A 68,254-nucleotide genomic window follows, 5' to 3' on the forward strand; every position below is an offset into this window, starting at 1 on the left:
GAGACAATATTCAAAAATATAATAAAAAAAGTTACCTGAAGCAACCATAATTTCTGCTTCAATTAAGCTTAAAAAAATACTGTTTTTTTAATTATTGAATACTGTGACAAGTGACAACACATAAACATGGCGAAACGGTGAACCAATTTTCATGTATGGCGAAATTCGTTCAAATGAAAGTTCGTTATATTATAAAAAAACTTCATTGCGATTTGCATCACTTAAATAGAAAGTTGTAACAAAATAATAGAACTCTATTTTTATGTTACGTAAGACACCGCAATCGCAATTTCTTTACCTTTCCATTTGTATGATGAATTTGTTTCAATTACTTTAACGAATCTATCTGTGCGGTTAATTGTCTTGAAAATATAAATGTATTAATATATGACGCAGGTATTTACTTTCAAACAGTTTAAATTTTATCTCGAACAAGCCTCGAACATTACTATTGATAATTTCTGTTCTTTTCCATGAGTATTTTATATTCAAACTAGCTGTGCCCCGCTGCTTTACCCGCATTGCTCTGCTCCTGTTGGTCATAGCGGGATGATAATACTTATATAGCCTCGATAAATACGCTATCTAACACTGAATCCTGAGATTACCGCGTTCAAACATACACCGAATCCAAAGATTACTGCTTACAAACAAACTCTTCAGCTTTATAATATTAATATAGATTCTATACGAGTTGAATTTTATCATACACAAAAGAAAAGACCAACTGATCCAGTTTTTCAAGTAGAATATTTTCACGTACTTATTTCTTTTATAATGTTAATGCATGCACGATACATCGAGATTACTTTTAATACATTCTGGATGAGGTTGTCGTGAGATTAACTGGTTATTAAAGTGAAAATGATCGTATGATAACGATTATAATCATCTGGGTTGGGAGAGAGCATATAGCAACTGCAGTTTTTTAGAAAATTCCTTGATACGTACATAATATTTCTAAAAATATTGCAAGAACATATTTCTCTAGTGTCTAAGGCTAACGTGTTGATGTAAATTTATTTTAATGAAATACGATATTATTACTATAATTTAGAATAATTCTTGTGTTATAAAATCTCAAGAACTATAATTAAGAAAAATAAATTATACTTATATATTTAAAAAAGTAACGTAAAATATCATTTTTGCAATTTCTCCAGAAAGATAAATAATTTCTCCTGAGAAAAGCATTTTCACCGAGTCGCAGGTCACGGCGACAGAGGCACGCGATGGTGAATTAAGATAAGTCGGCGAACGACAATCGCCGTGTAATTATGTCGCTCATTCGTCGTGACCAACTTGAAATTACCATTGCATTAGAGAGCAGGGAGGGCAGTTATTGTGCATCCACTATCAAAACTATATCAGTGAGTTCTTGCAGCCGCCGGCGCTCAGTACACGCGCGCATCGCCTGCGCGCTCACACGTGAACCAACGAAAGTGAAATTCCGAGAAAATGATAGTGTTACTAGCGTTTTGTCTGTTCCATGCGACGTATGCCATTCCAAACGACCAAACGCAAATTGAACGATACAACAACAAAGTGAAATCATACCAAATCGATGTACCGGGAAAGGAACCCATCACGATTATTGAAGCAGGACGTTTCGAAGATTTAGAAGAAAAGAGCGATGATGATTTAATTATAAAGAATCTTATGACTCAAGTTCATGATTCTAGTGGGAATAGACCTCGTTGTTATGGACCGTCTTGTCAAGAAGGATATATGGATGACGAAGGCCCTCAAGATATGGACATGGACAAATTTGATAATTTAGATAAATTAAAAGATTTTGGCGATATTTCAAATGAGCGGCTTCAAGCAATTGCAGCTTTAGCCGCGAAGTTAAAGAAGCAAAATATTAAAGCTGACAGATATACTTCTATTAGTGGCGAAGAGGCAGATGATGATAATGGCAAAGTATTTACCACTTGGAATCGACTTAAAGTAAAACAGCATAAGCACCCTTATGATGATAAAGATGGCTGGGTAACATTAGAACCAGTAGCATGGTCATCTAGTAAGATTTCAAAGTGGAAACCTAACGTTAAAAAACAAAAACCGAGTTATTGGAATGAAGATGAGGACACAAAATTTTCATCTGACGATAAGTATTCTTCTTACCCAGATATGGAAAGCGATAATAATAAATTTTCTTACAATTATCCTCAGAAAAAGCCAACATTGAGTCGTCCTGGTTTCATAAATAATAAATTGCATATTCCTCCCGAATATGATACCGAATTACCATCCAAACCAACATGGACTAAGAATAAGATTCCTACGCAACAGCAACAATCGCTGCATAATCTACAGCTATCATGGTCTCCTGATGATAGTAGACGCCCTTATAGACCAAACTGCGATAGAAATGATAATTATCACAACGAAGATAATAATTACTATGGATCATCGGATTCAGTTGTTACGGATTCCCGTCCTTCCAATTTTCCATATGAATACGAAGCATTACATCAAGCGTCTATGCAAAGACGGCCAATGCGACGTCCTACACAAGTAATCTATGCTGACGCAGATCCAGAGGATGATCGATCTTCACGACCTCCATACGGTGATGGACAATGGGTATTATTATCAACCACCAAAGGCTATAGAAATAAAAAGCGTCATCGTTCTCTTGAGGTGCCAGAACAAAACAGTGACGTGCCCACAATAAAATCGCACCAATCTGTGTCCCTTACGGTGTTACCCATCGACGACGCTCATACAAATATGACCACATCGCATGGAGGTTTATTAGAAGTGGAAAGAAGTTTCCAGACTGTAGAAGAGTCTAAGCAAGATATGGATAAAATGACATTTTTACAAGGAGAAGCGTCTGAGGTGAGACCTGTTAAGAAGAAGGTGATACGAAAGAAGTTAGTTCCAAGTAATAATTCGCCGGATAGCTCGACGGTATTGGCTGCTGTTGGAGCGGGTATGCTTCCAGCTACGATGGCTATGGTCGTTCCTATGATGTTAGGAAAGAAACGAAGAAGAAGGGAATTAAATGACGTACATTTTTACCAACTATTACAAAATCAATAACTGAAGATACTTAGTTAAATCTATTTATTTTAGTTTAAGTTAAATCCAAAAATGCGTGACTGTGATCGTTTTTGTGTGCTTTTGTTATGTGTGTGATTAAATTATTATTAGGATGATATTATGTACAATATTAAGAAGGCCCATGAAATAAAACTAGTAAAACCTGTATAATTCGTTTTTATAATTTTAATTTAACAAATAATTATAAAAAGCATCAACATAATTTTGACTATAATAAATAGGATGTAATTAGCAACTTTCATATTCGCAGAACACTTTAATTAAAACAGTTAAACATATTATTACTATTATAATTACGAAAGAAAGTAACATTCAGTAATAAGATAATTTGTATGAAATGAACAGAAAACCATTGCATGCATGATATTAATAACTAATAATGAATATACGTTAAGACGAAACAAAAATATAATTTTTAGTACATAAGGCGAGGTTTTCCCGCTGGAATATTGAACACATCAATATTTCTGAGCATAGGTACACCACTTAACACTGTGATACTTCTGTGGTACAACTAAAATCATTAGAAAATAAATAATAAATAAGTTAGTGACTGAAAATAAGAAAATCTTAAAAACAAACAGATCTTGATAAATACTATGAAATCTTAATAAAATTATTTGATAATTTTTATAATATTACGATGATTAAAATCTTTATTTTCATTCGATAAAATGGCAATAAATCAATCACCTATTTATCCGCGTTATTGTCATTTTTATGTATTGTCACAAATAAATTAAAGCTTAATTATAAAGAATCAATCAATTTCATCAATATTTGTAGAGCACCGAACCGGGACGACTGTAGATTTTTCCCGTCCTTATCGCTTCCATCAGGTACTTCACACTGAATAAACAAATTATCAGGAGCACTGGAACATAAAAAAAAAATTATATTACACAGATTAAAAATAAAACAAATCTCATGACAAAAATATCCCAATATTTTATCGGCCACGAAAGGACCATCATAATTTATTATTTAAGTATAGGGACCAACATAAAATTTAATATTGTAATTCAGATTGTCCTTTCCTATCGCTAATATCCATCCCTAATACCAGAATCCTCTATTGGTAAATGTTTCAATAATTATTTATAAGAACTTTAAACAGTAAATAAAAAGTTCAGTTCTTCACCTACGTATTATCTTCTAGAAACGTAAAAGTAATCAATGCATATGTACCCGCCAATTCTATTATTTCAAGATTCCTCTTAATACATTATTATTTTAAGATAAACAAATATTTAATCAAGAAACACAATATATTACTCTGTCTCATACTAACCATCCGATAATACCAAGAGGCCAAGTTGTATCCAGCCTGCCGTCAGCGCCTCCCAGACAATGAGCGGAATTGTGAGGAAAATGTGGATAAAACTGTACACGAAGAAAGACGTTACACAACATCTGTTCACCTGCAAATATATAAATAATTTAATATATGTTTTGATAGCACATAAGAAAGTATATATTGTACTTATTAGGAAGAAACGCTGGGTTTTATTGTATATACAAAGCTTTTGTAGTTTAGGACACTGTGCAACTAGTGTGCAGGTATTATATTATTTAATTATTTATGTTGCTTACTAAACCCAAAATTCTGTCCTAATTTACATACCTTCTTTATAGCTATAAAATAGTTTTGGAAAACCAAGTTTATTGATTTTTTGTAAATATAAATTAATCCAACGTTATTTATAAGTGGATTTAAATTTTAATTACTTATACTCGATCTCGAGACGATCCCATCGCCAGCGGAGAAATGTAATCACCTAAGTGCAGTTAATTATTTATTACAGAACATTCAACTGAGTTCACCGACTCTGGCACAGAGATAGAAAACCTTTTTAGATAAATCACTGCTACAAGTTTTATTTTTTTTTTTGTTTTTAAGTACTGTTAATGAATAATTTCTGCAGAATCAATACTGAAAAAATAGAAGAATAGGAACATTACAACAAACTTTTATTTATGTACTATTGACATTTTTTTTTGTTAAAGGTTCATACAACAATTAGCATGCAAGTAAAAAAACCTACACTGTAGTATCTCTTGTTTTTATTTAATACGATGTTTTTTTTAATAGTAATAACATACGACGGAATATAAACGAAAGGTTTGCGATCTCTGCATCAGAAGTGTGTGGGATAACACCTTGTACTTGTAAGCGATGTTGTCTACAAAAAGCTAACGCACTCTGTCGTGCCTACTGTATACTGTACTAATAGGGTCCTCTTACCTCTATTGTACATACACATGTTTTAATGTATTAAAATGTACCGAATACAAACCTGTTTTCAGCATTACATTACATTTGCTTCTGATATTAAGCTAAGTATATTATTTATTTACTTCAGGCAACAATGTAGTTTAAATATTTTGTTTCTATTGATATTCGCAGCTGACTATTAAAAATAGGATGGATAGAAATTCGTCGATTGAAGAGAAGAGAGAAACATAAATAATAATCATTTGAGAGAAGAGTTATTTTGGCACCTATTATTAGAAATCGCCCAAATAAAAATCTCAATTATATAACGATTATAACAATCTCAATTATAATAATTCTAAAAATCTTATGATATTATCCACTTTTAAATACGTACTAGATAAAATTCATGAAAATGTTTTACAAGACCGATAGAACAATCGATCACTCAATAAGATCGATTGTGAATTAAGTGACCTGTTATGAGGTCAATAAATCAATCACGGTGAATCAGTTCTCTGAGTTTTTTTAAGCTTTCGCTTTTTATTTTGTAAGAATAAACGATGTATCTTATCCATTTCTGTATATTACATAAGTTTCTTTTTACAATATTTCATCTATCAAAAAATAACAATAAAATAATAAATAATTAGAATGCTTACCGTGTGAGCTCCTATCGTGAAAACAACACTAAATAGTAATAACAATAATCCAGCTATTATATACAATAAGTAGTATATGATAGAGATTAAGAAGATACTTTTATTTTCTTTTCCAAATATATTTTCGTGCTTTTCGTATTCTGAGTGAGATTCCTCCTTTCGTGTGATTATTTGGCTCAGTAGGTAAATGTGGAACGCAGCTACTGCTAGACTTACAATCTGAAAGAAAATTAATTATATCATGTTAGCCTTTGATTTTAATAGTATTTTGATGATAAATATTTTGATAAAATAATAAATTAGACAAACTTTCTCGACGTTACAGGAAATTTAAATTAATAAAATTTAATTTTCCTAATATGATAAAATTTCATACATCCACAACAAAGGAATGGAAACAGTATTGAATGTATTTTGCAAATCGGGAATATTTCAAAACAAAACACGTGAGTCATACTCGTCTAGACCAAGGAAGAATATCCTTATATTTATATCTGGTTAGTCAAGTGGCATTAAAATAGTAACAACCTACGCTGCACCTAAATAACCAGATACTTTATTTGCTTTGTCATTTGCGACATGATCTCATAGCTGAGATTGGCTTAATTTTTAATAAACAGTCAAACAAAATAATTAGAACTAATATAGGAAATGCTCTACCAGCATTGATGATCGAATATCTTTTATTATATTTCCTATATAAATCTATTTTCTATACATCTAGGTTCTCTTTCGAATGAAATTATTCAGGAATGTCTAAATTTAAGCGCCTGCCCATTGTCTCTTAGCAATGACTTTTTAAAGAAAAACAAACCGTACATTTCAGATGAAGAAATAACACTTACAATAACAATGTAACCAAAAACGATGTTCCCGAGCCTCAGCGGGAAACAGAATAGAAATTTCCTCGTCATTTTCGTCGTCTCTGAAAGGAAATAGACATTTTCTTTATTGATAACGTAAATATTTAAGACCTACGTAGAAATATCAAGAGTGTAAATACTATTACATTAAAATATTTATTAGAAAGATAATGCAACTTTTAGTTTTTGTAACGATTGTATTAATTTATATTTTAGTGAAATAATGACATTTGCAGTTGTGGTTAATTTTCATAGCGATTTTAGATGGTATCATCTAAAATATTCGAAAACGAGTCTCCCACTTGTATTCATGAATACGAAGTATTTAATTCAGTGTTGAGAGAGAATTAATTTAATGAGAACATAGACTGGAAGGACATCATGAAACTGCTATTCAATTTTGCAGATCTGAGAAACGATCCACTAAACATCAATATATTTATGACATGTTTTGAATACAATTATTTAAAAATAATATCTACACACTAAAACATACCGATAAATTTATTTCACTAAGTTCCATTGAACCGTCGGTAAATTTAATATCGTCGACACAATCACTATTATTGCATCCATTGTAATTAATGAAATTACTGCACACATAACAGAGGTTTTGAAATAATCAGCCGCACATGTGTCGGGGTCCGTAGTTCCACTCTATGTGCTATTTTTGGCTAATTGGCCAGCCATGCATGATAAGTGTAATCATTGGAAGCGATTTATCATTGTTTAAACTACCCCTTTTATATTATACGATTTATCGGAAACATCAGGTATTCAACTTACATGTACAATCTTTAATTGGTTTCGGAAACTTGACGAGTGTGATTCTCAAATCGAAAATATTTTTAATTTGTTTACTGTATGATGTATCAAAAGGATTCTCCTTTTTTGTTATTATTTAGTACGAACTATTTCAATAAAAAGGAAAAATCAATTAATACGTACATTATTATAATGATAAAGAAAAATCAAACACCTACGAAACATTATAACATGTACCTAGGTAGAATCTGTTTAGGAAATTTTGGAATATGTTACCTTCTGTGGAACACGTCTTGCCATTTAAGATTGATTGACTGGTTTGGTATGGAAATTCAGCAAATACGCTAGTAAATAATGTAGATTGAAATAGATGAAAAACATTTTAAAATTCAATACAGTTCTTATTGAGTTTTAGGTACGTTATATTAAATTTTTCGAGTTTGAATATTAATTAGAAACAAAATTTCTCCTCATAATGTAATTTGAGATACTAGGTATATCGTATGTTCTAAAGCGTAAATAAAGTGTAAACAGAAGGGTCGGATACTCGGGTACGCTGGTTGAAAGGTTTTTGTCACGGACCGTTGATTCCCGCTCCCGAGTCCCGGCTCCTTTATACCTGAATAGGTCAAGGTTCTACTGTATTAGATGTTCCTTCCTCAATAAAAATACAAGAACATGGCTAGAATTGGAAACGAGGCGTCGTTTGCTCATTAATTAAATTGGAAGAAACAACTTCTTTACGAGAAATACGAAATTTGAATTCGAATGGAATATTATTGTAAGTACTATTATTATATTATTATATTAGTACTTGGAACCCTTAAAAGTTTAGGATGTTGTTACTATATCGTTAAGTCGAAAACGATCATATTAGGTATGTGTGTATTTTGTATTGTATTTTTATTATGTTTGTATTTGTATTTTTGTGTATAGGTATGTAAATATATATCTATATAAAAAAAACTAATTGCTATATAATGTTTCATCTGATTAATAGTAAACGAAACGTTTTGTAATATAGTAAGTAGTAACAATAACATAGGTACAAATTAGACGACTTACTTACTTCATTTTTTTCAAATATAATAAACTAGCTTTCCGCCCGCGGCTTCGCCCGCGTTTTCAAAGAAAAACCTCCTTTTCCCGTGGGATTTCCGGGATAAAGCCTTTCCTATGTGTTAATCCAAGTTACCCTCTATATGTGTGCTTAATTTCATTGTAATCGGTTCAGTAGTATTTGCGTGAAAGAGTAACAAACACACACACATCCTCACAAACTTTCGCATTTATAATATTAGTAGGAAGGAAGTAGGATAGGATAGGATAAGAGTAATATTAAATAAACATTGTTTACTCTTGTATTAGAAGAAAGAAATAAAGATAAAAGTCCTTAAGAATTGAGAACACGTTTCGCAAAACGTCTCTTTGTGAATTACAATGTCGCGTTCTGTCGAGAATTTTAAAGGAAATGCTCGTAATTTAGGATGTATATTGTATATGAAATGTCACAACAAATTAACAATTCCATACTTAGTTGATAAATATTTTCTAACATTGAAAACTTGGTCAAATTTTTAAAGCTTTTTAGTTGTTTGAACTTGACAACGAGATCCTACTCGATATAAAATATAGGTAAAAGTTGATAAATAAAATTGGAATACAAAATAATGTACAAAAAATTGAAGATCATATTTTTGGGAGGACTCAAATATTGATTTATCGAATAAAAACTGGTTTAATTTCCTTAGATATGTATACTTTACAGATCCACAAGTAAGTTTCAATTTTTATCACCTTAACTTTTAAATAATTGTACTTCAAAAGGTCAAAAGTGCAACGAAGTGTTTACAAATGCATTGTCTATTTAAATTTCCTTTGTTAATTTTAAACTATAAATTGTTTTTCATTGAATTAAGAGGTCATAGGCCTCGAGAGCATTTGATGCGCATCCAAGCATGATAGTGGAAGAGCTTGATAACATAAATTCATTTATTTTTGGGATTCATTGGAAAATAAGTATTTATTTTATTGAAGAGTATTGAGGTGCTATCGTTTATCGTAAATTCTTGTCAATAGACTTTTTGAAGGTATCGTTAGTTAAATTAGCATATAACTTTTATCATTTATGATGATACTTATTGTAACATAAATATTTTAGTTGTTAATGATGTGCCTCACATTCAACTTGCGTCTATTTCGCATAAAATTATCCCACTATTACCTAGTGGGTAAAGTAGTATCTATTATATTATATGTGCTATTACAAAATAAAGTAAATTTTTAGAAAAAAAAAAACAATAACCGACTTCAAGACTATACCTATATGTACAAATTTAAACCGTCTCCATCATCAGACCCTGAATACCACATCATCATCAGATCCTGACCAGGTGACAATGGGACCACCTCTGACGTATGACCTACCAAATAAAAAAAGAATTATTCAAATCGGTTTATAATTGCCGGAGTAATCGCGTAACAAATATACAAAAAAAATACAGTCGAATTGAGAACCTCCTCCTTTTTTTTGAAGTCGGTTAAATTATCGATATACTAACATTTCATTACCGTTATACAGAATATAGGAAAATTTCCTACTAGATTATTGTAACACATAGATTTATCTATATTTATGTGTAGAACTACGTAATTGATCAAATACATTTTGTAAATATGTTAACGACAGTTTAATGAATTATGTTGTGAGTAATCGGAATATTTCCGTGTTATTTGTGCTGTCTTATACTATTCCTCAAATTGTACGTCAAAATCGTGTGAATTTTATTAATTATTTCATGTGAAATACTTTTTATTTATTTGAATGATATTTATTATACAAGATTATATCTTCATCTCTTAGACTATTTCCACTCTTGCGTGATAAAACCTATAAAGCTAGATAACTACACACTGTAGGAAGCTCATAATAAGTATCGATGCTAAAATCTATAAATGGAGTTATGAGTTCTTATAATACTGATTTACTTCTGACTTATGTTCTTTCCTAGATTATAACAGTAATACCCATTAAAACTATATATATATACAAATTACAATCATGTTTAAATTTAATGTTTGATTCAACATAAAATGTATAATTTCATCATATTTGCGAAAACGTTTATTTCCAGCTAAGATTTCCAGTTTAATTTTGATAACTGATAACTAATTAGTATTTAGTATTTCTAATGTGAAATCTATACATATAATAAATCTGTAGAAGGGTCAATTCTGTACATTGAAAATATTGAAAAAATAAATAGCAGGGGGTGTTACTTGATCGATACCAAACCCAAATATGTGATTAAAAAAATTTTTGTCTGTCTGTCTGTCTGTCTGTCTGTCTGTCTGTCTGTCTGTCTGTCTGTATGTGAAGGCATCACGTGAAAACTAGCGGTTCGATTTCGATGAAACTTGGTATAATTATACCTTAGTATCCTGGGCGTAAAATAGGATACTTTTTATCCTGGAAAAATACGTAGAAAAAAATTAATCTTAATTTTTCAGTTTTATCCATAGACGTTGTTCTGTAGAACCGCGAACACACGTTGCGTATTATTATAGGCCTAGCCGTATTTGGGAATTGGGTCCAATAGATATTTATAAGATGTTATTGACAGAGGTACTCAAAATGGAGAAATAACCATCCACGCGAAGACCGACATCCGCGCGGACGGAGTCGCGGGCGGAAGCTAGTTGGTATAATATGTTGACATGTGAATAGCACAGTCCACAAACTTCAATAGAAAAAAGCCTTTTAGTGAAAAGTATTTCATTTTGAACAGTATCGTTAGTTGATAATGTGCCGAAAAGTTGCGAAATACAAGGAGAAAAGTCCTAAATAGGTTTCTTTCAAGTTTCAGGCGGTCGCCGCAGGCAAAGGACACAAATTTTGAAGAAGCAGTGAAATGTTATGTTGTTAAATATGTATAGATGATGGAGATAATGTATTTGGCTGCGTAGTTATACTTTTACCTACTTTAATATATTTGTTTGCATAAATAAAAGTCACGTGGCTATTACTTTAAAATATGTGAGCCGTGAGCATAGATAATTATGTTTCTACTTCTTTCACGTAACCGTATCTAGATGAAATCTGTCATAGACAAATATTAAATAAAGAAATGCGTTACTATAATCCGAGTATAGTGTCTGAAGTCTTGGACAACGAAGTAAACAATACTAAAGGGTAGTAATACGAAGTAAACTATACGTAGGTTTATAGTTATAATAACTACAAATTTATTACTACCATCCTATACTTATATCATTACTAGTGGTCCGCCCCGGCTTCGCCCGTGGTACCTACATGTTTAAACTATCCTATCTCTCAAGTTGGATCGAACTGCACATGGTGTGCGAATTTTATTAAAATCGGTTAAGTGGTTTGGGAGTCCATTGAGGACAAACATTGTGACACGAGATTTATATATATTAAGATGAGTCATAACTCATAACCACATTTATTCGCAAGGGACAGGTCATTGATACGGTAATTATGTCAATGTTACAGGCTCGATTATATTTTGCACCTTGATACCTGCAGCTGCGAATTCTTAATGAGGCCCTTGTACTTTCCTTTTATGGAACTTTTTATCTATTTCTGTTTAAGGCCTACTCACATTAGGCTTTAATCTTTATGATGTTTAAGTGCAGTTTATTGGTGTAATTACTGATCTTGAAACAACAATAAGTATTTGACGGAAAACAAGGTCATTTTTTTTTCATAAATGTTTTTTGCTAGATTTTCCTTATCTATACATATAATAAATCTGTAGAAGGGTCAATTCTGTACATTGAAAATATTGAAAAAATAAATACCAGGGGGTGTTACTGGATCGATACCAATCCCAAATATGTGATTAAAAAAATTTTTGTCTGTCTGTCTGTCTGTCTGTCTGTCTGTCTGTCTGTCTGTATGTGAAGGCATCACGTGAAAACTAGCGGTTCGATTTCGATGAAACTTGGTATAATTATACCTTATTATCCTGGGCGTAAAATAGGATACTTTTTATCCTGGAAAAATACGTAGAAAAAAATTAATCTTAATTTTTCAGTTTTATCCATAGACGTTGTTCCGTAGAACCGCGAACACACGTTGCGTATTATTATAGGCCTAACCGTATTTGGGAATTGGGTCCAATAGATATTTATAAGATGTTATTGTCAGAGGTCTCAAAATGGAGAAATAAACCATCCACGCGAAGACCGACATCCGCGCGGACGGAGTCGCGGGCAGAAGCTAGTTGAAAATATAATCCTAATTTTCCCAGTCACTTCAATTGAAGACGTGACGTTGTTTTGATGATATCATAAAATCGTTATTTGAACCATAAAAACAGTCATGTGCCGGACTGAAGACTTAATTAAACCATTTGTTTAAATACCCCCAACTAAAATAAGGAAAACTAAACTAGTTCAAGAAACTTTCTTTCCTCGTCGTATATTTTTTGCTGGATACTTACTGCCGTAATCAGAAACTGGGTTTACTCAAGTACAAGTTACTAGTTCTTTATTCATAGAAATTGGTGTCCAAGAAAATGTCTACCTACCTACTTATATGGTATCATCTAGAAAGAACGACGACTTAGGTATTTACTTAGTTCATCTCTAACTCACCACTAAAATATTATTTAAATTGGAATGAATCTTAGAAACATGTGATGGTATTTCGGCAGTTGAATACTATGAACCGGTATCTACTTCAGTTTAAGTCTCACACCAATAAAATGTTACATACCATAAAATATCTATTGATATTATTAAAACAACACTATAAAGTTGGTATACTAAGGAAACCGAATATTATCTATTGAATGTTCTATCGACTATACATATAATTCAAATAAAGTGGCATTTCTGTTATCATACCTACGTAAGTATCAGTAAAAAAAACTTACAAGATATTGGATATCCTTGACTTAATTCACAGAGTTTGTTAACATTTTTTCCAGATCAAACAATTATTTGAAACACCACTTTCACTGCACAAACGCTATGTATTTTATTACAATTTGTATATAATAATGGAATTTCTAGAGCCTTTTATTTTCAGCTGCGCCTGCGCACGTTCGACGCGCCGCTCGGTCGGAGCGAGGATCAACGAAGGCAGAGGGGTTACGTCACAAGGCCGCGACAACATATACTTTGATCGGAATTAATTCCCACACAAGGTCATTAGCGGGCGTCGACTTATCTCATAGAAAAACTTGGATCACGAAGATTTACCGCGAAATTGTTGTCGTGAGAAACTTTTTGATTAAATAGCTACCTACGTGCTTGTATCTTTTCCGCAGTCATAATTATTAAACATAACAAATCAAGTAATTGTTATGTTCTGAAACAATGATTCAAGTACGTAAGAAAATATTCCCATCAGAATTTGCGATATTATTTTTGTATAAAACGAAATAGGTAAGTGACCCTTGACTTTAAAAGGTCGAATGTACATTTACAAAAAAGTACAATATTCACTAACCTACATCAGAGCTTTTCCGACGAAAATTCATATTACAGAAAATCTTACATACAGGTACGAGCTTTTAAATACAATCCAAGTCCATTTAAAGCTCAAAAGTAGCGTTCTCTGACATAATGGAGGCAAAGTAAGAAAATAAAATTCCTTATTTCCCCATTATAAGTTCGTCAGTACTGAGGAGCGATCGTTATATGACGTCATAAGGCCCTTATTACGTCTGCCGAAAGGTCATAAAATAAATTACAGTCAAAGCACGTATATAAAGGCCCGTGTTGATGCGTAATTTCGAGCAATGAATGGGGATTATATCGATGTAATAACGTTTGATTAGAAGATGTAGATAGTCATGTGTATTATTAGTTTTTTCCACGCTTCGAAAGATGATTCAAGGTTATGTTGGGAGAGGTTAAGGCACGTTACGAGATTATTTTATCCTAACAAAGCTCTTCAAAATGTTAACAAAAACCTAGTAATGCATTACTTTTGATTGATTATTTGTCGGCTTATTAGAAAATCTTAAATTTGAAATAGGAATAAAATAGATATGGTAGTTACCTTCAAGAATGTTATGTTACATAATGATGTTAGATCTAAATATTTTAAACTAAACAGTGACAAAATATTAGTATTATTGAATAGTAAATATTCGTCCATAGGTACTTAAAACATTAATTTATCAATTAATCTTTCTAGTTCCTGAATTATCTAATTAAGTAGGTACTAGGTAGTAGGTACCTTACTTGATTACGTGCAAAAGACATGGTACAAGCACAGATAATATAAAGGTACACGTACAACCGTACATGCTATTAAAAGTTGTCCATGACTCATTGTATTGTGCACCGTGCTGGTTCAGCCTGTGTATTCAAGGCATTAGTTTTGTATTGAACAATGCGTGCTCATCCTTACTATCGTGTGTATTCAATGAGCAATACCCTCCCATTGTTTAGTTCGGTGAAACATCTATCTTGAATTTCATTAGACCGTACCCGTACACTATGAATCGTATCAATTAACAGATAATCTAGTTTCTCTGGATTTCTGGTTGGTCTTGTCATGAAATATGTGATACGTTTGCAAAATAATCAAAAACTTTTACCGTAAATATTGGTATTCTGTGTTTAGAGTTTATCTTGTCGGATATCAACTTACAAGGCGTACGTATTAAAAAAATATTAATAATCTCACATTATTTTCAATAAAAATATATTAAACGAACAAAGCAGCTTCTAGTATCTTTTTCTTCAAGGATCTTAAATGTTGAAGTAGGTACGCTCGGTCCACTCATTGCTGAAAATTCTAAATATTCTCATAAGTAGGTACGATAGCATACCTATTATAAGGATGATGACAAGGAAGATAGATAGATAGAACAAAAATATGAAATGAGAATTAAAATTGACGCAAAAATTTGAAAACTCTTAGAGAAAACTACCTACATAGAAAATCTAGAAAATATGTGAAACGTAAGCAAGATAACGAGACAATATTCCACTAACTTGGTTAAGAGGACGAGCACTCTTACTTTGAAGTGTGAGGTCGTCAAGTCGACAAGCTCCTATTTACACTTGTTCGAGTTTTGTAAGACACTCGTCACTTTGAATTTTGTATACGAGTATCTTGTGACTGTATTATCTAGAAATTTTAGTAGTGTCGACGTTAATTATTTATCAAGCTATTCAGACGAAGTTGAGATTTATTTTACGCACTCAGCTACAATTTTTCTTTTAAATAATTTTATACAATATACATATTGGAATGAGACCAGAAATCCATCCTTTTTCAAAATTATAACAATTTTTGAAATAGGATAGATTTATTATTAAGCTATTGCATAGCTTCTTTTTTTTTTGTGTGGTGTCTCTCAATGTTAGCCAGAAGGGCTTCTACATTTTAACGCGGACGCGGGGGTGCACATGCACAAGGGCGTCCCCCCTTGACGGGGATCTCGAACCTCGGCTTGGGCTGTCGCTTGAGTGGAGGAGGCCAGAAGGGCCCTAATCGGACGGGTGCATAGCTTCTATCGCGGGCCTTGAGCGCGGGGACCGAATCCAGAAATTGCGTAACGAAAAACCTCACGCTCCGCACTTCGACAGGCACGGAGGTGTGGCTTGAAGACATGCTATGCAATAGCTTTACCGCGGCAGTCCCCGAGTGCCACACGTATTTTTTTTTTACCACATTAGATATGTGGTATTATTACGTATTATTTTTATGATTTACTTGTCATTATTAATTTTTCTAAGTACTTGTAAAGGTTGTAGTATAAATATTTGTATTCAATATATGGCTATAAAATTGTGAACAATAGTATAATAAAAACTAAAACCGTTACCACATTTTCTTTGTTAAATATCTAAAGCATAAAAAATTTTATTTCAGCATTGATTTTAAATATTGCTACTTGTACCTACCTTGAATTCTGTCCCGTTTCCCTATTTGGGAACAAATATAGTCTGATGAATGATGATGATGAAATAAGTGATTGGTCTTCTTTGTTCTGCCAGACAAGCCAGCAAGCCAGAAATCTTAGTCCTGAAAAACAAAAGAGTAGGTAATTGATCCCAGATATTACGCTCATGCTACCACTGTAGATACCAAGATTGCCAGCTCTTTTCTGTAAAACTAAAAAATAAATAGAAAAAAGAAGCAAAAGCAGAAACAGGTTTCGTGATATTTTTTCCTTGAAATAGACCTGAATTACCTATATCTTGGCCGGAACCATTAATAAAAAATAATACGCAGCAAATATCCACTAAGCTATAACATAAATAAAAATAAAAGGCGGAAGTCTGCCAGGATTTCGCTAATGTGGTACTAACCAAAGAAAATGTTATGGTTCATTTTGATTTTCCTTATTTATTTCTTATTTTATACGAAACGAATCTGTACATTTTGAAAAATATGGCTTTCACTATTGTTTAGCAATAAAAATCGTAAATCGAATCGAATATTATATCTACGTACAATAAATTTAAATTTTTTGTAGTTATCATGATCGTGACATAATATAATGATTTTTTAAAGCGGAAATTAAACCCAAGTAGGATTAAAAGAGAAAATGAAAATTTATAAGTGAAGAGCTAAAAACCGATTTCTCGAAGTTTAATCATGGGAAAACTTCTATCTACCGATATAAAATTAAAAAGAAATCAAAAATCCGCTAAAAGTGCTTTTGTATTACACCGGGAAATTTGCAGACGTCTACCTTATCAAAAATAATGTCTGGGACAAGTAAAAAGCGGCATGTTCAAAACGGAAATGTAAAAAATGTATACTAGGACTAGTTGAATACATACATACGAGTATGTGTATTGTGTAGGTACCTATCCAATATTATGTTTGAAGTCGATTTTTGTTCGATTTTTGTCCCTTGAATATTCTTTACACCAATGAAACTAGATACAAGTAAATGTGGTGGTCCATTTCGGTCAGACCTTTGTAACAAAATATAACAACAATTAATAAGGCATAGACGCTCATAATAATATAATTTTTTTTTTTAAATTACGTAAAAAATATTAAGATATTTTCATGAAACTATAGCGCCTATGTGTATTATTAGGCCATTAGGTTTTTATGCATTATTAAGTAACATATTATAGGCGTTACAAATCTTAGAAAAAACCTGATTATAAGCTTTTTTAGCCCTTCAATGCCGCATGTAATTTTAAGGAACTTCTATTTTAAGAAAATTATTGAAATGCCACAAATTCTCTTCAATTAATATTTTGTATTATATTGATATAAAATTCCTTTTATCGAAGTAATAGCATTTATTTATCAAATCTGCCACTTAATAGCCTTTTACCGAAGTAATTCTTACAGTTGAATAGATTTAATATAGTTCCACGAAGCATTGGTAGTTTCCTGAATGAAATAGAAAAATGTATTCAATGGTACAAGTATTATATTCAATTCAAATAATAGATTCGTGATAAAATACAACTTTATCATTTTGCGTTTTATAAATTTTGTAGGAATTTCGTTGTCATGATGGGAATTGAAAATATTTATTATGAGGATAACGCTTGATCGAAATGATAATGTCGTAATATTTTTTTTGTTTCGTATACTTATTGATTCACTTTTTTTAGTTTCTATAAGCTCTCTAAGCTTGCATACAACAAGCGTTTTAACTATGCCTTACTTATTGTTATTCATTTATCAACTGATTAAATCTTATTTTTCTTAAATAGTAAGATCATATCCAATTTACTCATTAACGAACTCACTGGCATACCTACCTAGTTATGTAGATTTTTTTTTATTTGTATGTCGCTGCTACGCAAAACTCAACTAAACTAACACCCTTTTATAAAGCAGCTGCTAATAACTATTAAAAGCTTCCTGACGTAGTAAATATCTAAGTTACACATGATGGAAAAAGAAACTAAAACATCAACTGCACAAGTGGCTTACAGTTTATAAGTAATGCGATAAATGCGGTATCTAACACTGCAAGGATTTTTCAAATCGGACCTGTAGTTCCTGAGTTTAACGCGCGTTCAAACAAACAAGCAAACAACTCACCATCCTTATGATATTAGTATAGTATAGACCAGTATTGATTATGATGAAAGTATTTTTCAAATCAGACCCAGACCCGGACCCTGAGATTAACGCTTGTTCAAACAAACACACTCTTCAGCTTTATAATATACTTAATTTATATTATGAGCTATTATTATATTTAATACTAGCTGCGCTTCGCGGTTTCACCCACGTGGCTCGGCTCCTGTTGGTCTTAGCGTAATGATATAATAGCCTTTCTCAATAAATGGGCTATCTAACACCGAAAAAAATTTTCAAATCGGACCAGTAGTACCTGATATTCGCGTTCAAACAAACAAACAACCTCTTCAGCTTTATAACATTAAGTAAGTATAGATTTTTCGTTTAAATATATAAAAATAATCTTGTACCACCGTCAAGGAAACGAAATGTTTTCACCGCGACAAGGTATTGAATTTCCGCGGCTACGAATATTTCTACGTGAACGATTTCATTTTCCGATCAATTAGCCTCAATCCTTGCTCAGTTCACACCAATCGCGTTTTGGTTCAAACAAACATTAGCTTTTATTTCTACTTATGGATTTCAGTGATAAGAAACTTGACGAACTTTAATCATAATTTGAAAAAACATTAGTACTTTTTTATTAATATATTATGTTAATAAAAAATACGTATACGTTAAGAATTGTAGCGTAACTTTGAAGAAAATACATGAACATAACAAAGAAAAATACAGAATTCCTTTTGATGGACTCTATCCTAATTACCTATGATAATACACTAAAAGCTACTAACGTAATAACATTTCTTATTGCCTTTCTTATTGGTTGTTTGTACGTATTTATTTTTATGAGAATTCATAACATATCAACTGAAAGAAACTTAACTACCTACTTAAACATTTACCAAGCGTTACCTTCAGAAATTTCCTTTCGATCGAATATCCAGAGGTTTGAAAACAGCCCTTAAATGGCGCCAATTTATAACAATTGTTCCCATTATCAAAATGCCTCACAGATTTATAAACCGTCCTTCAACGCAGCTTTCAGAAACAAGCTAAAATTAAACATCTCTGTATAGTTACGTTGGAACAGCACTTAAAATGCCATAAGTCTTTCCAGCTTACGTCAAACAAACGGGTTTAGTTACATAATAAACGTTTCAAGGACGCCATTATATCAACTTACGCAAAGTAACAAAATACTGCATAGCGTAAAAGTTACCCTGACCTTCGCAGATTTTGGCTGAAGTGCCAACTTGCTGCCTGACTCACTGTTCTGTTCGGATACACTTAGTATAATTAAATTTATATTTACCTACATCGTTATTAATATAGCTGGATGAATAAATTTTCTATTGTCTAAAAAAAATACTAAAAATTTGTACAGTTTTATAACTTAACAATATTCAAATCTATGTGTATTTTTTTCGCATAATAATAAAAAAAGGATATGGAAGAAGAAGATAGAAGCTGGTTGCGGTGAAAATGTAGCTTTGCAGCATATTTGTGGTAGCATGAGGCATCTGCTACGTTTCAATACTGACTATGCTGCATCTTTATGATTTAATTTTTTTTTGCATTCCTTCTCACACATAACCTAAACATAATATTAATGTTAATCCAAAATCGTAATAGTAATAGTTATTTCTTATTTCATTCGAAAAGCTTTCTATTTCTCACGTTGAACTTTATCTGTAGAAAACAAACCTATTAAGATATAAAAATAAAACGACTATCATCTTACAACGATCAAAAATTCCATACAAATATTCCCTGTAATTTATCCTTTTCTAAAATATATTTATTAATTTTTCAGGATGATATTCCGAACGAGATAGTAAAGAAAATCCCGTGTTTACGAGAGACGCCAGGCGGTCGCGGCGGAGCGGCGCCGATGTCTGCCCACATAACTATCCATTGAAATAATATCCCTTTATGTTTTATGAGTATCCATACAATATGTTCTCGCTTTTATAATGCAACCCCGTCTGAAGCTGAAAGCGTGTTTTCTTAACAAAATGTTGATCTCTTGTGCACTTAGATTTCAATGCGGTTTCTTGGAAGCTAAGAAGTACTTCCGATAAAATAATAATATGAAATATGTAAATGTTGATGAGAAGTTTTACATTTAATACAGCTGGGTCTTTAAAAGTAAATTTTTACATATTTGTTGCGTTTACTTCCTATTTATTCTGTTCCCAATTTTTTTTATATGTACCTACATTATTATACTCTTCTAACCTAAAAGCTTTAGGATAACAGTTAAAGTTTTACACGTTCGATTGACCTGGATAGTAAAAATAAATTGATTAATCCAACAAAAACAAAGTTTTTATTAAACATTGATTTATAAACTTCCAAGAAGGACGAGTAGCTGGGTCATGGTCGGGCCAGTTGTTACACATCCGCAAATTTTTCTTTTAACATTACGTGATGTATAGACGTATGTAAAAAAAAAATTACCTATACTATGATTATAGTATAACATTTTTTTACGCATAATTAGATGCGTATACGGTATAAATGGAACATATTTACATACCTAAGTCTTAGGAAATCATCAAATTAACTCTATTGTTATCAACATTTTATAAAATACACAACAAGTAAAAATCCTTCATCTTACTCTCTGTGTAGCATAACGTTTTAAAATATTTACCTACTCCAAATAAGCAATGAACATTTTAGTCACACCAAAAATAACAAAGCATAGCTTTTATATAATACTAAATACAATATAGAGTGGTAATGTTTTATTGAATAACAAGATAATATATCCTTAAGGGATACGAAATTAAGCTAAGTTCCTAATAATATCTACGCGTAGGTGTGAACTCCTACGCAAATGCTACGGATTAACGTTCGTTATTTGTAAATATAATATTTGTAATTATGACACAGATTTGTAGTCAATTTTGTTACAAAGAAATGTACTTCTTAATTCTAAATATTTCTTATTTGAAATTATTGTGAATAAAATAAAAAGGATACCTATCGAATTTTATTACGATTAAAGAATTTTATTCAAATTTGCCATTATCGGTTTACATTAGGACTTCGTCACAGTAAAAAAAAAAATATTTAATCTATAATAATATATCCAATATCCATTTATTTACCTACAGAGCTATTCAATGGAAAAGACGCAATTTTATCATTTAAAAAACTCTTTATAACATAAACCTATTTTTAATTACAGCAACGCTGATTAAAAAACTCATAATAAGGAAAATTTGGAAAGTATTTTAAAATAGTAAAAAAATGTGCACAGACTTTAAATTTAAAATTTAAAATTTGCATTTTTCGCTCTAGTAACTCGGATCGTGGATTAACGTGATTATCTCTTTTCTCCAGCAATTTTAAAACCCAAAAACTCGTTTTAGTATTGTTTTTCTCATACGTCATTTAGTTGGTCAATAAAATATATTAGAAGTCGCCTATATATAAATCTTTTACGCTATATTTGTTGCGACAGTACAATAAATACATTGCACATTACCTCTTCTATCTCATTGTATTTGGTCTCAGATGATAACGTTCCCGGACCGTAATTGAATGAATAGTTAGGAACATATAGGTAGATTAGATTTGCTCGGTTTTGGTTATAAGCCTCTCGAGTCTTGGTCTGTTTTTATACTACCTATTTCTTATTTGGCCTTGTTAGATTTATAAATAGTACATTTAACTAGATAGAAAAAGAAAGATAATGCCATTCAACAATGAAAAAATGCGCAATAATCAAATTTTCGTGAAAAACATACCATAAAACTTAGATAAAATATCTGAATATATCACTTTACAAGTTATTTATATGCCTTAAAAATAAAGAGCAAATCTCTGTATAACATTATGAAGAAATATATGTAAAAAATTCCTCAGCATATGATCTACACGTGTACATTATGTTTCAGGGTTAAGGAGTCTTCTATGTAACAATTTTCTATTCTCTTAACAAGGCTTATACATTTTTTATTTTACTTTGACTTTTCAAAATATTTTCTGAATAATTTAGTTTATTATATATGTGATTATTTTAAGTATTGTTAGAAAGATTCAAACACCGATAATTTTCTAAATTGTGATGTTAATAAAATTAAATATGCAATTATATGTGAATAATAATATAAATATGTTAATTAATAAATATTCTAAATATTTATCTTACATAGATTGCTTAAGAACAGGGATCAGCTAATTGATAAAGCTTTTATTGTGCTTATTTTAAATTTGTTAAAATAACTTTCTGTAATGTAAAAATTGCATATTCCACTTATTACGAATCTCCATTGATCCACATGTGTTTCATTGTATCTGACCTTGCATAAAAGTTGATGCACTATCGCTTCTAGCTTCGCGAGCTTTCGTAACCATAGCAACGAGACGCCGCAGCGCTTTCTCCGCCCGCCCTCCGCAGTTTGCTACTACCCTTCGAACTGGGCAGATGTCTGATTGTACTCCAATACTAAATCGATGTATAAATCGTAAACTAACTTTAACTTATTAATATTTCATGAAATAAACTGAATGTAAAAAATATTTTTTTTATTTATTTTCTTATGATGTTTGGTTATAAACGCGCTTTCGGAAAACTTTGGATGCAGTTGGTGTGTTACAAATATGTGTTTTCGTGTGCGTGAGTCATGAGGGGTGTATTTTCTGAGGGTTTAAGTACTAGGGCGACATGACTACGCAGGAAGCAGCAAACGTGTTCACGGACGACGATGAGGACTTGGTAAGATTTTTGTTGGAACATTACGTAAGTACGGGCCGGGATTTGGGCCCGCTCCAAATGTAGTTTGGTTATATAAATTCCATCTGCAGTCTTGTTCGGGTTGATTTGAGTGGTTTGCATAAAGTGCATAATGACTGTTTCGTGTTGGAGAGGTAAATTTCCTTTTTTACAGAATATAATTTTTGTTACAAGTAAAAATTAAAACGAGCTTTTACACAGGCAGTGAGTAAGTACCAGAGAATGGTATTTTAAGTTCAAAATACAGGTTAAGCACCTAGTTAAACAGTCCTAGATTATAGATTCCTTAAGTTTCCTATCATCCGTTTAAAAAAATTATATTTATCTCTTTGATCCCGAATAGATTTAATTATCTGTTACCTTAAAAGTTCATATGTTAACCTTTTGACCGCCAGAGCAAAAACGCATCGCCGTGCCCTCCACGCCAAGCCACAAATTCAATGAGATAACCTTGAAAATAGTAGGGAGTCCAAAATGTTATCGATAAACATAATAATTCACGTCTGAATATTTGAATAAACAGCTTATAACACAAAAATAATATTTATTTAACCTCATCTCCTACTGTAAAAACTTAAGACCACATTTATAGCAACTATCAACAAAAAAAATCAACCTTTTGAGATACAAAAATACATATAAAATTGCAGCAAGTTACAGCACTATTCTCTATCAGTTACGCCCCATTGGCATGTATACATGCCAATGGCGCGGGCAACCATCCTTTTTTTTATAATCTCTCGCTTCTGATTAGGGATGTGTAGCTGTATATTATTATAACTTATCGAGTTTATTTATTAAGTTTATATGAACTATAGGTATTACTGTGGAGTGTTTATTTGTAAATATCAAAACAACTATTACCTTTAAATAAAGGGAATTGCATTAAAACTACATATTTATTTTCCAATCATTTAGTTTAATACTTGAGTTATTACAAATACTAATTATATGTAGGTACCTATTTAGGTCGATTACCATATTTTGATATGACATAGCGACAATTTGTATCATAAGAATATTCTAATAAAGGCACTGATTAGACTTATTAGGTAATAAATTTTGAAAACTGCTAAATAGGTAAGTACCTACAGATTTTTAGAGATATTTATACATTTTGGACCTAAGCGAATTTTTATCATTACATGGACAATAAATATTATGCTAGAACGCATACATTGTGTTTGTGACGATAAAATAAAAAATAAATGAAGTTACTTGAATATTACACTACATCACTAGTAGGCACGTATACATGTCATTGGCGCGAGAGAACGTGCTTTTTTAGCCATTAATTAAGTTATTTTTTGTCATCAAATAGGGTAATTGCGCCAGTTCGCGTCCACTTAGTGCAGTTGGAAAGTTTGAAGGAGAAAATAAAAATGTTCCAGAACAAATTTCAACGCAAAATTTATGTAACGTGTTCATTACATAGTCTATTATAAGATTTACTTTCAATTGTGTTGGAAATATCATGTGGTTTTTATTTATCTAGATAAATAGCAGAATTAGGCGTTTTACCCAGTTCGCGTCCAAAAATTCCAGTTTGCGTCCACCCGTGGACCAGTTCGCGTCCACCAGCTTAGAAAAAGAATTAAGAGTGTTTTGGGTGATATTTTATCAGATTAATGCAAATAAAAATTAGATTTTAATAAATTATTTATTTACGAATATAGTTATTTAATAAAAACCGGCCAAATTCGAGTGGAACTCGCACAACGAGGGTTCCGTATTAACCTGTTTTTTTTTCATATGTTTTAACTGTAAATGATTATTTTTTCAATATCTCCCTTATTCGTGCTATAAGACGTTGCTTCGTACCAAACTTCAAGTGTCTGTGTTCATGTAAAGTACCCTGTAGGTTTTGATTCCCTTGCGAATGTCGAAATTTGCGAAAATTTGCAGCATAAACGGCTGTATCTTTTGAATTCTTTGGCTTATAAGTTTGATTTTTTCACTGCTTCAAGGGACCGTAGACTTGAGTATTCAATATAAATTTCAGCTTTATACCTGAACGCGTTACTGAGAAAAAGCGTCTTGACAGAAAGACAGACCGGCAGACGGACATACAGACGGACGGATATCAAAGTGATCGTACAAGGATTCCGGTTTTTCCTTTTGAGGTTCGGAACCCTAAACTCAACATTATTATAAATATAATACACTGTAAGGAAACTGGAAAAACTTATTTATATTTATCTTTTCATCATAAATAGAACTAAAAAGTAACAAAAAACAACGTTACGTTATGTAAATAAATAATAATCAGTTCTATTAAGATTACCTACACCTCTACCCTATTTTTTAGTATCTAATGAATTAAATTTCTTTTTTGTTTATATTATTTTCTTAACCACAAACTTATTGACTCTCATTCTCAAAGATACTATAAGTCTCATTCTTGGAATACCTACCCATTTTAAAATGAAAAAATAGCATAAAAATTTGCTAATTTGAATGAAAATTTAAATTATCAACTTGTGGTCTTAGTAAAAAATTTACAATCTATTATAATTTACATATTTTAACAAACAATTCATTGCTACGTAATGAAAAACAATGTGGACGCAATATGTTCTATTGTTATGCACTATAGGTATAGTTTGCGCCCACCGTGGACGCAAAATGGAAGTTGTACAAATTCGGTGTAGTAATTCGCGTCCACCTTATTTTAGCTATTAATTGTAAAAGAAATAAGCTGATTTATAATCCATACTATTCCATGTTTTGTTAGCAAAGTAAAGAAACAGTTACATATTCAAAAATTCACATTTAACAATAAGATACTTACTGTCAAACGCGACGCTGCGCACTATTTATTTTTTCAAAATCCCGCGCGTTTTAGCTCTCTCGTTTAATAGCCAAAATTAAATATTTTTTTTAAATAGGATAGGCGGTGCGCAGGCATATTTTGAATAAGTGTGCATGTCTCTTATACATTGAGGTATTATCGGAAATTTTTCTTATAACAATTTTACATAAAGTATACTTATTTTCGTGAATTTTCTAAAAGATATCCGCAAAATGGACGCGAATAGGCAGGTGGACGCGAACAGGCGCAATGACCCTATTTGAATAACTACTTGGCAATTTTGTTTACTGTGTACAATTATGTAATAACTGGGGATTCAGTTCATAAACTGTATAAATAAAACACGTAAAAGTAAAGGTTTAATATGTTTATTTTGTATTTATCTATGATCTGTTTCTTGGCATGTATAGGTGTCGTTGGCGCACAGGGCACGATTGCGCATGACATCTATAGATGTCATTGGCGTTCAAAAGGTTAATAAAAATTATATCAAACACAAATGCTACTGAAAATCCTCTGCGTCATTAAATAGGAACCTATATAATTAGACCCAGCACGCAAATAAACGGACAGATTTAAATCCCTTAAATACGTGTAAGGGATACCCAAATTTTTGGCTCATTATTAACCGCAGCTACCCATATTAAGGATGTCATTATAACAAAATATGTATACAAAATTTTAATCTTACATGACGTCATTGGGACATGGAATGATAACGCTCGTAATTTTATTCTGTGTTCAATTTTATTCCAGAAGCTTATGGAAATAAAACTAACATTATTACGATGAATGTTGAAGTACACTCACAAGTAGGTACACTTGACTTAAATATTAACTATATTTTATGATACGGAAAAACAGCACAAATATTTCACATAGAACTAGGGTAGAATATTGCTAATTGAATTCATTTTGTTAACAATCATCGAAGCCGAGGGCGGAAATTGATTATCAAATAATCAATGCACCATGCAAGCGCTACCCTAAAATTTCCAATATTCTTCCGCACATAGTAATTTCAATAGAATAATTCAACAAGTTTAGCCATTGACTATCGGTCAATCGATCCATTTTGTAAATGTACGTGTGATTTCAGCATGCGTGACTATCGACCTTTGACAGACTTTCATGTAAGCTTAAATTGATCATTTTATGAAAACACGCGAGGTGTCACCTATTTTCGTCAATATCAAATTAACTTTATTAAGTTCAATGTACGATGATATTGTAATAAAGTATGAAGTAAATTAATTGGAACTATGATAGGAAAAGATGATTGAAAAAAGCTTAAAAGCTATCAGAAATATTAAAAATATACAATTCATTGAATATATCAACATACAACTGTGATTACTCTTGATATTTCAAGATAAAACTATCTATATAATATATATAAGATGCGAAGTATGTAGGTACCTACATAGCAAGTAGGTAGGTAGTAGGTACGTACATATTATTCGAATTACCTGTATAATAATAATTACAACGCTATCTCCAAAAATCATATAAGTAGTGTAGTGCAATAACTTTAACATTTGGGATGAAGAAAAGCTTAAATATAGTAAGCGTATCTTCATAATGTGTATTTTTTTAATCCCGTACTTGTATTAAAGTAAGTAGATAGGTATAACAGAATATCCTATCATACAAAATTCATTTAGTTCCAATTAGTGTCAAAGACAAAAAAACATTGGTTCTTTATATCGCTTTATACAACACAAAGGATTCGAAATGAAGCAATTGCTAGTAAGTATTCTTCAACAAAGGCGAGGATTGTATCTTGCAAAAATTCTTTTTTTAGTTATTTATATTGTTAAAAAGCTCCGAAGAGTGAGAGATAAAAAGTCATTGACGCAAATAAATCTGATATTTTATTGTAGTCGGCTTCGTGAAAATAAATAAAAGAGTTATTAAAAATACAATTACATCAATAACATTTTTCATGCTTCATAGCACTTTATATTTATAAAAGCACGTGTTTATTTTTTATCTACGTCTCATTTTAATGTTATTTTAAAAACAAATGTAAAATTTTGCAACAAAAAACTTTTTCATACAAACTATAATATTCTCAGAAAGACCACAGCAAAGCTTAGTTCAAAATCACCAAATCTGCTTACGAATTCCTAGCATATTACGAGCTGAAATAACAGAAACACAACAAAGGGAAAAGCTTCCAAAACTGTGCCATGACATGTTTTAAATGAGTAAATTAGCCGCGGGTACAAAACTTGACTATTTCGTTGTAAAAGTACTGCTCAGAAGTTGACACAAAAACCTCAATGAACAAAAGAAAAATTACACTTTTTGCTTTCGTTCGAAGGTAAAACCCTTCCCTTGTTAAGGCTTAGAAAACACTACTTCTTGTGAAATATTACGTTGATAAGAGCGTAACAAGGCTGAGGTGCTTTCGCTTTTTTATATGTTTGACGTTTTAAATTATTTTCAGATTCTTATTTATGTAAAACTCGATATAAGTAATATCTCGTCAGAATAAAATATATTTTACTGAAGCTGTATTAATCAACTACTAGGATTCGATAATTTCACTGTTCACAGATAAAAAGTTCTGTATTCAGAATATCCGAAAGTGTTATGTTTTCCTTTAAAATCAAGCTGTTTCTCTTTGCGAGCACATTTTCACACCTTCATAAGAAATAGGGAAAAAACGTTCTTTTTAACGTTACTGCACGGTCGAACAAAAGGAGTCTCCCCTAATGCACTCCCTCTTGGGTGCGAACTACAAGGGACGCTATGTGGCAAATTATATTTTTTGCTAGGAAATGTGTCCACACGCCATTGTGCTGTTTTTTCAAAACATTAATCAAGTGAGAGTGTATTAGATGGAAGATCGGACCAAAATGTAAAAAAAAACCAAAATGACGGAATACGATCTAATAAATCGCAAAACTTGAAGTTCCGTAAAATTGCATTTGAAAAGTTTTTCTTGTGAAGCATAAATTCATCCCGTTAGTCTCTTAAAGGAAAATAATGAGACGTTGATTGCACTTAGGCATAACAAAAGAAATGGAAATTGGAATACTTATAAAGCTCTCGGCTTCAAAGTCTCTTGTGGAAACGACGTCATCGCTCGAATACTCCGTGTAAATGATATATTATTATCTATCTCAGAGGCATAGAAACTGATGAAGTGCGTTCTTTATATTATGTAAAAAGAAAAAAGGAATCCATCAAATGTCACTACTATTTTGGACCATTTTCTATTATACCCAAGATTATACCATTTTCAGCTTGGAACTGTCAATCCATGTCAATCTTAACTAGTTTTTTTTGTTAGAAGCATGTACATTAGGGATAAGATAAAAGAGAAAGGTATTAAATGGAAAAAGGTTTTTTCTTGTATCTAATTTTAGGTTCTGTGTATTACAACTAAGCAGGTACTTTATCCCTCTTCATTTTTCTTGAATTGGTACTTTCAAGTGCTAGAGACAAAGAGATAAAATAAGAAATATACATACTTTTATTATTCTCTTTTTATATTTCATGTAACTATAAATAGATTTACTATTGTTAGACTATATTCAGATTTAGTAAAGAAGTGGGACAGACCTGTTAAATAATTTATTAGGTAAAACCGCAAGGGACACAGAGAATATTTCAACTATTTCACACGTTTCGTATATTTCTACGAGTTCATTCAAAATTTAGAGCAGAAATTTCAAGCTATGAAATCTATTCGGTATTATATTTTATCCGAATTTGATAGAAATATGGCAGTGTTTTTGGAATTCGTGTGCACGAATTGACGGCGTTTTTGTTAGATAATTAATTTAACATATTACCTACCGACAAACTTTATACGGCCCCATGAATTTTATTTATGAAATAATACTTGTTTTTACAGCAAAACTCGGCGAAACCGAGTAATATATTTTGTTCCAAACATACGAGGGATTTATCAACATATTTTTTATTACATATTCATAACTGTTACACCAAATGGAATAAAATTCATTCAAACATGCACCGACCTTTACGCGAGGTGGAAGCTAAAAATCCATACTTAATTTAAATGTAAATTCAGATAACTTTGTACAAATGACTAGCTCCCAGAGGTGGTAACTTGGAGAATGTTAGCGTATTTCCCGTGGGCACCCTTCAGAACAACGGAACTTCTCAATTATGTATCCACCTTCTTGGCTATAGGGTAATGTTTGTCCTATAAGAGCCTGGGTCATCATAATATTTCTAATTAATCACTGAAAGTACGGAAAATACAAACAAAAATTTACATCGTTCATCACAACACATTTTTAAAACATCCATTCTTATCTATATAAGAACTATACTATGGTTATCCTCCCATAGAAATAAGCCAAAATAAGAGCGAAATTACCTTCTAGCAAAAAATTTGGTAAAATTGATCAAAACATAATGAACAACAACAACAAAAGGACAACTTAACTAAACTTTTTGGACAACGAAAGGCTGATGATGATGATGATGATCAATCATAATACTTTTTTCCTAAGAGCCACTGTTATGGAGATGCCTATTTACCTAATACAATTTATAAAAATTCTAAAATAGATACTATTAGCTTTCCGCCCGCGTTTTCAAAGAAAAAGCCGCATAGTTCCTTTAAAACCTATCCTATGTGTTAATCCAAGTTACCCTCTAAATGTGTGCTTAATTTCATTGTAATCGGTTCCGTAATATTTGCGTGAAAAGTGTAACACACATCCTCACAAACTTTCGCATTTATAATATTATAGTAGGATTATGTAGACATTTCCACTCCACATCGACACATTGTAAATAGTAATTAACCTATTATTTTTTCATCCTAACACTGTTGAAATGCAAAACATAACATAATAAACCTCAGATTACAGTAATAAACGATAAATCCCACTAAATGCTAGCTAGTGGCTATTTCTAACAATATATCTTGAATAATGAGGCATTAGGGAGCTTCCATGTTCGCATTAAGGTTTTATAGTGCTCTTATAAAAGAGTACAACAGTCTTATATATCGTAGAATATTTAACATTACATTTTAGACTTTTTAGATATATAAAGTGATATTAATTTATAGCTTCGATTCTAGAAGAGATAGTAGGTATTGAAACGAGTTAACTATCCTCGTATTTCTATAAAAGAAGTGAACGTTTCTAGTGTTCCCTAGAATTAAGTATTAGTAGAAGATAACCGCTTTATTACTCTACGTAAAGATTTATTTTGGAATAATATTCCCTTAATAATTATAAGAATTGTGTAGATATTATTTAAGCCTGATGTATTTTTGCACATCTTTTAAAAATTATTTAGCGTAAGCTTTCTTTGCTAAGAAGCAACAACCTTGTGCTAAAATTTTTAATATATAAAAGTCAAATTATGCGTCAAAGTTAAGGGCCTTTTCCCATCGCGTGTAGAGCAGTTATTTTTTCACGGAAACAGTAAAATTTCCATAAAGCGTGACTGGTTTTACACTTCTTATTATAAAATGTTTTTACGTTATTGTTTCCGAGACAAATGAATTTGATGTTAAGATAAAATTCATTGTTTTATCTAGTTTAATATTGGTCTAAAAATATTTCAGTTTTTTAGTATTTATCTACACAATAATATCTGTAAGATTACCGTCCGCGAGTGCTTAAGCTTTCATAATTTTTTATAGCAAATCGTTAAAAACGCAAGTTAACATTTTCAATAAGATAAGACAAATAATGTTGTGCTTGTATAAAAGACTATCCTTGTTGGGCCAACACAAAGAGTATTGCTGTATCTACAATAAAGTACTACACACTTCCCATAAATGGTTTATAAACCGTTTGAGCCGATGGATGGATACGCTGACAAATCAATTAAGCTCTGTTTGAGTCTGACACTATTTTCGTTTACACTTTGTCCATGTACACACGGCATGTTTTAACTCAAAATGAAATTGGGATAAAAGGAATAGAGTTTACAAAGTACATCACTTTAATTTTTGAAAGTGGTTGTGACTTGTGACGTTGATAAAGAATTTATATTAAAAGGGCTGTGATGTTATCTACGTTGAGTTAACTATGTAAAATATTACAGTACAGTTCCGAATATTTTTTATGTGTCCGATAAATAATTTAACCAGAATTGTTGTTGAGAGATATAAAGCTCTTATGAAAACAAAAATTACCATATTCAATGCGATCGAGGTCATTAAATGACCAATTAAATATTCTTCATTTTCACTGGTTTTCATAAGCTTGTGTTATCACTAACAATGAGATTTTGAATTATTTTATGCTTATAATACTCATTATAAGGAAATATTGTTAACTTATAGATTCCCTTACACTTTATACGAGGATTATATATTTTTTGTCCTACTGCTTTTTACGAAACGTGATATTTTCGTCGTTCCAAGCAAACTCATCGATTTTATTAAAAGTCCCTGTCAGTGTCGCGATTAGCATACAGTAAAGTTAGCTGGGAATATTTATCATTAGTTAAGAAGTTCTGTCTTTAAAAAATAACTTTAGACTTTACTAAAATATCATCTAAAGTTTTAATAGTATTAAGTAAATAGAAGAGATGTATGAAGAACATTGATTACATTTCATAACATAATCTATTTAATAAGCCTCCACAGTATCTACTTACCAGACTTAATTATATTTTCTCAGAAATATGTACAAACAAATTGGATAAAATGTTTTTGTTCAGAACATAACAATCTTACGTCACGTAAATGTATGCTATTTCAGCGGAAAATAAACGCACTGTAGAGACTATAATAATAAATATAGTATGCTTATTGCTTATACATGGTGTTCAAAAGCAACGTCAAATATATTGAAACAATAAATATGTCAAGTCTTTATGAATTTTAACACTTTCTCGAACTTTTTGTTACGTTTAGGTACGCTGTTTACATAATGTATAATTGCTACATTGTTTTTTATAAACATTAACTTAAAATATTACATTAACAAGTATCGTCGCAAAATTTGAATTGTGATTTCTTATTTTAAATCCATATATCCCATTCCGTGCAAATTGTCTTTTTATTTGGTAACTAACTTTAGCAAACTCAATTAAAACAACACTTGGTTAATTCAGCCTTAGTACTTCGAAATGGTTTTCAAGTGTTTTGATCCCAAACTAGTTTGATCACGTTTTCATTAACGTCACAGTCGAGCCCACCCTGTATAGTATATAGGTATAAGTGGATATAGCAGTTCCCGTAACGGGAAGGTCGGAAAAGAGCCAAAAACAAACAGGGGTTTGTTATTTATTCATTCAGTATCGATCTAAATACACCCTCTTTGTGTGACGATATTTTATTAGATTACATTCTTGAACTTGCTGTAGCAATTAATTCTGTATAATTAGAAAGGGACTGTATTCGGGAGGATATTAATATGGATAGTAGATTTCTATTAAACACTAGCGGTCCGCCCCGGCTTCACCCGTAATACATATTCACGTTTTCTCTACATAAGAACCATCCTCGTACTTCAAGGAATATAATAAAAAAAGAATTAAAGAAATCGGTTCAGCTGTTCTAAAGTTATGCGCTTACCAACACATTTTGGGATTCATTTTTTATATTATAGATTTTGTAGTAATGCGTAGCTTGTGCGTAGCACGTTATACGTTTTTATCTTCATCACATTATAGTGCGTGTGTGTACGGCATTTTGTGACTTTTAGATGTAGGTTTGTGATTAATATTTCTTCTTTTATCGGAAAAGAAACAACCCGAAATATATAATATGCAAAAGTATAGAGAAACGAGAATATTAACTTGCCTAACCTCATAGGGACTTCCAAACTATTTGTGTAGCATATAGGTAGGTATCTACATATAATAAGTTTCTGCCAAGAATAGATTGCCTCACCTTGATTAAAGGGAAGTTGAGATATTATCAGCTTTGCTTTGATGACCAATATACATATAGACTGATTGGGAAATTCATCTTTGTATCAATATTAAAGTTCTAGTATAGTGTAATATGATGTGTACAAGATCTGGGGTCTTGGGAGTTGAATAAAAAAATCTAATTGGTTCAATTGAAAGATAATTACAAATAAACAGCTTGCAGTGTTTGTGTTATTTACTATGCATAGATACCTAGTTATATAGTAACATATTATATTCCTAGTGTTTAGGACGTCAGGTATACCTATAAATTAGAAAATTTTAGTTTATGGTGATAAATTTTTCGTGAGTGAGGACCTAAATATTATCCGTTGAAAAATTAAAGAATATTGAATTTCGAAACGATCTACATATAGGTAGGTACATATTATAAATAATATAAATTTAATCGAAATAAGAATCACAAAAATCTTAACAATTTCATAAAATATAACGGAGAGGAAACGTGCGTTTGATAGTAAAAAGTTCAAAGGATATTTTGGCCAGTAAAGAGACTTGAATATTTAATCAAAATATTTCAAACAGCTAACCCTCTTTGGCCCCTGCTAGTTAATATTTAATGATCAGTAATTATTATTCCCCGCTTTCTTGTATAAACTAACATAATTAAAATTTCAAAAGACAAGGCCGAATTTTCCATTTAATCAGTTATAAAATTCCGTAAGTCATTTGCAATGTATCAAATGTTGTAAAGAATCCATTCCAATGTAGGTAATATCCCTAATAAATATTTAGCAATCGCAACAAACTTTAACAATTAAAACGTGTGCCCTCTCAAACAAAATTAAACTCTGTAATGTAGGTAATACTAGATGATAAGTTAGTTTAGTTTAAAGGTCTCTGAATGACTTTGCCTTGGCATTCAAACTTTAAACGTCGAAAACAAAGGTTGAAATCTGATTTATGTATAATGTTAAAATAATTTAATTTATACTTTGTGTTGTTACATCTTGATGGAACTACATTTTATAGTAAAGAAACACACACTAATTCCATTTTATTTAGATTTTTATTACAATAAACTACGACCGGTTTCACAACATCATCCTAAAATAATTATTGTACAACGTGTAAAAATTATTATTTTTGTTCTATAAATGATGCAATTTGATATATATTGGATTAAAAAAATCAATCGTTTCGTAAAGGTAAAATCAAAATTAACCAACCAAAAACTTCAACCCTGGCAGAGCCGAGGCGCATGCTTAGTAGGAATTAATTCAAAACTGTTATTGTCTCTTGTAAGCTCCGTCGTTATATTATTTGAAACGAAAGGCTGTTTTATAAATAGCCGTCATAAAGATGCCCTAAACCCGATCCCCTAATTACGTAGCAGGGAAGAGGTCTTTCATCTTTTATCAATATTACGTAGGCTAGGTTAATAACTGTAGTACCTATTGTACATGACTTCATTATATTGGACTATCTTATAAGCTTACTTTTCTAAGATTAATTTCGTGTTGAAACTTACGGTAAAATTTACCATTCTTTTAATACAAGCATGTACCTAATATTTGATCAGAAATGTGATCCAAACAAAACATAATTCGTAGCACGTAATAAGTAAAAAGCATACTCTATTTTAAGCAGCCGTCTAAAAATGGACACAATACCTTATACGGATAAATTTTCCAACTTACTTACATGATAGAAATATCAGTGTGAAAGCTTCGTGATTGATTGTGATCCGTGTATCGGGGACATGTTACATGTGTTTTACAAAATGGAGGTTTGAAAAGATAATACCGCTCTGTAACATATCTGTGTTTATTTTCAAATAGAATATCGTATTATAATATTACAGTATGTGACAAAAAAATAAGTAAGGTATTTGCCCGTAATCTGCAGCAGTCAAAACTTATGAAATTAATTTCTCTACGTAGACATAAGGAGTAAAAATTGAGATGTTCTAAAGTTCTTACAAAAATACTAAAACAACTTTTCTACGTATAAAATCAAATAAAATATTAAGTAAATACGTGGGATAATGCAATACACGTGTAAATATGAATAAATCCCGTCTCAACAGGATTACAATTCGAATCACACTTTGTTATGTCAAAGCTTTAGCTTTCTTTCGTGGATATTTTATTTTATAAGGAAAGCTGTGAAATCTGTTTTCATATTTCATTTTTATTACTTATATTTCTATTAGGTACGATATTTTGTTGTAATATTAAGAAATAAAAAATTATACTAACGTACATCTAAATATCTATTTCAACACTTGCCGCTTACGTTTATCTTAAAAATATGTTTAAGCCAAAAACATTTTGCTCTTTTTCAAAGAAAGAAAGAAGTTCTATGTTTCGTTTTATAATTTTGTTCACTTCTTTATTTCCAATCCGACATTATGAATGATTGATTATAAATTTTATAGAAAATAACATAAGAAGTGTTCTATAATATAATTTATTTTTTTTACATTTTATTTGTGACTTTAGCCTACCTCTGACCTTTCTCTCTACCAATAATATTTAGCGTGATGTAACATAAGGAGACCTCTTTAAGCCGCTACACGTTCTTGTTAAAATGTATGAGAATGACCAAAATAACGATTTTGTTAGCTGCGAAGTTTAGAAAATTGAAACATTTATAAAACTAAGTTTTTTATGACGAAACAATTTGAAGAGGAAATTCTATTATTACCTACATCTATCTATATCTACATATAATAAATCTGTAGAAGGGTCAATTCTGTACATTGAAAATATTGAAAAAATAAATAGCAGGGGGTGTTACTGGATCGATACCAAACCCAAATATGTGATTAAAAAAATTTTTGTCTGTCTGTCTGTCTGTCTGTCTGTCTGTCTGTATGTGAAGGCATCACGTGAAAACTAGCGGTTCGATTTCGATGAAACTTGGTATAATTATACCTTATTATCCTGGGCGTAAAATAGGATACTTTTTATCCTGGAAAAATACGTAGAAAAAAATTAATCTTAATTTTTCAGTTTTATCCATAGACGTTGTTCCGTAGAACCGCGAACACACGTTGCGTATTATTATAGGCCTAGCCGTATTTGGGAATTGGGTCCAATAGATATTTATAAGATGTTATTGACAGAGGTACTCAAAATGGAGAAATAACCATCCACGCGAAGACCGACATCCGCGCGGACGGAGTCGCGGGCGGAAGCTAGTCCAAAATAAAATCGTAACTGAGTCTTCATAGAATTACAAATTAAAAATAAGACTGATCAAAAACCATATTTCCTCATCTACTTGGAAAGTAAATCGAAATTAGTAAAGCTCCTGAGCAATGATTACTTTAATCAAAGTTAATCAACTGCAACGTCCATATAAAGTAGCGTCTGGCCATCGAATGTTCTAGTTCGTTTACATATATAGCGAATCCAATTATTGTTCTGTTTAGTATTCACCTGCCAGTTTCATAAGCAAACTATAATTGGTGCCCCTGACATGAATGGGGTTGAAACGACTGTTATACGAGGGATAATGTTCAAGGCCGAATGTGTGCAGTTTAAATATTGTGAATTTGTTATCATCAAGAGTAAACTTTTATAATGTGGTTATAATAAGTTTAGTACCTAGTTTGCTCTTTAAAAGTTTGTTATTCAATATTTTTTAAATATGGATACTTTTATTTATTTACTTCATGCATGTCACGTCCTTTTAGCAAGTGAAAAATAAGAGAGTCGTGTTCAATGAATGTAAAACATTTCCTTTTTTTCACGTGAAATGTGACATGTTTAAAAACAAAAGCGCTGAAAGTCAGATCAAATTTCGTGGCACAATGGGCGTTTTTCCATTACCCGGCCCGGCACCGGCACGGCAACGGCATGGTCGGGGACCGGTACCGGCACCGGGACTTCGTTTTTCCATTGCGCCGGTGTCGATGCCGGTTTACGCCCGGTCCCTCCGCTCCGCTCCCTCCTACCCGCCCCGCGCAGTTACACACTCACACGGCTACAATTCAAATAAATATGCAATACACATGCAATTTTGCCGGGCCGGCACAAGTGGGAAGCTTGCTACCCCGGCGACGGCGACGGCACCGGCAGGACTCAATGCCGTGCCGGTGCCGGGCCGGGTAATGGAAAAACGCCCATTATCAAAACCAGTCCATTAATTTTCGCAACGTAGTTGAAAAATTCGTGAATAATGCTATTTCACAGCAGAAAAGCATTCCAAAGCATTAAATTTGCGCTCGTTTCAACGCATCGCTTCAATGGCTATAATATTTGTGAACACTTGTAGTGTTGATGTTATTGCAATACATAATATTATTATTTATGTTATACACTCGGATGCAAAAAAATCGCACACCCAGTACATTTTAAGTTCAGCCTCAATTTTTTTATTGTATGTTATCATTTATTTTTTAATAAATAGAGTTTATGGTAAATAAATACCGTAATTTAATGTTTCCTTTTATCGCCTTACAAATAGCTATTTTATTTAAAAAAGTGAAAAGGTAATCGTCTATAAAGAGCAAAAGCAATATCTACCGACAGAAAAAATTAAAAAAAATCAAAAAGTTTAAAGATGAATCTCAAAACATAATATAAACTTATGAGAAGAAATGTTTTCATCAAAGTAGACTATTACCATTTTCTTTTCCACCACTTATATGGATATTGGATATACATATAAGATATATTGTACTAAAGATAAGCTGCATTACTGCTAAAATACAATTAAAAAACCATAGCATTAAAGTTGTATCTCAAAGAACAAATTAGAATTAATTTATTAGAAATAGAAAACCTTCAATGAAGTGAGACGAGTTATCTCAAAGCTTCTTCACAAAGAAACACGACATAAAAAACACTTCTGTGATAACGTTGATAAGAACATAAGTACTGAGCCAGCTTATTAAACTTGGCTATGAATTTTGTTTGTAATCCGATGTGCTATTGCAAACTTTAGACCGCTGGAAAATGCACGCTTTTTTTAGTAAAATGTTTTTTTAGAATTTTCATAGAGGAAGTTTTAAATTTGAAAAACATGTCAACATGGTGAAATCATGATTATAATAATTTTTGAAATATCGTTATTTTGACAAGGCATACAAATGGAAAGCAATATTTATAAACAAACTAGCGGTCCGCCCCGGCTTCGCCCGTGGTACATCTCATACACACACATCTACATCTACATAAGAACCATCCTCGAACTTCAAGGAATATTATAAAAAATTTTTTATCGAAATCGGTTCAGCCGTTCTCGAGTTATGCGCTTACCAACACATTTTGCGATTCATTTTTATATATAAGATAAGAAAACACCATAACAAAAGTTGCGTCAGCAAGTCTTCAAAATCCACAAAAACTACCAAAGATCCTATAAGATAAATATAATAAAACAAAGTAGTATGAAAAATGTCACGATAACAGTTATTATCGTAGAAGACTTAATCGTTTGGGTATGTAACTACCTAGTTAGTTTCTTTAATTCTGTATCTAATTCATATGCAAGATGTCGAAACTGAAGTCGATTTCATACGTGTCGAATTACATTCCATGTACATGGATATGGTAATGCCTTATGAATGTAATTATGTCTCTGAAATACAGAACTATATTACACACCCACACATGCAAACAATAGCTTTAGGTACATATTTTATTAAGTACAAAATTCCTGCACTAGGTATATAAATAAAATAAATACATAAATAGATAAATAAAATATATAGGACTAACATATATGAAATCAACCAAGTAAAACTAAGGACGTAGTTTGTTTACAAATAAATTTAGTTGATATAGAAATAGAACTGAATTTTTCCATATGGAATTCTTTTAGATTTCAGAATGTCGCCGTCATCGGATAGATGAAGGTCCTTATTACTAGGGTCCACTGTATTCCCAATTGACAAAAGGTCGGATAGATCATTTATCACCAACTCGAGTTTCTTTGTATTTTCTACTTACTTTGTACTTATTACTTGTTCATTTTTACACATTGCCATTTATTTATATAGTAAAGCAATTTACATCATTCAAATGCCAATATCGGCTAGCAATTTATCTGAAACTACCTTATTTCGGTCTTCTTTTTGCCCACTAATAATTATAAATTCGTTAATTTATTGAAATACACAATAATAAATTTAAAATATAAAAATAACTGCGTTAAAAACAACCGACTTCAAAAACGGAAAAGTAAGAAATAAAAAAGATTTGATATTATTAATTACTACATATTATTTTTATGTGCTACCTATTTACTAAAAAGGTTTGATGTCGGTGCATGGGCTTAATACTAAGTGCTTAGTGTTTGGCACCGACTTCAAACCTATTTAATAAATAGCACATAAAAATAATATGTAGTAATTAATAATATCAAATCTTTTTTATTTCTTACTTTTCCGTTTTTGAAGTCGGTTGTTTTTAACGCAGTTATTTTTATTTAATACTTTTTAGTGTATTTTTCAACACGAATCAAACGAGCCCAAACTCGATAAAGTTGAGTCAATATATTACTGAGTTCCTATGGCCACCTTCCGATTCCATCATCAGATCAGCTCCATGTCATGATAATGTTTCATCGCTATCCAATTTACATTCGTATACAAAATTTCAGCTCAATCGGTTACCGGGAAGTGAATCAAAGTTACTTGCTACATTGAAATTAAGTCATCGAGTACAGACAAAAATGCTCATAAAATAAAAACTACTAGGCCTAGCCGAATAAAATTTTTATGGGACCAATTCGACACCATCCCGCATCGAACAAAAAAAGAATCACGTAAATCGGTTCAGAAACCTCGGAGTAATCGGTGTACATACATAAAAAAAAAAAAAAAAAATATATACCGGCCGAATTGATAACCTCCTCCTTTTTTTTGAAGTCGGTTAATAAGTATAGTCAGAAATATTGGAGGATAAATAATTCACTCCTCACAATTTCCATTTCGCAAACCACAAATTTGATTATTTGACACGTCAATTCAAAATGGCGGGTAATAATTATCTAGAAGATTGATGTTCGAATTTCTCTCGCATAGAAGTTGTATCAGACACGGAATTGATTCAACAATTTAACTTCACTCACTTTTGCTTGTTTCTAGAGTTAATTCAATCATCAATTAATTATTGACTGTTGACTTTGCTGGCTTTTAAATGAAGTGTGCTTAAGTTTCGGAATTGCTTATTTCAGTATTTAAACTAGTCCGTTTTGGGAAATAGGTACTTGAATTTAACTTTTGCGTTGATTTCAAACGATTTGTAAGGTAAATGTTTGAAATAATATTATATATGTATAAGGTGAGGATTAAATGTAAATTTTTTTTTTTATTATACAAGAGCATTTATAGGTACACTTTTCATACAAAAGGAACTATGTGCAACCTTTCCGTATGCCAGCATAATGCAAGGTTCAGAAAAAAACTTAAAGTTCATTTTAAAAAGTTTCTATAAGATTTCACTTAGATTCGATTGAAAGATAGGATTATTAAAACCGTTTGGCGTATTAGGTACAGATAAATGGAGGAAAAAATGTTACTATTGTAATCGCTCAGTTAAAAAGGATAGATGTTTTAATAAAAAATGTTGTGTGGTTTTATGAAACCACGGTAAAAGTGAAACTTTTTTTCACACTATAGACATTTAACCACAGCATTTAACTAAAAATTATCGTATTTGTACGATAATTATCGTGTATCGTGCGTCACGCGACATGCGCTACACAGACCAAAAAGTTTGAGACGATGTAATAAAAGTTTCACTTTAAAATCCAGCGTAAGTACAACTTTAAAATGAGACATTTATTCATTTCCTCTCCATTTATCGGTTAACTAAAAATAGATACGAATCTATCTTGTAATTTCCGCATTTAAAGATTTAAAAATGTACTTACAATCCAAACATGTATATGGCCACATCGCCGCTTCCCATCAGGTGGGATTGTGGCCAAACCTCTGCCTATTGTTAATAAAAAAAAAAAAAAAAAAAAAAATTTTCATCCACTATTGTATTTATGTACATATTACTGTTTTCCAAATTATCAATTAGTTATTACATTCACACATAGATATTATATCAAACTCTAATGCGCACATGCTTTTTATCTACCAGTCTGCTCAAATCCCGAAAAACACTGCCATAACAGCCGTTCCCAGCACAGATAATAAAATAAAAAAAAACATACTCGTTCAAAGAGGTACTTAGTGTTGATATGATTATAATATTGCCCAAAGTGTTAGGGTAGATCGACAAACGCTAACACTATGAATTATTTTTTAACTAGCTTCCGCCCGCGACTCCGTCCGCGCGGATGTCGGTCTTTGCGTGGATGGTTTATTTCTCCATTTTGAGTAACTCGGACAATGACATCTTATAAAATATATCTATTGGACCCAAATACGGCTAGGTCTATAATAATACGCAACGTGTGTTCGCGGTACCTACTACAGAACAACGTCTATGGATAACTGAAAAATTGAGATTAATTTTTTTTCTACGTATTTTTCCAGGATAAAAAGTATCCTATTTTACGCCCAGGATAATAAGGTATAATTATACCAAGTTTCATCGAAATCGAACCGGTAGTTTTCACGTGATGTCTTCACATACAGACAGACAGACAGACAGACAGACAGACAGACAGACAGACAGACAAAAATTTTTTTAATCACATATTTGGGTTTGGTATCGATCCAGTAACACCCCCTGCTAGTTATTTCTTCAATATTTTCAATGTACAGAATTGACCCTTCTACAGATTTATTATATGTATAGATTATATAACTTTTACTGTTTTACATGCCTAGGGTAGAAAAAAAATAGCTTACGTGACTCATTAATAGTGTACCTACTTACAGCATTCTATTAGTGAAATAATTTTCATGATCAAATCGATACTTTTGTAAATTTACCCCCATATAACATACAAATTTAAAAACTTTACCAAGTATAAAATTTGAAATGAAAAAAGGTTGTAACGTTAAAAATTCTTTTTCAACGTTGGACCTTGTAAATGTAAATGTTGTCTCAATAATTATAAAAGGTTAAAAAATATGAAATTCGTGTTTAATTTTTGTAACAATGTATCCGAGTTATTTTCGTAACAAAAGCGATGTAAACATTCTAGCGAGACTGAAATTGCGTGTAATGTTTACGTGCCGAGCTTAGGGCGTGTTACATGTATAATATAGGTACACGCTTTAGTACCTACGTATATATGGGAAAATATTTTTTATTGTAATTGCCTTCTATGTAATTAACGATTATTGTCATACTCGGTTATAATATGAATAAATAAAATCGTCAATTTATTTTTATTTCCTAAGTTGACTGTTCCATATTCGAAATTTAAATTCTTTCCGATTCGATAATTAATAATCTGTGGTTAACTACAAAAAAATGGTGCAAAATGTTCACAGGGAATTGTGTTAAAAATATAATTCGTATGTTTTTCCAAAGTATAATTGAACGTGATGGGATCAAAATGAAGAATGAATTATTTTTTTTTTTTATTCTAACCAGATATATTGACCTGAAAATAAAATGTAAGGTTCAAGCATTGGTTCAAGGTACGTAATGTTTTATTTCTTATAGTATCTAACAATTTTCTTAAATACATAGTTATTTAAAACTAGCTTCCGCCCGCGACTCCGTCCGCGCGGATGTCGGTCTTCGTGTGGATGGTTATTTCTCCATTTTGAGTACCTCTGTCAATAACATCTTATAAATATCTATTGGACCCAATTCCCAAATACGGCTAGGCCTATAATAATACGCAACGTGTGTTCGCGGTTCTACGGAACAACGTCTATGGATAAAACTGAAAAATTAAGATTAATTTTTTTCTACGTATTTTTCCAGGATAAAAAGTATCCTATTTTACGCCCAGGATAATAAGGTATAATTATACCAAGTTTCATCGAAATCGAACCGCTAGTTTTCACGTGATGCCTTCACATACAGACAGACAGACAGACAGACAGACAGACAGACAGACAGACAAAATTTTTTTTAATCACATATTTGGGTTTGGTATCGATCCAGTAACACCCCCTGCTATTTATTTTTTCAATATTTTCAATGTACAGAATTGACCCTTCTACAGATTTATTATATGTATAGATTATGTGGTCAATTACGTAATACCAATTTCCAATTTCAATTTAAACTGCTACATTTTGAATTTACTTTTTAATACATTATTATAGTTAATTTATGTGGCCCAATGCACCCAATGGTCGTGCTCACTATTTGATGTTAATTTTAATTAAAACAAAGTGATAAGTTCGTGTGTCTTGTTATTAATTTAGATTTCTATTGTTCGTACATTTAGGAATAACAAATTTAGCTCATGTCGTGCCACTTGTACAAGTTCTACATCTATACTAATATTATATTATATCATCACGCTAAGACCAACAGGAGTGGAGCCACGGGGGTGAAACCGCGCGGAGCAGCTAGTACTATTATAAAGACTTAAAATTAATTCAATTAATGGAATTCAATAAAAAGCTGTGTTGTGCAAAATTAATTATTAACTACAATAATTCTATACTTATTCCGTAATATTGTTGTTAGAAATAAATGTTAAATATTCTTCGTACATAAATACATTACTCTTAAAAAAGCTTTTTGAAGTGAAAATTCTTTAGGCGCGTTGAAAGTAAAATTTCTACTCGCGTCATGGCAATAGCGTCACATTATGGAGTAAGGAGATTTTGGTATCGTTGAATTTTACCAAAGAAGTTTCATTTCTGACACGTGATCTCGACACAGACGGTCTTTTTATTTAATCAAACATTTTTCACGCTAAATATTTTACATTCGTAGTTTATTACATTCTGAATGTTAACAGCTCTTATCGTATCTGTTCACTCAAATACCTTTGCCATTTTATGCTCGTACAATTTAAAAACTTATTTTAACTCTCGAAAACATTTTAAATGTAGAGAGGATTTTTAGTGTAAAATTTTTCAAATTTATTCTTTTGCGCTGAATATAGCCATAACTTTTATTATTCTTTTAAAAGACGTTTTTCAGTGTTGAGGTCTAATAATACCTTTTTTCTATAGTTAATAAATAGTACAGAGACAGTGGTTCATACAGCTGCGCAAATCATTTTTCCACTTCTATATAAGCACATGACACATGTGTGGTTTAAAGATTCAACACCACTTCATAGTATAAAACAAATTCGCTTTCTCTACGTATGTATGCTTAAATCTTTAAAACTATGCAACGGATTTTGATGCGGCTTTTTTTAATAGATAGAGTGGGTTCAAGAAAAACATGATGGAAAGTTTTGAGTATATTAGGTTTAAGACAAAGCTGGCGAAGCCGTGGCCGGAAAGCTAGTACCTAGTGTTGTAAGTTTTGCTTTATAATCTGAGACACAAATAAAATAAGCCTGACTTTTTTAAACAATTTCCCAAGTGTTGTTTAAAATACAATACACATTTACTACGGGGATCATGCAATGTTAATTTATGTCAGGTAATACCGAAATGAACCTTTTGTGTGCAGTAATCCGGAAAATCTGCAGCTTTTACAATGGCAAGCACTCTCGTGTCTGTTTAATGAGTTTCACTCGGGCTTTCGTTCGGAAATAAGAAAAATATGCTTTAAATTTGCACCAATCATAAATTAATTGAGTTCAATAAAAACGTCTTTTAAAACTTTATTATATATTTGTTAACGAGTTTTCTCGGTCGAGTAAATTAATTTGTAATACAATACCAATTTTGTTTTCATTATTTGCTATAACTGGTTTTCGCACATTTCATTTACGTTGAGGGCAAATCTAATCTAACTTTCCTAAACTTTGGTTACGAGGTTTCTCTCAATACCATACGCTAGATTTATAGTCGCTTCCTACAGGAAGTACCGAAATACAATGAATAAATGATATCTTGTTTGGAACATTTGTTAAGAAACTTTGTAAATGTGAGTTTAATGGGTCAAATTGTAGTTGTTATTGTATTTTTAACAAACGATCAAGAAGGCTTAAATGTGTAAATAATAAAAAAACATTCTCTACTTATAACATTAATTTAAAACGTTAATACACAGCGTAAATCGCTACAAATAGAAGTAGAAGAAATTATTCCAATAAATAAATGTACCTAATACAACAATTTCATCCCATCGAACGAGGGCGGGAAACGTATTAAAGCAGTGTAAATAGAGACCTTGTAATTGTATTTTTCTGTTGTGTCAACATGTTCATTAAATTGAGCAAACAGTTTTCGGCTGTGTGTCGGTTAAATATTTATTTAGAAACCCTTCATATATTTCGTTCGTTTTGCTAAAGCGGGCTACTCATATACCTGCAGCAGGGGCAATATTGGAATTGCATCCTGGTTGGCTCCTTAATTGTGATGTGTATAGGCAAGCAGGGGCAATTTAGCAATTTATTTTACGACGAAATTGCTCCAACCGCCGTGCAACCGATATCGCCTCTGCGGTAGGTAGGTGAGTAGCTGACTTAATATTTCGTAGCGAGTTCATATTTATGATTGGAAATAAATTCGTCAATCAAAATTGCGTGGAAAGTAGGTCAATGTTATTTTCGTTATTGAATTCGTAATTGAATTAGCTGCTTTGTTAGAACATTGGAATTGTTATCCAAATCTCTTTACTCGTTTTCATTAAATTTTACTTGCGTATTAATAGCAGAATATGAATCGATTAGTGCTACAATGTAAAACCTAATTATAAAACTTGCGATTTAATAGCTTTTCACAATACCAAAATTATAATTTGTGTGGTACAGATTTTTTATCAAATCAATGAATAAAAGAATATAACATTGGTATATGGTTTGTTTTAAAATATACCTACTTATAAGTTACATTAGCGTAGTAAATATCTAAATAAAAATAGTTAAGTACATGTAATTTCCTTAGTATTGTCTCATGTACCTACTATTTTAAAACTAAATCTCTCCATATAATCTAACAGTGATTTATTGTAGTAATTCCTCCGTATAATACTAATGTACCGAGATAAGCATCTTTTTAGGTCATTACATTATTGTCTAACTAGGCTTGGCAAGCTCCACTCGCTATAGACGCTTTTATTTCCACATTATCTTATTTCATACTGTTTCTACATATTGAATATTCTCTGTTAAAAGTAGTTAAAGTAGTTTATAAAGCTTCCGGAGTTAGAAAGATTTGGTAAACAGAAATCTTAAATTTTTGCATGACATTCGTATACTCAAATTCATAAACACAAGTGATAACTGCGTTAAAAACAACCGACTTCAAACTTGCACTTGCAAAATTCACAAATACCTACAGACAAAAATGCTCATAAAATAAAAACAACTGGGCCTATCCGAATAAAATTTTTATGGGACCAATTCGACACTATCCCGCATCGAACAAAAAAAGAATCACGTAAATCGGTTCAGAAACCTCGGAGTAATCGGTGTACATATATAAAAAAAAACATACCGGCCGAATTGATAACCTCCTCCTTTTTTTTGAAGTCTTTTAAAAAGATAGCAATACTGTACTCCTTCTGCGTCCCTTCCTATTTCCTGCAAAAACTCAACAATATTAATTATTCGTTTTCACTTTCAAATATTATCTTTTTATATCTCACAGCGGCCAAGACAACAGAGTCTCGGCGGAGTACTGCGGCGGGAGGGCAATTGGAAGTGCTTCCTCCTGACGCTGATGATTGCCGGCTGCCTCGCGTCCGTCGCCTGGTGCAATACTGCAGAAATCGATAGGCAACTTATTGATCTTACTAAGTATGTATACATATACGTATTTTATTTCAACTTTGTTTGAATATAATTTAGTATATATCTTGCTAGACTGTTATAGAACATCTCATTAAATAATTGATAAACTGTAACTGTAAAAGTGCACAAAATTAAAGTTAATAAGTAAGTGAGGTAAAGTACACTCCATCGTCGTAACGTAATATCTTCACTTAATTTTGTTTAACGAGCAAGATTTCATTCATTGAAAATTTATTTTACTCATTAAAAATGAACTAGTTTATTCTTTTTTCATTTATTTCGAACATGGACTATAATTTTATCAAATCCCACAGGTATCCAATAAAGCAGACAGTTCGCGAATCACCCTGTGACGTGGGCTACGCATACATCCCGATAGCATTCGTGCTACTCCTCTATTTAGTATACTTGGTGGAATGCTACCACAGTACAGCCAGAATACAGTTAGCCAGGCGCGTAGATGTGGCTGCAGTGTCTGCTAGAGTACACTCTATGAGGACAGCCACTCCGAGGGTCTGGTAAGTTTCTCTTATCTTAATTTGATTATTGTAGTCCTCTATTTAGTATACTTGGTGGAATTCTACCACAGTACAGCCAGAATACAGTTAGCCAGGCGCGTAGATGTGGCTGCAGTGTCTGCTAGAGTACGCCACTCCGAGGGTCTGGTAAGTTTGTCTTAAATTACATTCCTACATCATAGAAGTTTACATTTTAATGTTGTCAAGAATATCTAGGCGACATTAAAACGATAAAAATCATAGCAATGTCAAGCAATCAATTCACAGTCATTTCTCACAACCCGGTCTAAAATCCACAATAATTTGATTTGAACAAACGAATTAATCTTCAAATCTCGACCAGTCGCGATAGAACAATTCAAATAAGTATTTGACCCTTGAATTCAAGCGGTTCAACTACGTAGTTGTTGAATTCATGTCTAGTTATAAACTTTGGCACTATTCCAAGCCATACTTCAACTGTTTCGCCTTAACCTTTCAAATGAATGAAAATTTACTGAAATTCCTTCGCCTTTGCTGGGGAATATTAACTGCGATAATCATTCAAATTTACATATAAAGCTCTATGTTTACAAAATTGCGTCGGTCGCTTACTTATTCCATAAGTTATTAACATTATTTAAATAAATACTGTATAAAATAGAGATGTAAATTAGCTATTAATCTAAAAAGAGTTGATTAAAAAACCAATATTTGTTTAAACTTAAATTCAAAATGTAACTTTTGCTACTATTCTGGGAAATTGAACGTCAGGGTAAAGTTATAAGCCGCGTGTCAAGCTACTGTAATACGATTAAATAAAATAAGCTGCGCGTGGGAATTCCATCGCAAATTCGGAATGTTGGTACAAAATGTACTTATTTCATATGAGTTTAATACTAGGAAAATCTTATGTATCCATTTTGTTACGAAATAAGATATCAGCAAAATTCCGCAGCCTACAAGTTGATTCGGAGCGAAACAATAGCGTTTGCATTATTAGTTTAAAACTCGGAGTCGCAGATCGCTGAACCGTTAAATTAGCCAGCCTTTTACGTGTAGGGTGCTTGACTACGGCTAATGAAACTACCTAGTTGGGCCTGGACAAGCACGCCTCTTAAGTTTTGCCCCTTCAGGAAACATTTAATTGAACGAAATGAAATAAAAATCGGAAAATTCCCAGCGTTTTGCACTCGTAACTTTTTAGTTCTTGCCGCTAAATTGATTCCGCTCGTAAAAATAAATATAGCATTCAGTATTGCAAGTTAATATTGCTGTTAAAATAAACCTATTCCTATTTTTATTTTATTAAAAATCCTTAAAATAAAGCGTTTAAACGCACTGAATATACACGTGGGGAACAATTGAATGAAAACACGGAATGCTAAAGTAAAGATAAATTCAAAGGTTGTTTTAAATTAAAAATGAATTTAATAAAAGCGGCATCGTGTTGAGCAGAAGCAAATTATTATAAAGCTTTTAATGTAAGCGGATTTAATTTCAGAGGCACTACTTTGTACTTTGAATTGTTTGAACCTCTGCTAAATTACAACAATTTATTGTGGCACTTATATTAAAAGCAAATATCTATTTATAAAAACACCTCTATAATTTCTTCATACAGAATTGTAATAATAAAATTAAAACAATCACTTTTAGTGGAAAAATTGAGACACTATATGGCTATATGGCTCGCGCTCGATCCCTCGTTCATGAAATAGTGTGTGAAAATCATCGTATTATTACTAAATGTTTATAATATTTATTGATTTTGTTTTCAGAACTTCCCATTTCTATTATAATTTCATTTTTTATTGGTATATACATTTGTAGGCCACATTCTCTAATGTGAAAGTTTAAAGCTACTCTAACAAAACTAATAATTTAACCCAGAATATTTACCATGATCATTATATAACTAAAATTTATTTTTAATTTATATCAAGGCTTTATTAACTCGTAACATAAACATTGTCTTTAACAGGTGGAAAGCAATTTGTTACCACTACGTGCGACGGAAGAGACAAGTCACTAGATACAGGAACGGCGATGCGTATACCACAACACAGGTAACATATTTTACACGCAATATAGATTAAATATGAAATATATATAACATATTTTACACGTAATATAGATTAAATATGTTATAATAATGTGCAATAGAAAACTCGATAAATTATGCAGGATGAAAAATGAATGCGGATAAAATGTATATTCAATAAAGGAAGGTTTTTCCAATTTCATATAGTTGAAAAATAGAAACGTTGACGTATATTTTTTACAAATAAAGAAAATAGATTATTCTCATTACTCATTTTTGAAGTGAAATTTTTTTAGGCACATTGGAAGTAAGATTTCAAGTTCGCGACCTGGCAATACCGTCAGGCAATGGAGTAAGTGCTGATTTACACAGGGTCAGTAACTGACTACAAATTCGCGGCAAATCAGTGCTGACCCGAAAAAAACCCTGTGTAAACAGATTTGAAGTCAGTACAGAGGCTTGAACTCAGCGCTGAGTTGAATATTCGGACACGAATATTTTAGAGTCAGTTGGCGCCCCCCGCTACCCGCGCACCCCCAAGTCAGCCAAATAAACCCCGTGTAAACAGACAAGTCAGTGCGTGGTTATCATTGCTGCTGCGTTGTAGAGTGACCACGTTTTTTTCGCTGGCGATAAAAATGACCCGTAAGCGAAGACGAAACCTTCAAATTGTTGCAATTATATGGCAAAAACGAGTGCCTTTGGGATATTAAATCCCTATATCCATTTTCTTACCCATTGTCGTTTATTTTTAGTTATATCTCATTTTCTACAATTTCTATTAACTAATTCAACAGCAAAATTGATAAATTTTTCAACAAATAATTAAATCGTCGTTTCAGTTGTTTTCGCGAATTCATTTTTCCCACTGACTTCACAAACGTGTGGTCACCGTGAGAAACGCACCACTACTACTTACTTCATGTAAACAGTTAAAGTCTGTCGCGGCGCCGAAATTGGCGCTGCGACTGACTTGTCTACTGACCCTGTGTAAATCAGCACTAAGGCGACGTTTTTGATATCTTTGAATCTTGCCTATGAAGTTTCACTTCTGAAACTTGTGCTCGGTACATACGCTCTTTTAAATACTTATCTCGTCCATCAATAATTGAATAAATTGCCGGATTTCTCTACATTTTCATAATAAAACTTAAAACACATCTCTCTCAAACAACAATAGACACACACCTCACATCAAATAGAGTCAAACACACCCAAATTCAATTGTATATATGGAATATTGCCGCTGTACAAGCATTAGTTACTTCCAACCCCTTTTGATATGCTAATCCTTCACCCCACATCGGAATACATTACGTAGTAAAGAATTTGATCCCAATTTTTGTACGAAATTAGTTACAGGGAAATGTCATTAGTCATGCTTAGGTACACTATTTATACACGATCCTATACACGATCGGATGAACTGGTATAGCCTAGGCCAAACTACTTTATCCTAAGACCAATAGGATAAATTAGTTTAGACTAGGCCAAACTATTTTATCCTTAAATAAATACTTTAGGTTTAGGTTAAGTTAGCCGTTAGGTTAGGTTAGGTTTCTTAAAAAAAAAACTACACAGAAAGAAGGGAAGCGGGGACGACTCCGTCGACGCGCAAAAAAAATGGCCTAGCCTGAACTGATTTATCCTATTGGTCTTAGGATGAACTAGTTTGGCCTAGGCTATACCAATTCATCCGAACGTGTATAGGACGAACTAGTTTAGCCTAGGCTAAACTAGTTTGTCCTGAAATCGGGTTTGGCCGGTAACATATACAGCTTTACTGCACAAGTGTCATAAAAAATCGAATAATTTTACAACCGTTATTCAAATACAAACGCAAAAATTAAGATCACGTAACAGAAAGGATTAGAATAAATTTTAAGCGATAAATATGGCAGCTTTACGCGATAAAAATATAAATAAAAAGATAAATGGTTCCGTATTCCAGATGATTTGAACAAAAATAATGTTATTTAGGATATAACGGAAACTGGAACGTGTGAACCGTTATTTGAATAAACGGGTAAATGCCACTAACAATGTTATTGAAATATGTTTCCCAATTTAGTTTCAAAGCAAAGTGTGAAATACGGTGTGAAATATGAATATATTATTAATTAATGTTTATAGCTAGCGTATTGAAAACTGTACCTACCTGTTTCTTGTGGAATTGGAATTGAAAAGTTTCTTGTTAAGGCTCTTCTTGTCTTGTAATACACGATGAAAAAAATTTATATCATTTTTAAGGCGACCGAGTGAAGCGTGTATTTCACAGTACCTAACAGACTATATTGAATCTGTGATATTGAATGAAAGCTTATTAAACGTGTACCTACAATAACTTTTCTAAAAATATGATATACATTCTAGTGACATAATAATTTTGATAAAGTTAGGAGAAGAAAACCAAAAATAAAACATCTTTGAATAAGCAATCTTTTTACCATCGATTCGAAATATCCAAACTACTTTTACGAATATCTTTAGGTAGTTGTTATTAACTAAAACATAAATAAGTGCTTAGCTTAGACTAAGTGCTTAGCAAACCTATTTCACATTATATATTCCGTTCTAGGCCATCCTTCAGAACTAATATTTTACAAAACGGTAACCGACTGTAAGTCAGCTGTACCACGGTTCATGCATATTAATGCGCTGTTCCAACCAACGTTAGTTCTACCTGTAACGTACACGCAATATTTAGTGTGTGATTTATTATCACTACATTCAGCAAATTGCAGCGATGTTATATAAAACATTTTATATGAATAGGTAACGTCTAAAGATTCCTGCATAGCAAATATTATTACTATAGAAACTTATCTAACTACATATTATATATTATATACCCTATAAATCCTATAATTATGATAAATCCGAAAGTTTTTGAAGGTTTGAATTTAGGAACTTTTATGTAAAAATGTTTTGTCAAGTTTATAGAGGTAGGTAATAAATAAGGAACAATATTTATATGCTATTATTTATCATGATGCTACACTAGCAAAAACCATGTTTAGTGACATTTAACTATTATTACAAACTTATAATTTGTTGAGAAATTGGTCTTTAACAATTTAATTAGTATTTAATGGATAAGCGTATTAAGAAAATGTTATAACGTAGCGAAACCTTGTTAATGTTTGGAAAAAATATTTAGGTACTCTATTATAGAAAAATGTTTGTAGATTTTATGTCGTTGAAAACAATTTGTCAAATACATATTGCAGAATTTAACACGTTTGACTTTGAATAAACTTCTCGTAGGTGCATCGCCCCGTAGAAGATAAAATGAAATATTTGCATCTGAATACAAAGAATTAAAGTCAATGTTCGATAAAAATGCACAAAATCATAAGAATCGAATTGAAAATATATACGAGAAATTAATTTATTATATTTAGGTTTAGCGTTCGTTTTTAAATTCTTGAATGATCTGGTCGTTGAACTGTCTTTTTCACTTTAATTTAGAAATTACTGAAGCATCAAAGGTTGTTAACTGCAAGGCAGCATTGTGAGGGAGAGCATTTCATTCATTATCTTATCGCTATGAGCCTATTATCAAGGCACCTTTTCAACGAAATATAGAATGAAAATTTCAACTTATCAATCTATTTGAACTCATAGCATTGATCACAGATTTTCGAAGATGGTTGAAACAATATATAGCAACAAACTGATTAGATACGAGTTAAAATAATGCCAGTTTCTTTCACTTATTGTATCACATTAGCTACTTTAGCTGGGCTTTGATTGAAGATGGAACTGATTACCATAAAGCTATCACAACTCAAAATTACTATTATTATAGAACTTTTATTAATAGAATCGCACAAAAATTCTAATGCATTCACACTATGCTATAGAGTATACCTATGAATTATATACGTACACACAACTATAACATGTTTCGGTGACAAGTGAAGTCCCGTGTTCCCCTTGTGTGAGACGGGTGCATATCGCATCAATTCATTCTATATAGTATTGAACACATTAGCCTCTAACATAGGAACAATTACCATTGATTACCTAACAAGGAAGCGACTAGGTCGGAGCATAAAAATTTTCCTGGAAAATAATTTTTCAAAAACGTTAATGATAAATTTTCATAATATACAAACATTAATTCGATTTTCTACGGTTTTCCTACGACAACTTTATTCAATTTGCTATAACATTGAGGTACGATTTGTCGTGTCTTACATGTTTATGCAGTAGTACATTTTCTTACATCTTTTATATTATTCAAACAGGTATATTACGAAAGAGTGAACACGCACAGCGCGAGTACATCTTTTGCCCATGCCTGCTGTGGACAAAAAGACGCATCAAGAAACCTGGTGCTTGATACAAGTACACCCATCACTAAAGTGAGGTTTAGCAAGGGCTTTGCGTTTGCTAACATTGAAGCAGCTAGCGGTAAGCATATCATATTTAGCTACTGTTAGATATATTATATTAGTTTTCTTTTCATACAGTCTTATTGAGTCCATTAATCAATGGAACTTTATGAACAAGAAGACAAGGATTCTGCTCAAGGTCAAATTGTAAGATGTTCGAATACTTTTTTACTCGAATACTTTTTTCAAATTGTAAGATTATCTTTATACTCAGAGTCTTTCCTTATTTTATATCTAGTTTACATATTGTTATACGTAAATCGCTGCGTTCGTACAATGTTGCATCACGATACGTGCACTAGAATACAAATGAGAGTCGTTACGGTCGTTACACGGTGAAGATCGAAACTCCAGTATCAGGCGCTCGTAGTATTTGCAGACATAAGGATTATGAGAAATAAGTAAGCTCTGTTATAGTAATAATGTTGGTAAAACGCGATACGTGTAGAGAAACAATGAATTTATATTCTGTTTTCCAAAATCAAAGCTTTCGAAACACAAAAAGCAACTACATTTTTACCAAACGTACAATATATTTCCTCACTCATATCAAACGTGTTAAAAGCCTCTGCAATAAAAACAAATACGCAAAATAAAAAGAGCAATAAAATAGGTGCTATTTCACTTTTGTTACCATGCCAATAAAAGCTTTGTTGCCGAATGTCGATGCATATCGCGGAACGTTCTAGATGGCACGATATTAAAATATCAGTTCAAGCGATGCAATATTATTATATAGAAAAACGATACTAAGCGTGTCAGACCTGACTCAATGTGGCGTCTCTATAGCATTCATTACATATTATGACACTCATAAGAACGCTTCGATAAGGAGAACCTTTTTAGGATCGATGTCTTATTTATTCGTTCATATGCCCATCAACAAGCCACTTTCTGAAGTATCATTACCAAGTAATAATAGGTAGGATAAGGATGTTACGTAATATACTGAAACAACAGGGTCAAATGATTTCTTTCTAATTATTTATTATCAACCGACTCGAATGCAAAGTAAAAGTACGAGAAAAAAGAATTCACAGCGCAATTAGAGAAACGGATCTTACATGCAAATGGCGTCTATTGCATTATAGTTTTAATAATTAGAGCTGGCGCATCTAATAAATAGCCACGGAGCAGAATTACGTAGCGCAGATGGAGTTTGCAAACTAAATTACGCGAAGTAGACGGTAAAACATGCACATTGCACACTACAGATTATAGTGAACTCAAGGCAAATTGAAACCAATTTAATTGATGTAGTAGCTTTTGTGACGAGAATATTGGCTTACGTGTGCGCTTTCAGTCGGAAGGATAATATTGTTAGACCCGGGAAAAATGCATTTAACGCTGTAATCAAGTATCGATCACAATTATTGGTTTATTAATTAATGTCTAGTAGACATACAATATTGCACAAAGATCGAATTGGTTGGAAATGTAGTCCTGTTTATAATTTTTAAGTTAATTATGGTAATCGCATAAGTAAGCATCCCAAAAATAATGTCTTATTTCTTTTTATTAGATATTACAGTTAAAAAACAAGATGTAACATTTCTATAACCTATTTTATATTCAAATATTGGATTAGAAATGTCTGGAAAAATTACATTAAAAAGTTGAATTTAATCTGTTTCGAGCTTGCCATATTCATTCCGTTTTATCTCCTTTGGGAATGAAGAAATTCAAAGAGTACTCGGGGCTGTTATTTATAGCTCTTTTAGCGGAACTGAAATTTCGATTACAACAAAGAAGTTTTAAATTAATTTTCTTATAAAGCGTAAACCAAGTTTGCGCTCATTAATAATTATTTTACAGAATTTGAAGATCAAAGATCAAGGTTCTTCGCGGAGCATGAAAGATTTGATGATTTCATGGAAATGCGTGAAGGGTTGGATCTAATTGGCGTCAGCTCGTTTAAAGAGTACATGGTGGCTTATAGGTATGGTATACATTTTATGAGATATTAATATTACATGTGTCATGAAACACGTTTTCATAATAAATAGTGTTAATATTTGTACGCTTTACCTACAAATATTTCAGTGTGTATTGGACGTTTAATTAAAACTTAGGAGTAAGCTTTTTGACCGGATTTAATAAAATTAATTAGCCAATGATTGTTTTTGTTTTTGGATAAAATTACTTTCCCCGTATTTTTAATATCTGTTTATTTTAGGGACACCGACCGATGTCCTTGGTATTCTTCACAGCTTCTATTCTGGACGTTGTCTTGCCTTCTTCTATCATGGCCTCTTAGAATTGTTATAGAATGTAATACAGCATACGTACATTATACGGTAAGTTCTACCACGTTCTACGTCGATTTCAATGATAATTTTTCCACAATTTTTTTTTTCATCAATTATATTAAATTTATTGTTACAGATTACGAAAATATTTGGTACAAACTACGAATTAGATCCGAGTCGACAGTTAGACTTGGATACACATTTATCTGACACACTTCCACCCGTCCCAAACACAAATTACTCTTGGGCGTTAGCAGATGAACAAAGTGCTGTTCTATGTTCAGCTCCAAGACCACCTCGAACTCTCCCACTTTCACACGCTTCTACAGTTGATAGTTTAGAATTATTCGCCGCTATTCGAGGTAACTGTGCCATAGTACCTTCCTATTCAGAAGCCATGCGAATTGACGCGGCAGTACGAGAAGAACCCGCTGAAACTTCAAACTCTGGCGTGGTAATTGATATAGAATCGGAAAGACCTACCAGACCAGCAATCAAAGCGGCTTCCTTCGATGAACCGCCCAGAAGACCAAAGGTAACAATATCTGGGACTCATTCTAGTAATAACATAGCCGGTAGTTCTAGATCGAATGAAGCGAAGCAGCTGAATAGAAGATCCTGGGCGGGAGTGTTAACTACAGGTCGTAGTGCTAGACAGATTTTAGAAGACTTAACAAATAACGTCAATTATGAACAAATTCCAGAACCGCAGGTACAAAATAGGGAGGGTGCTATTTATTTCTCAAGAGAACTTTCTCCTATTTCGTCTAGAGATCCATTTGGAGGTCGAGCTCAAACTACTCCTACGGATGAGCCTCCTACGTACGAAGAGGCTTTGAAATTACCAGCTCTAAGAAAGTTAACTAGGTCTATAACTGGGACAGATTTCGGTGGCCCTAGACGAGCGTTTTTGAGAGATGTTCTTTCAAATAGAAGGTCCTGTTTAGAGGGTGTTGGTGTTTTAGCTGGAGCCAAAGCTGTTAGGGTTCCCTGCGATGAATCCGGCGAAGAAACACACCTATAGATAGTGCTTCGTATAATTATGCTATTTTAATGGTGCAATACTAGTTATAAACTAGGCTGTAAAATGACTGAGTGACGTTATTAATATTGTATTTTCGGCAATACCATTTAAAAAGAGCTTACAGTTTATTCTTTGTTTGATAACATGACGTCATTTTATTCCCATCAGTAAATAATATTAACTTGTTCTCAAATAATGAGTAAGTTTATTAATTAAACGAAACCGTTCACCAGTAAAATTTCTGTATAATAACTGTGTCTCATGCAGATATTGTTTATCAAATTAATTTTGCGAAACATTGTCCTTATTAAAACTTTCCGCCTTTGGGAGCTGAAGTCCATTTGTTATAGGTCGATGATAAATGGTACTCGTTTTGGTTATTTATTTATTAAACGACCCATGTATATGCTAATTGTTGAATAATGTAAATATTCCATAATTATAAAGCTTACTGCTTAAGAAAAAGGTAATTTTTAAGGTGAAAGACATTCATAAGACTTGGTACGTTTCATTTATGTGAAGAACAGGATTTGATAAATGCCTTTATATTCTGAATATCGTCAATTATATATGCGACATTTACACTCCTTTTGGAGTTATTTCTGCAGTACCATATTATATTATTCCAACTGATTAAATTGTAAATAATAACATTTTATAAATACCAAAGAATCGGTCAAAGTTATGATAACTACTAAGGCAGTGCCTTCTATCGTAAGATAAAATGAAGTTTATTTATTTCGTGTCCTTATGTTTCCTTTGCTGTTTGATTCATTTATGAAAGTAATTTAACTTCGAACTTTTATTTTCAGTGTAAAAACATTATTTTACCTTTATAACGATTTAGTCAAACAAGCAAAATGTGTCCGTACTTAAAAAAAATTGTGCGTGTACTAGTGTACACACGTAAGAAGTGAAACTTCTTTATGACCATATTTTTCAAAAAATAATTTACTATATGCAACTTTACAGAAATACGTAAAATCACGCGTGGTAAGGATAAGAAAAAGATGGCGCGCGTAACGGAAAAATGTCACGCGTAACGAAAAAATGTTGCACTAAATTTTTTTTCCAACCCCAATAGAGAAGTTTCACTTCAAAAAAAAAACTCTCTGTACCTTTCAAATTAAAAGGCATTTACTTAATGAATTTTTAAGCGAAGCTTTTAAATAGGTTAAGCTGGGCTATTTTTATTTTGGTATCTAGGATGTTAGTTATAGGAACATAGATAAGCCGCTCTAAATAAAATGTTGATTAATATAGATATTACGCCAAAAGTGATACTAATTTTAAGTCTGAAATATTCGATTACGTACGTTTGATGGAACCAACTAAATTAGAATTCGCTTGTAGATATTATTAAAATTTTGAACTGCTGAATTAATACGTGAAATGGGTGTATGTCAAAAAATATTGTGATCTTGCTGTAAAAAACTTTTCTTCCTTTTTTTGAAGTGTATTTTTTGTTTTCGTTAAAGCTTTTAGTAAACAAAATCTCATCAAATACGCACACATTAATGATACGTTAATTTCTTTAAAAAAATGTGAAATTGTTTCTTGTTATTGTCTTACTATACTTAAGTATAATTTTCTAGCCATCTAGATATATCTATACGCCATATAGCCATCTAGATATATCTATACGCCATATAGCCATCTAGATATATCAATACGATATATCTATTCGTTTTCAAATACGAAATTAATGGCTAAATTCGATACCTACATATTTTCATTGTTATATTTTGTGTTGTCATATTTTGGGATTATCTTTTCTCGTTTGCGTGTTATTGACGAAAATGTTCGATTTGAAAATCCCTCCAATATGGGTTCCTATTCCACGGTAATTGGTATAAAACATCAAACAAATAGATTAAAAATACATACCATACAATTAATGGTAACATTTAGAGGATAGGTTAGGTTATTGTAAAAGTGCCAATGTAAAATGGAATAGTATATAAAATTACCAGTTGCGTAAGTATGCGAAATTACATTTGAAGTAGATGATATTTTTATTTCCGAACTAATTTGAAAGGATCTGAAACGTATTTCTTTTTTTAAAGTTAATACAGTAATTTAAAAACTTGAAACTATAAGAAATTAATGGAAATTTATTTACATTTCATTATGTGCATCACGATATTTTCAATACTACAACAGCATAAATGTTCAGTTACTGTTTTATGAATTTATATAGAAAACTCTTAGAATTATAATATTTATTTATTAATTAGTTATTAAATACGTCATTATATTTAAATATTTCTAAGGTTAATTTAGAGCTTTTTACTTAATTAAGTTTGTATAAAATTGTACGTATTAATTGTGACTATAATTTTAAACTTAAATATATAAATAACATTGTAAATTACAGCTTTTAATGTTCCGTTCTGGATTATTACATGTTAAGTACACTTGTTTTATATAGAAGCTAAATATAAAATATTTTGGAATGTAATATAAGCGAAAAGGAAATTAATATTTTCAATAAACTACGTTACAGACTGGTTTGTTTTATTTATATTTTCTTAATCCCCTCACTAAATTATCGGGATCATTGTGATAAGATAGGATTAATAAAATAAATTGGAATTTGTAAATATATAATAAACTTTTAAAATGTATAATTCTATTATCAAATTAGAAAAAAAAAATACCAAACATCACTATTATATAATTTTTTTATAGGTAATCATTGAGACTAAGTTGCAATAGTTTGCTATGATCTCAATCTTGTAAAATCTTTATAACATTAACTTCAAAGAATGTCTGTAAACTTTCTGTTTATGGCCAATATATTATGTATTATGTAATATACACTTTTATGTGTTTTATGGACATTATGATAAAGAGGCTATAAAGTTGTTATATAGTGAGAAGTGTTGCTTTTACTTCCTTTCTTATTTTGATTTCATCATAAAACGTTTATATCACGATATTTATTTTCTTGGGAAATTCTGCAAGAGAAGAAAAATCTGATTTCTTTTCATTCTAATTTATACATATTTTACGTAATTAAGAATAAAGTATTCAAAATTGATTCATTTTGCCCTTATACGGTAATAGATTGCACATTCTTATACAGTATAACAGCTATTTAGAAACCCCAAATACCACTTGATCCCTTGTGCCAATAAAAATAAAGGCGAACATTTATTTACGAAATGAATATATTCCTGAATTTGTAACATTTTCCTTATAAGACTAACAAAAGCCAAAACAGGTTTGTAGTCAGTTCGTTATTTATACATAAAGTATCCATGTACTGTTTATTTATGTAAAAGTGTAGCCTCAAGTTGGGAAAAGTTTGGAATCGATAGAACCGCAGGGTCCGCAAACGAAAACTATCTGAAAGCACTTTGCGGCAATATGTAGTGGGTTAAAACATTCAGGAATAGGTTACGCCAACTTTTACATATACAAAACAGTACCTTTCTATCGGTTTAACTATCTATTTATGGGCTAGCCGTTTTTGCGTACGATTATATCACATATAGAGCTAGCTGTACATCGAAACTTTTCCATTTATTCTTTTACTAGCTGTTGCCCGCGACTTCGTCCGCGATTACGTCGTTTTAGGTCATTCGTCGTTTAAAAAAAATACGTGACACTTTATTTTTAAATGTTCTTAATTGTCTCTTTTAAAATTTAACTACATTAAAATTGAAAACTCTGATAAGAAAATCTTAAAATAGGAGAAAATCGAAAATCTGAGGAAAACATGAATGAATGTGGTTTAAATTCTACATTACTTAGTATTTCAAAATATAATAATCTAAATTAAATGTAGATTCAGTTTGAGCGCACCGATATAGAATATGTAGCTAAGTATTAAATTACGTTAGTTTACATAGTAACAAAACAAAAACACGATGACTTTCTTTCGGTCGGTACCACAAACTAAGCATGTTAATGGTACGTGGCCCGCGTCACTTGACCCCCCGCGAGTTCCCCTCCGTTGCTATGCGAAAATACATTCGTCGCCCTGCTGTAGGAAAAATTGTAATACTGTGGCCTAGGCGTTATAACACGCCCAGGGAGTTCCTGAGTACCGATAGACATCTATGCACCCTATCATTTGTCAAACGGTCTTCATATTGAGTAAAAGTTTCAGATTCAGAGTGTTATAGACAAATATAATCAGAAAGCTTCGAACTCCTAAGCTATCGGAAGTCAACCATAAAAGATAGACATTTATGATGTCGGGAGATATTTTTTATATAATAAGGAGAACATTTCTTTCATACATGATTTCTGTGTAGCTTTATTCTGTGTACCATAAAGGTTGCACACGCGACGAAAGCTTAAAAATGGAGTTACTGCTCTGCTCAGGAGTATGAAAAATAATTGTACCAAGTTTCGTTTAAATCCGTCGAGTAGTTTTTGTTTCTGTAACGGTTATACGGACAGACAGACGGACAAAAATTTTACTGTTTGCTTCTTTAGCATCAGTGTCGATCCCTAATCACCCCGTGATAGTTATTTAGGAAATATATTTCATGTACAGATTTAATATAAGTATACATAATAGGTATATTTAGATTCCAATTTCCAGGTACCTAACGTTAAATTCGACTATACAATAACTAACAGACAACGCAGGTTACTCTCGTTTCCGTAGGTAAGTTGAGGCGGTTACATATTCGGTCCTCATAACATCACTTTTAGTGAACGAAACGACAGCGCGGTTTAATTCGATGCCAACACCATAAGAAAAAAGGAAATATTTTTAATTGTGAAAAAATATTATGATTTACACTATTAACACTATTTTAATCTATATTATATTACATATTATAATAAATCTGTTGAAGGGTTAATTCTGTACATTGAAAATATTGAAAAAATAAATAGCAGGGGGTGTTACTGGATCGATACCAAACCCAAATATTATGTGATTAAAAAAAATTTTGTCTGTCTGTCTGTCTGTATGTGAAGGCATCACGTGAAAACTAACGGTTCGATTTCGATGAAACTTGGTATAATTATACCTTATTATCCTGGGCATAAAATAGGATACTTTTTATCCCGGAAAAATACGTAGAAAAAAAACTAAATCTTAATTTTTTCCGCGCGGATGGAGTCGCGGGCGGAAGCTAGTATAAAATATATGGCTGTGAGTGTGTAAAAATAAATCCAGCTAGTTTCACATCACACTTATGTTTATAATTAGCTATACGACATGAAAATATACATATTAATTACCAAGCAATAATCATACAGGTAAATACTGAAGAATTGAAGAATTGAGATGATTAACAGTCAAAGTTTATTTTAGTAATAACATTTAACAACATGTCAATGATGAAGAAATAATAATTATCAACGAACTAACCTTTTCTATAATACTTAACACAGCACATTTTTTAAATTATCTTGCTCAACTCTGCTCAAAAATTTGAGGGTTTTGTTGGAACTTTAATGTGTCAAAACTATGATATACCTAAACTACGATACAACTTGCATGCGGAAATGCTCATTACAATCAGTAAATTTAAAGAATAACTAACAACATACTATTCAATTTTATTGAGCTGATTAATATCTTTTGCCTGGAAGAGATCACCGCCGCCAGGCCGCCGCCTAATAAATATACTGTGTTTTCTTATAAAATCGTAACATACTTAATTTCTTTTATCTACTAAATTTTAATAAATTTATAACTAAATTCTTTTTATCTAAAAATGAGCTTGAGCTTATATTAGGCAAAAGTATACATTAACTTTTTATAATTTCAGGACCGCACCTTAAATGGGGCCTCGTAAAATATGCCTACGGGTTATTAATAGAGAAATGATACACAACAAAGTTATGTTGGTTCCATTTTATTTATAAAATATAATGAAAATGGACAAATATAAAACATATTGTGTAAAATGATTAAAAATAAATAAATGAAGCAACTACGATTCAAAGAAAACATCTTTTTCAGTGTGAAAATGCTCTAAGCAATCCTGGATGATGAGTCATGTACTCTCATCCCAGTACGGTCGGTGCCTCGATAGCCATAACGATAAATATTATAATCAGATAACAGCAAAGTCAGAATAAAAATCATAACTTGTACAGTTGTGAGTGCAAAATTTATGTTTCATTTGACAATAACATTTTTTCGGTACTAAAACGTAGTATGTAGTTTGATATATGGTTGGCCGCCCCTTCTCTCCTTCCTGAAAAATATCCTCCAAAATTACCCGAGATACTTCCAATGATTGAACCATACGTTGGACATTAACTTCAGTCAAAAATTGACGAAGCGGATGATTACTAATTTCCACTTAATCCTCGCTGCCACTATCTTCATCATCAAATCATCAATTTTCAAGTGGTGTTGTAAAATTGTCAGCAGAAATAGTCTTCCAAAGGCGATATAATTTTATGAATATTGAATCTGTAAATAAAAAAATCAAAAGTTAATTGTAAATCTATAAAAAAAGCTACTTACAAATAAAGTTTTATCAACAAACTACTGTTCCCAACGCACCTCAAAATCTTGTAAAAGTCAAAAAGAATTCATCATTCTATTATTTCATTCTAAAAGTGTAATAAAATACTTTATAAAACCAATAAAATACACGAATAATATATATTATAAAAAATATATTATAAAAAATAAATACCTATAAAAGTAATAACTTACCTTTTGTATGGTGAAAATTCACAAAACACGAAGATTGAATTTGATATTTTTGGTTTTATGACATTCAATTTATAAAGAATAGAAACATTCGATCACGAAATTATGCGGGTTCGAGTCCCGCCTCGTGATCGAATTTTTTCTATTCTTTATAAATTTATAAAACTCGAAGATTTTAAAAATGTAACCAATGAACGCAATCAATGTTAGATTAATTGTAATGGTGTCTAGTTTGACTTAAAATAATAAACATCTACCTATCCTCACTTTTAAAAATGTAGTATATTCACACGAAATATAAGCGCACCTTATAGGGAAGGGAAGATATGGGTTAAAGAGTTAAATAAATAACATGATTATATTTAAATTATTAATTTTCAACAGTATGTTCAGTAGTGTTAACATGTAAATTGATTTGATTTTTACGAAATCTCATAGATGGCGCTGTTTCAAATTTGTCTTTATACTACTAAATTCATTAAACTGTTTCTCTGCCCAAATTACGTAAATGACATAGGTAGTTTTTATTTTGTAAAGCTAGATAATAGCATGGCTTACTCGAAACCAACATTGAAACATGAGTCTTTAGATTGTACGCTGTCGTAGTACACGGAATATGTAAGAAAAATAAAGGTTCACTGCTCCTCCCCCGAAGGTGATATCATGATAATATGTATAAACTATCCTCACCCGACCTCTAAGGAATATTCATGCAAAATTTGAAGTAAATCTATTCAGTACTTTCTGAGATTAGCAAGGAAATACATACAGACAAACAGACATACAGACAAACAGACAAAAATTCTAAAAACTATGTTTTTGGCTTCTATATCGATTATAGATCATGGATTATGTATTCTTTTAAAAAAAAATTCAATGTACAGTTTTGACTTTCCTACGATTTTATTATATGTATAGTATGTTGATGAAAAATATTGGAACTTTAATTAATGTATTATTCATAAGTAATAATATAGGTGGAGTTTTAGAGTATAGGAGCCTTGTTAAACAGCGTAAGTAAAAAATACGTCGATTTGAACTTGATATATGAAATGTAGGAATCAATTTTAAATATATAGATACACAACGTAGATCTAGAGAAATATTGCCAGGCCATATATCATACGAATACAAAACGTCGTTGATTGATGTTCCCGCTCAGACATGTTATGTTTCAAGTTTTACAAGGAATAATACAATTATACATTACGAAATTTGCTCGTATTCTTAATTTTTCACAATCGAATTACAAAATTGATTCAAATGCAAATAAAACGTGCAAATGTTTATCGAGTCAGTCTGATAACCGTCGTTACGTAAATACCGACTCAACATCAGTCAATAACTCAATTACTTTGGAGGTTCAGTACGAAAGGCGAATTCAATTACTTACATAAAATATACAGATCTACAGACTAGCAACCGTCTTGTACCTTTTGATGTTTTAGTTTTAACTTACGTTCAAAATAAACATTGACTGTTAAAAAAGTATCAAACATATCTATTCCACTTTATGTACATACCTTTTACATTTTACATGCTTGTGTCAAAACATGGAATCCTTAAAATTATGCGTGCAGCGTGCTTGCGCATGTAAAAAGTAAAATAACTGTAACTTTCGTTACTACAACAACCAAAACAAAAAAGAACGTGGCGTTACCACGGCATAAAAAGGTATCTGGCAAGATTTATCGATCTTCCAACCTATGACTTCATCCCAAACAGGTTTGAATGGCTAAGATACCGCACTCCTGATGTATCATTTGCTTCTGTTATCTTATCAAGTTTCTTATCACGAAGGAAGCGGGCCACAGAAGCCTCTTCCTTCTTCCTTCTTCCTCATCCGATAATCATGTTTGGAAAAATAAATAATTTTATGTATATGAAATATTATATGAAAAGCTTTCGAACATGTAATACGTATTTATTAAGCTTGTATAGAACTGTGGGGTATTATAACTTATACTATATTATAACTATTGTGGTCGTAAAGTAGCTTTTGTATTCTATAAAAAGTTATTCTTAGTGCTTCTTATACTTACTTACGAAATTCTGGATTGGCATATTGCTGTAGTCATAATATATAATTCTAATAAAAACGCACCCATGAATATATATCTCCAAATATTATATTAAACATTCCATTCCGTACAGTGTAAACCACAAGTTCTTGTGGTTACGATATAGGCACAACATACATAAACTCGTAAACCTTCGCGGTTCGGCGTACTTAATAGTTATAAGTTTTATAACTTTGCTCTCCGTGTTTCCAATAACCTAATTAGAGTTTATGTTAAAACTTTCTTAAAAGTGAGTAAATTGGATAAATCTCCAAGTTCTATAATTTATTTAGAGTACTTGAAATAATATAAGATTTCGCATTTGATAATAGGTAATCACAAATGGCATGTTTAAAAATAATATTTGAAAGGAGTAACACACATCAACCGAAGTATATTCAAGTTTTCATTTATTTGTAAGAATACAATATTAGGTTGTAAATGTCAATATTAAATATAGTATCCAAAACACGTGTTAATACCTCATTATAATAATATGTAGAGCACACGTAGAGATTCATATGGCCAAAACAAAAGAAAGCTTTCCAAGTTCCCGTATTCGTATTGTATTTTCTCGGTTAAACACCTGTGGGGTAGTTATTGAAGCAAGCTCATCGAGGCGAATGTAAAATATTCACGCAAGCGAATGCATCTCTAAATATATTATTTAGTATAAAAATTTAGAGTAACATGAACTCATATGAAAGGATTTTGGACAATGATCATCATTATTATCCAACAACTGCATTCAAATCCACCAAAGCAATACTCATAAATCCGTTCACACGTATTTAAACCTGATTTAGTAGATATCATAAAAATTAAAAAATAATTATTAATGGAATAAGTATAATAGATTTTTGATACGTATTTTTTTAAATAAAGGTGGGCAATAAAGACGTGCGGCCAGGCGTGACTGATCAAAGCCTCCCGCTCTTTGATTATCCAGCTGATAACGAGAAACAGATTTACTATGACAATGTCGTTTTAAACAAGCCTTTTAATGCCCATAATGTAGTCAATTATTATGGATATTGATATCACTGTGTTGTATGTTGTTGTTACCATTTACCAACGAGGGTTGATGGCCGTTAGATAGATAAAAGTCTGGATAGTATCGGGTTCATTTCAACAATTTACTAAGGACAATCTTAATTACCACAGACACTACGAATACAATTAAAAACATCGAAAAAACCGTAGTAAAAAATATAATTAATTCAAAATTCCAGGAGCCGAGTTTCAAGAGTTTAATAATTACTTTTAAAGACTGTGTTTATTCCAAATAACAAAGGTATTTTGTAGGTCATTGGACAATAATTCCACTTGTATAAGAAAAAATGCTCACACTAACAAATGTGTCGTGATTAAAGGACAAATTGAGGAATGAGGCGCCGACTCGTCGCGCCACCCGCATATTCAAGGATCATATTACCTATGTCTCTTGTACACAACTCCTTAGAAACGATTTTATTATAAAATTTAAGATTTTTGTATTAATGTATAGCATCAATAAAAATATCTTACATAATGCGATTAAAATATGCACACCCTAAAACACTAAAATGATTATAGGTAACTATAGTGCGAATTTTCACTTTCGTTTTGCAAATTTAATCTGCC

At 31.7% G+C, this 68,254-nt stretch overlaps 3 protein-coding genes across 4 annotated transcripts; 2 read left to right on the forward strand and 1 right to left on the reverse strand.

The window, feature by feature from the left end:
* Nucleotides 1-1,277: 1,277 nt before the first annotated feature.
* Nucleotides 1,278-3,199, forward strand: LOC123697325. Its single transcript, XM_045643796.1, has one exon. It carries the CDS (start codon nucleotides 1,459-1,461, stop codon nucleotides 3,049-3,051), a length of 1,593 nt encoding a protein of 530 aa, XP_045499752.1. The 5' UTR covers nucleotides 1,278-1,458; the 3' UTR covers nucleotides 3,052-3,199.
* Nucleotides 3,200-3,212: 13 nt separating this feature from the next.
* Nucleotides 3,213-13,692, reverse strand: LOC123697326. Of its 2 annotated transcripts, none has more exons than XM_045643797.1 (5): nucleotides 13,481-13,692; nucleotides 6,795-6,874; nucleotides 5,950-6,168; nucleotides 4,364-4,493; nucleotides 3,213-3,946 (listed from the first exon to the last, which is right to left on the reverse strand). In XM_045643797.1, exons 2-5 carry the CDS (start codon nucleotides 6,861-6,863, stop codon nucleotides 3,846-3,848), a joined length of 519 nt encoding a protein of 172 aa, XP_045499753.1. In that variant the 5' UTR covers nucleotides 6,864-6,874; nucleotides 13,481-13,692; the 3' UTR covers nucleotides 3,213-3,845. The 2 variants fall into 2 exon arrangements, with proteins under 2 accessions (XP_045499753.1, XP_045499754.1); XM_045643798.1 differs by lacking the exon at nucleotides 13,481-13,692 and adding an exon at nucleotides 7,309-7,327.
* Nucleotides 13,693-22,628: 8,936 nt separating this feature from the next.
* LOC123697443 (transmembrane protein 151B-like) lies at nucleotides 22,629-58,781 on the forward strand. Its single transcript, XM_045643963.1, has 8 exons — nucleotides 22,629-23,308; nucleotides 47,575-47,723; nucleotides 48,032-48,235; nucleotides 50,199-50,283; nucleotides 54,512-54,677; nucleotides 56,474-56,597; nucleotides 56,835-56,955; nucleotides 57,044-58,781. Exons 1-8 carry the CDS (start codon nucleotides 23,258-23,260, stop codon nucleotides 57,929-57,931), a joined length of 1,788 nt encoding a protein of 595 aa, XP_045499919.1. The 5' UTR covers nucleotides 22,629-23,257; the 3' UTR covers nucleotides 57,932-58,781.
* The last annotated feature ends 9,473 nt before the right edge of the window (nucleotides 58,782-68,254 follow it).

Source organism: Colias croceus, chromosome 14 (genome assembly GCF_905220415.1).
Source record: "Colias croceus chromosome 14, ilColCroc2.1".
Taxonomy (NCBI): domain Eukaryota; kingdom Metazoa; phylum Arthropoda; class Insecta; order Lepidoptera; family Pieridae; genus Colias; species Colias croceus.

Bases quoted from the DNA above. Each gene is read 5' to 3' on its own strand.
- LOC123697325 (XM_045643796.1), top strand. From the start codon at position 1,459: ATGATAGTGTTACTAGCGTTTTGTCTGTTCCATGCGACGTATGCCATT.
- LOC123697326 (XM_045643797.1), bottom strand. From the start codon at position 6,863: ATGACGAGGAAATTTCTATTCTGTTTCCCGCTGAGGCTCGGGAACATC. The intron at 6,169-6,794 runs GTAAGTGTTATT...ATTTTCTTTCAG, and splicing joins TTTTTGGTTACATTGTTATT to ATTGTAAGTCTAGCAGTAGC. The intron at 4,494-5,949 runs GTAAGCATTCTA...ATATATTTGCAG, and splicing joins TCACGATAGGAGCTCACACG to GTGAACAGATGTTGTGTAAC.
- LOC123697443 (XM_045643963.1), top strand. From the start codon at position 23,258: ATGACTACGCAGGAAGCAGCAAACGTGTTCACGGACGACGATGAGGAC. The intron at 50,284-54,511 runs GTAACATATTTT...TTATTCAAACAG, and splicing joins ATGCGTATACCACAACACAG to GTATATTACGAAAGAGTGAA. The intron at 54,678-56,473 runs GTAAGCATATCA...ATTATTTTACAG, and splicing joins TAACATTGAAGCAGCTAGCG to AATTTGAAGATCAAAGATCA.